Source organism: Bos indicus, chromosome 2 (genome assembly GCF_029378745.1).
Source record: "Bos indicus isolate NIAB-ARS_2022 breed Sahiwal x Tharparkar chromosome 2, NIAB-ARS_B.indTharparkar_mat_pri_1.0, whole genome shotgun sequence".
In the NCBI taxonomy this organism is placed as follows: Eukaryota; Metazoa; Chordata; class Mammalia; order Artiodactyla; family Bovidae; genus Bos; species Bos indicus.
The window spans coordinates 85,273,085-85,345,173 of NC_091761.1; the positions used below are offsets into that span (position 1 = coordinate 85,273,085).

A 72,089-nucleotide genomic window follows, 5' to 3' on the forward strand; every position below is an offset into this window, starting at 1 on the left:
ATAAACAAACTTTTGCAATTATCAGCTTTTTTCCCCCTTATATAACTACTAGAGAGATCTACTGTGTCTTCCAAGGCTATTTAGCAGATCCTGGAGTTACAGCACAGTGAGTTTAATTCAAGAGAGAAACTCTGAATGCAGAGTACTCAACTCCACAAGGATTCCAAGTCATTAATCTATCTAAGCAGTCTATCACAGTCAGCTTTATCATTACCTGCAAATGGCATGAAATACAACAAATATATATAAACATATGAAACAACTTTAATTACAAAAATAAAGTTTATTTAAATTCTATATATACACATACACACACACAGAGTACCATACATTTACTTATTACATACCAATTCTGCTTCTCAACTACAAAATTATATATACAGTGTAAATAGTGGTAAGAATTCTTAAAGTCCCCTGTACTTCTTTCATCCTAAGTCTCATACTTGTTTTCCACATACAAGTGGACTGGGACTTAAAATCCACATGGACATTTACTACAGCATTTGTTTCCTCCTAAAAAGAAACTCTAAAAAGCTATTATTAAACCAACAGTATGTCTAACAAATACTATTATCTTAGACCCAATAATATACAATATTTGAGATAAGTAAAAGGTTTTTAATCTGCTTCTACTTCATCAGTTCAGTTCAGTCACTCAGTCGTGTCCAACTCTTTGCGACCCCATGAACTGCAGCACGCCAGGCCTCCCTGTCCATCACCAACTCCCAGAGTCCACCCAAACCCATGTCCATTGAGTCAGTGATGTCATCCAACCATCTCGTCCTCTGTCGTCCCCTTCTCCTCCTGCCCTGACTCTTTCCCAGCATCAGGGTCTTTTCATCAGCAATACTTTATTTCATACATAAAATTCCCTAGTCTTCCTACATTCCTAGTGATCTTAAAATGGAAACCAGATCATGTTACTGAATCTAGTTCTCTTTTTTTCTTTTGGCCAGAAAGCCAAACACTGAAAATGCTTTTTTAAAAAAAATTTGCATCACAATAGGTTGCTATGAATTAAGCCCAGCCTCCCAGGCCTGCCTTTATAGCTAAGATACATGCAGGTGAAAAACAAAAGATTAGCTCAATTACTTGTCTTCCCACCACATAACCATTTAAAACAATTTTCCAAGGAGCAAAGTGAATTACATAATTGTGCTGACATCAGAGTCCCAATTTGTCTTTCTTTTACTAAGCAACCTCCTTTTCTGTATATCTCAAAGACTACGGTGATAACAACAGGGCACTAAGAAAATGGATGACTGACAACAATGATGTATGTAGAAATACATATGTAGCAAATATTTCTTTCAACTAAACATATGCTCAAGGTCTGTATTCAAAGAACTGTATTGAGAGGTAACATCTCTCTTACTACTGTATTCCAAACACAACTATTACAGTGCCTGGTATACAGCAGGTGTTTAATATGTGGTATTACATACACAAATGAATAAATGGTGTGGAAAAAAAGTAGTGTACTCAACTCAATGCTGGTTCAATGGCTACTAATGTCCACTTCAGTTTGGGGGACAACTTACAAAAAACTGGTAAAGGAAAATGACAGAACAATATAAAATTCTTGTAGGAGTGATAATTTTGCCAATCTATCAAAAGATAATTATCACATATTAAAAATGAAACACAGATAATCATGAATTTATGTCCATCTTGGGGTTAATAATAAGCCCTGAGACAGAAAATACTGGTCCATGCACAGCAGCTGCCCAAGCTCCTTCCCCAGCTGAGGGGCTTTATATAGAACAGTAAGTAAATAAAAGTTTCTGAGCCATTCCAGTATTCCCGCTGTTCTGATATATGAGAGACAAGTTGTAGGCAATATCTCTTCGTAAGTCTATCTGGTCAATTTCTATACCCTAGGGGGGAAAATACAAAAATGAGTATATTTCAAACTGACAGCCAGGACAATTTTATGGCAAATAAACAGCTTTTGTAAGTGTTCAAAAAACTATTAAAATTCATATTACTGAAAAAATTTATAAAACTAAGCATATATCTTGAATATACATTTTTATCAGGTAATGCTGACTTCAGTTAATTGTTATAGTAACTGTTTCATCAAATATTTTTAAATGTCTAACCAATAAGTTAAAGAAAAAAAGTTTCATTCACAAGACATAGCAGAATAAACACCAGATGAATTAGGATTTAAGAGTAAAAAAAAAATGAAACCATAGAAGAAAAAATACAGTTGAATAATAATATAACCTTGGTAGGAAAAGCCCTTTTAAGTATAATAAATGCCAAAAGTAGGAACTAGAAAGACTGATATGACTTCATAAAAAATGTAAAACTTCTGCATGTAGAAAAAAAATCATAACACAAATGACCAGATGAGAAAAAAAATATCTGTACTATATAACAGAAAGGCATATAAAACATAGGTCTAGAAGGGCATACACCAAATTGATTATAATGACTACCCTATGGGTGTTATTACTTTTTTTTCCTACTTAAATAACCCAACCAATTACCTCAATGGAGTAGATTACGTCTATATTCCTATTCTTCTCCCACAAAATTTTGGAGTCAACTAAGAACATCTGCATCAATGAAAAATGTTGCCCTATAAAGCTTAAGGAGCAATACATAAATTATTTATGAAGTTAAGAACACAAAAGTGTATGTATTTCATCAGCAGAACTATAAGAGCAGGTACTCATTTGCCTAACGACTAAAGCTGTACAAGGGTAACAGAAAAGAGTTGTGAGGGAATGAGGGATTATGAGTGCAATTTTTAAAACTGAGTAATGATAACATACTTTCCTTCAGAAATTAGGCTTTAAACACAGATTATCATAGTATTGGCAACACTTCACCCTATATTACATTAACTTAAACAAAACTATGTTTATACTGATCTTTAATCTCTAGAAAGAAGTATGTTAGCTACATTTTTGAACTTGAAAATGAATAATGGCTACAGAACTCAATACTCAGGGTTCCTGTGTACCAGCTCAACCTGTAAACCACTGGGGCTATCTTAGGATAACCGCAAGGGTCATAACCATAAGTCATATGTGTCCACATGGTTGCTGATTAGGTCAGTAGGTGAGGATGTCAAACAATTACTTGTTGCTGAACATAATTAAATAAGTGCATTCAGTAAGGGGAGAATACATTTTAATATATAAGCTATGATTAATTTCACCACAATACTGAGCTAACTGCAACTTATCGATAGATGAAGTGTCTCCTCAGTTTTTCAAAGTAAATCATACAGTACCTCTACCACAAGTGGAGGGAGCTCCAGGGCCTTCTGATAATAGTGGATTGCAAGATGTTGCAGCCCCAGTTGGTGAAGGGCACGGCCCAAGTTGTAGAATGTCTCCTGGCAAGGCCCACGTAAACTGAGGTATCGATTAAGAAAGGAAAAGCCCTACCAAAGAGAAAAGATAATAATAATAATTCAATAGTTCAGTCATTTGACAAGCAAGTGCAGGGGCAGGAATACAATTTTCTATTTTTGGCTACGCTGTGCAGCATGTGGGATCTTAGTTTCCCAATCAGGGATTGAACCCGCATCCGCTACATTAGAAGTGTGGAGTCTTAACCAATGGACCACCAAGAAGTCCCCCCAATTTTTTTTTTAAAGACAGTCTCACCCTAAAAGAATATATGTCTGTGGTACAGTGTCATATCATAATATAGTTCAGATTTCTTCCAAAAGTGTAAAGGAGATATTTTTTTTTAACTAAAGACAAAAAATTCACAGAAAACAAAGCCAAATGTAACAACTAGCTAGCAAAGACCCATAATGTAAAACAGAGAATATATATTTCTATGGTTTCAAGTTGGTTTTTGTGGCATTAGAGGCTAGTAAAATTTTAGGTTTGAGATACATGTCTAAAAGCTTGACCACAATATAAACTCCAAGCTCTTATGATGATAATTTAGAAAGTTGCATCCTCAGGAACAAACTCACTTGAGTATATCTGACCTTTCTGGTTAAATGGTACCTTTTATATACCTCTCAGAGCCTTAATAACTTTTTAATGTTAAAAAACTTGATTTTCTCTTTTCCCCTCTGAAAGCTTCTGACTCAATAGCTTTATGGAGAAACTGATTATTTCAGAGCATAGCTATAATGAAGCAGGCTCTCTGTGTGTCACAGCATCCAAAAAAGCAACTTGCTTCTTCACGTCTTCCTGTATTCACTTTCCTCTTCAATGCAACTTCAACTTCTACCATGCACAGAAAGCTACAAACTGCCAAGATGCAAGTAACTGATATAAGCAATTAAGCAAATATATTACCTGAGCATTAAATCAACAGATTTGTATGTATAAAAAATAAAATGCAATTATTTCCTGGGTGATCTGGTATGTAATAAATGGTCACAAATTTTTCTTCATAAGTTAATAAATAATAAAAATTAAGGAATTTGTTAGAATTAATGCATTCTAGGAATAAAAAGTATGCTCAATAAACAAGTCATATTTTCTGCATGATAAATGAATCCATTTGAGTACATGAATATGACTTCTACTGAAAAACATGGCTCTCTGTTAAGTAATAGCAGACAAGCTATTAATCTCAGAAGAATCAAATCTATGTGTTTAAAAATGAGAAATTCAAAGACAAATATCTAAGAAAGAACACTTACTTTCCTTCCCTAATTACTTAAAAAACAGGTATATACATGCATCAAACATGAAAACTGAAACAAAAGCAGAAGTTCTGAGGATACAGGGGTGAATGAGACAGACCAGGTCTCTGACCTCTTGGAGTTTGTATTTTCACTAGAGGATCTTGGAGTTTGTATTTTCACTAGGGAGACACGCTATGTTAAGGAGGTAAACAAGAAAACAAAAAGGTGATGCAAATGGCTTTATGAACTACGACTTTAAAAGAGCAATTCGTGGTGATGACGTAAGGAAACAGTCACACAAGCACGTATCCATACATTATTGTATGTCTGTATTATTTTTAAAAACTAATTTAAAAACTCTTTAGGACCTGTAAGGCTGGAAGCCTCTGAGGCTCCAGAATACAAGAAAGCCTGCACAGGATTCCCTAAGATTCTGCCTGACCCTTCTCTTCTGATCTGGCTGTGCATCCCTTCCACATGGCTGTGTAAGTCTTGGCCAGGAGTACTCCTATATGTTGATCCATGAGTGCTGAACACAGGAATGGATACTCCCAACAGGTGCACTAAGCAGATACTACTTTTGAAGCAGGGAAATAAAAGCATTAAGTATATTCATTTTTAAAGAACATAAAATCAAGTAGTGAGGAATCCAAATGAATTACCTGCACAATAAGAGCATGTCTCTTTAATACATACTTCTGGGATGCCATGTGAATAAAGGTCAGGCCTATACAGAGGTTATAGAGAGGTTCCTGGGGATGAGTGCGAAAGGCCTGCACATACTGTCCTGAAAAATGAGCAGTGATGTTAGATGACAGGACAAAAACACCATTCCTTATTTCTTCAACACTTACTCAAATATAGTTTAAGGTAAACAAACATTACTATCACTTTAACAGATACAAAGGTTATATTCCAAAATATCAACCAGATGCATATTAATACGAATTTTAAAATATATAACATACAACAAAAAGAGAAGGATTTACCCATCAACGTATTTTGACCATGATGATTAAAACTGAGTACAAAAGTAACTTTTTTAAAGGTATAGTTTGACATTTCCAAGTAGAGTAGTACTTCAAAAATAAACAATTGAATAACTGTGATCATATATCTATTTTATGATCTCAAATCTTTTAAAAAACTAATGAGGGAATGTGTCTGTTGGTGAATTCTTTCATAAAATTAACTGAGACCTGTCTTATAGATGCTAATGTGATAGATCATGGAGGTGAGAAAAATAGTTTTGTTTTTTAAGTTTATGGGTATTATTGCCTCAAACATAGCAACTGTTTTTCCTGAGAAGAGCTAAATTGTATCTAATAACAAGATAAAAATTCAGGGTTTTATGAATTCCATATAGTTTATATAAAAAATTATCTCATGTCAAAAGTCTAACTGTATGAGAGAGGAATTTTAGCAAATTTTTCTTGTAAAGGAATGATCTATAATTTATCATATAGATAAGAAAACTTCTATTCCAGAAGAAACAGCACTGTAAAGTCTCCTTAGCAGCACAAATGGTAGACTGCCATTTGGACTTTCTATTTTAATCTCTTTTACATATAGTTTTCTTAATAGTAAACTAATAATTCCAAAAAAGTATACACAGTGAAGAAAAGCTTCAACATCTGATGTTCAAGATTACTGGCTGAACAACTATAAAAACAGCAACCATACACAAGAAACATTAAAGCATTAAACAGCCAAAATCACAGTATACACAGAAGTGAATCTGGCAATATATTTTATTGCCAGCAGCAGGAGATACATGCCTCATTTTAAGTTTAAACTTTTGGTTAACTATTTTTCTACTTGCTTGCTCCTGGTTCCTTATTACAGAAATTTCCTGTAAATGGTTAATGAATTTTCCCTCTGTTTAATTATTAATAAGAATTATAAAGACTCGTCTCACACTAGTCAGAATGGCCATCATCAAAAAGTCTACAAACAATAAATGCTGAAGATGCTGTGGAGAAGAGGGAACTCCCCTTCATTGTTGGTAGGAATTAAATTTGTTCAGCCACTATGGAGAACAGTATGGAGGTTCCTTAAAAAACTAAAAATAGAACTACCATATGATCCAGCAATCCCACTCCTGGGCACATATCCAGAGAAAAACACAGTTTGAAAAGGTACATACACACTCACATAGCCAAGACATGGTAGCAACCTAAATGTCCACTGACAGATGAATGGATAAAAAGATCTGGTACATACATACAATGGAATATTACTCGCCATTAAAAAGAATGAAATAATGCCATTTGCCGCAACATGGGTGGACCTAGAGGTTATCAAACTAAGCTAAGTAAGTCAAAGACAAATATCATATGATATCACTTATATTCAGAATCTCAAAAAGGGATACAAATGAATGTACTTACAAAACAGAAACAGACTCACAGACTCTAAAAGCAAATATGAGAGGGTGGAATGATTTGGGAGAATGGCACTGAAACATGTATAATATCATATATGAAATGAGTCACCAGTCCAGGTTTGATGCACGGTACTGGATGCTTGGGGCTGGTGCACTGGGACGACCCAGAGGGAGGGTATGGGGAGGGACGAGAGAGGAGGGTTCAGGATGGGGAACATGTGTATACCTGTGTGGATTCATGTTGATATATGGCAAAACCAATACAATATTGTAAAGTTAAAAAATAAAATAAAATAAATTAAATAAAAATAAATAAATAAAAGCAAACATGGTTACCAAGGCAGAAAGGTGGTGGTGGTGGGGATAAATCTTGAGTTTGGGATTGACATACACACTACTGCACTTGAAACAGATAACCAACAGGGATCTACTCTCTCTATAGGACAGGGAACTCTACTCAATATTCTATAATAACCTAAATGGGAAAAGAATTTGAAAAAGAACAGATATATGTATACGTAAAAAAATAAATCAAGACAAGAAAAAAAAAGACATCTCCTAAAGGAATAAACTATCAAAGAATCTTAAGTCCCTATGTATACGTAAAAAAATAAATCAAGGCAAGAAAAAAAAAGACATCTCCTAAAGGAATAAACTATCAAAGAATCTTAAGTCCCTTTTTATACTATAGCAAATTAAAATCATTTAGCAAAGCATCTATAACTAATGAAAATTATTATTTTTTTTTGAGTTTTTTCATTTTTATTTTATAATGGAGTACAGTTGATTTACAAAGTTGTATTAGTATACAAAGTTACAGGTATACAGCAAAGTGATTCAGGTATACGTACACATATATCTCTTCTTTTTCAAATTCTTTGTATTAGTATACAAAGTTTCAGGTATACAGCAAAGTGATTCAGGTATACATACACATATATCTCTTCTTTTTCAAATTCTTTTCCCATTTAGGTTATTACAGAATATTGAGCAGAGTTTCCTGTATTATACAGTAGTCCTTGTTAGTTATCTATTTTATTTATTTTTTTAAATTTTATTTTATTTTTAAACTTTACATAATTGTATTAGTTTTGCCAAATATCAAAATGAATCCACCACAGGTATACATGTGCTCCCCATCCTGAACCCTCGTCCCTCCTCCCTCCCCATACCATCCCTCTGGGTCGTCCCAGTGCACTAGCCCCAAGCATCCAGTATCGTGCATCGAACCTGGACTGGCAACTCGTTTCTTACATGATATTTTAACAAACAAGCCTAAGTCACGCTTTAAAGTCGTACTTCAAAGACCTACTTTAAAGACTTACTTTAGCCTTTTGAAACCAAAGCATCACAAGAAAAATAAATATTTATTATAATTACTGTGAATACTTAAAACCACTTACTATATGTACCAGACATTATTTTAAGTACTTTATATTAACTCATTTAATTTCTACAATAATCTACAAGGTTATCTCCATTTCAGAGATACAGAAACCAAAGCAGAGAGAGGGAGACAAAGTCATGTGCCAGGACACTCACCAAGTGCATGCTTAAAACTACCAGACACGAATGCATTGTGTCCATTTAAGACACAGAGGGCATGATTATCTGGGTTTTTCAGCATTAAACGGAGACAAAAGCGATGATGTCTTACTTCTTGGGAATGCATGGTAACTTGATTGAAAATGTTCCAGAGCTGGGGTTTATTGACATTTTCCATTACCATTATTCTAAAATTGCAAAAAGAGAATGAGAGTAAAAAGTAGTGTACAGGAAAAAAACTTCTTGATTTTTAAGATTGAAACCCTTCATGTGTACCTGTGGAACACATGTATACCTGTGGCGGATTCATTTTGATATTTGGCAAAACTAATACAATTATATAAAGTTTAAAAATAAAATAAAATTAAAAGAAAAAAAAATAAGAGTAATAACATATCTATGTAACAAAGTAATGGTACTAAATTTCATAGTTATTAATAAAATGTTTTATTTATCAATAAATAAATAAAAAAAAAAAAAAAAGAAAGAAACCCTTCAGTGCTGTCCTATCAACACTGAAATTCACCACCCTCAATAAGGGGTATGTAGTGTTTCTCCATCTTATTTCTGCTTTTCAACAAACGTTTAAACCAAAAAGACAGAATCAAGAGGTTTAAGTTTTATCTCCTCTCCCAACCCATTCACAGATGCAGTACAATGAACACTGAATAATAATGCATACTGACTTAACTCTCACAATAACCTATGAGGTGGTAATATTATGATGCCTGTTTTACCATAAAAAATGGGGAGACTGAGGCACAAAGGTTTAAGTAAATCTCTTATGGGAGTGTATGCTCTCTTATACTGCTTCCAAGAACCACCAATGAACCGAATTAATCTGTAAGCAAGAGTTACACAGCTTACTAAATCTTGAGCATGTAAAATTAAGTCAAAGTAAATATACATGCTCCATCAAAGAATCTAATTAAAATAAGTTATTGGAAAATCACCTGATATAGTTGTATGCCTTTCTGAAATTTTTGTCCAGAATTGCAGCAGACAGACCAAAGTATTCTAACTCTTTGCGTTTTGGCTTGTCTTCATAAAATGAGCAGTATTCCAATGAAGAATCAACAAGTAACTCAGCCTCCTGGAACCGGGATAGGTCACATAAGGAGTATATGGCCTTCAAAAGGAGGTTCCACCAGTCATCTTTTGTCAAGACACTCGTGAGTACAGCAAATATTGCTAAAATGAGACCAATGAAGATCAGTTAGGATACTATATTTACAGAAGTAGCAGTATCACAAAGAAAATTAACATGATCTAGTCCAAAGTGAAATTAAGTTGAATAACCAAGGCCCTAGAGGACTGAATTCTTGCCACCATCTTCTGACAATGACGAGAAGGAGGGGCTTCTTTTCACTCCCTCAACCTGACTCCCTCTGCTCTACCTAACAAACAATCTGCAGTCCCAGGTAATCCTCACTTCTGATTCATCCTCGGTAAAGTCCAGCTACATCATTTGTGTTTTTCAGTGCTAGCTTGGATATATGCACCTTCAGGGCAGAGCAAGGGTGCTTTCCATGACTGAGGTCAGATATGGGAATGTGCACATACAAGGCATTCAAATGTTTACTCAACAAAGGATTTCAAATTCATACTTAATCTTCTCTCCCTTATTTGTCTATAAAAAGCCTTCCTTTTACAGCCTATGAGAAATACCAAAAGCCATAAAATTTTTTTTACCACCTTCAATTCAATATTTATCTGAGAATCTATCCTAAATGACTACTCAGAAATACAGATAAATCTATAGGCACAAAGATGATCACTATGGTATTACTTAGTTGGATGGCATCATTGACTCAATGGACAAGAGTTTGAGGAAACTCCATGAGACAGTGAATGACAGAGAGGCCTGACGTGCTGCAGTCCATGGGGTCACAGAGTCAGACACGACCGAGTGACTAAACAACAATGGTATTACTTAGAAAAGAAAATTATCAAAAGAAACCATATAATAACTTTAAAAAAGGGAATGATTAAACAAATTATAAAACCACTATCCAATGGAATATGACACATTCCTTAACAGCTACAAAGAGACCAGAACATGAGAAAATATTGAGTGAAAAATTAGTACAAAGATGTATGTGTGTGCTCAATCATGTCTGATTCTTTTGCAAACCCCATGGACTGTAGCCCACCAGGCTCCTCTGTTCATGAAATTTTCCAGACAAGAATACTGGAATGGGTTGCCATTTCTTTCTCCAGGGGATCTTCCTGACCCAGGGATTGAACTCACATCTCCTGCATCTCCTGCACTGGCAGGCAGGTTCTTTACCACTGATCCACCTTGGAAGCCCCAGTACAAAGATACATGTAATATCAAGTGCCTGAGATAATCCTACCATGATGCACTGGTATAATGTGATCCTCATCATGATGAAACTATTAATAACAAAACAAAGACCTTATGAGCTTAAGAAAAACCAATAATGACCCTGAAATGAGGAAACAGTGGAAGAGGAAACAGGTAGGATCAGACAGAGAAAAATGTAACTTGAGGAAACATAGTCCAAAATGATGTGGGCAGACACTGGGTTAAGCCCAGAATCAATGAACTCAAGAGACAGCAGGGCTCTAAGGCTAGATTACGAGCATCTGAGCCCACATTCCTATCCTCTGACTCTCTTCCCCAACAACATCTTGCTTATGTCCTTACTGTGCTTAACAGAGATTCAGCTCATCTGGATTGTAAAACTTTGTCCGTTGCACTCTGCCATATTGGTAACAACAGTTTAATTAATATCTGTGGACATGATTAACAATGAAATAACTTTCTGCTAGACTTATAGCCTAGGTCTTTTCCAAAGTTCTCTTGAGTAATAATGTCACCCAACATCCTTGATCCTTTTCCAGTTAAAAATAGATGGTTTTAAAGTCGCATAGTTGAGATTGGGCCAAAGCAACTTATTTGCAGAATTTCTATGACTGTTGCTACATTTGTCAGAAACGAATTTAACAGAGACAAATTCATTTATCAAAGAAGAGCTTAACATATGCAGTCGAAGTAACCAGACAAATAAAGCAATCTGTATTATCAGCTAATTATCACAAAAGATTGTTTTAGTTTTTTCACAGAAGGATCTAAGTAGACACCTGCTTTTTAATTTTCTTACACTGAAGTATTTATATACAACCTTTCTTTCTTTTTTGAAAACACCAAATGAGTTTATTTTTCCTAAGGGATCTAGACTAGAAAATATAATTTTCAATAAGATTACTGTCACATGCTACTTCATGAGTTTTTTTTTTCCAACTCAGCCAAGTTTTACACAATAAAGCAAATGAAAGTAATTACCTTTTGCATCACAATTTGCTGACTCTTGGTCATTGTTGTCTGATATTTTGTCTCTTGACACTTTAATAAGGTAGAGATGCCTCTCTCCAGATTTGGAACTGGATATCAAACAGACTTGGGCTCTATTCATTGCTACCTGAATTAAAGATAATTGAAATTTTCAGTCATGTGCGTGTATGCTAAGTCGCTTCAGTTGTGTCCAACTCTTTGCGACCCAATGGACTGTGGCCCGCCAGGCTCCTCTGTCCATAGGGATTCTCCAGGCAAGAATACTGGAGTGGGTTGCCATGCCCTCTTCCAAGGGATCTTCAATCCAGGGATTGAACCCATGTCTCCTGTGGTTCCTGCATTGCAGGTGGGTTATCTACCGCTGAGCCACCAGGGAAGCATTTTTAGTCCATAATTTTTTAAAGAAAATCTATGGGAAACAAGTATCACAGATGTGTCTGAAAGCTTCTTTAGTAAGGGGAATAAAACACCAATTATCGTGTATATGAACACCTAAAAGAGAATGAATAGACTTATTTTTTCCTTAATAAAGGAGTCCAAGTCACACTACCCACCTTAGTAAGGAAAAAGACAGCCATTCACATTATGTTTATCTCACACACACACACAGACAGTTAACTATCTCCCTGTAAGAAGCCAGACTCAGAAAGGATGTCATACCCAGAAAACATCTTTGCAAAGTAAACAATATGGGCACACAGTAGTGTCCACAGGGCCAATAACGGACACTACGATGGTTCTCACTTTTCGAAATATGTACTAGCAAAGATTTTATTTTACAGTCTGTAGTCGTTTATACTTTCATGTAGAATTTCAATTACATACCATTAATCTCTAGGTTGTCTGCCTTTTATCTGACTTTTAACTTTAAAAAGTTTAAAAGGGAGTTACAAAATAGTTACGACCTATGTTTAAACCAAATTCTAAACATTTAAAAAGTCAACAAGGCTAATATAAAGACAGATTACTACCTACCTTTAAAAGCATGGCCAACATGGTAAGCAAGGTATCCACATAACCATACATTTTGCCTTGTGAAAATAATAGAGTAGAACGTTGAAGCAGTAACTTTAGTTCCTAAGGAAATAAGCATAGGATAGTGACAAGATTCCTTTGTTTCAAGTTGTTTTGCTTGCATAGAAAAGCTATGTCTTAGAAACTAAACCTTAAGAACATCTGCTTTGTGATCTCCCACAATAATTAAAACCCAACATTTTAAAAACTATAAATTACATTAATAATTACAATGTTAAGTTACTGTAACTTAAGATTCAAAATCATTTTTCAAAAACACTGAATATACTAAAATTAAACTTGGATATAAGCTGGAGAAACATCCTTCAAGTCTCTAAAATGTAAGAAAATTCTAAAATATAGCCCACCAAGAAAAACTTCCACATTGCATGGTCTACCTGCTGCGCTGCGTTGGCATCTTGTGCTAATGTATCTGGATCATACATTGGTTCCAGGGCTTCCAGAGCTTTCTCGGGACGACCCAGCTGCTGCTGAAGGGTGGAAAGCGAAATTCTTGCATCCAAATGAAGAGGGGCCAGATCAACCACTTTGCTATAGCTTTCGGCAGCACGCTCCATGTAGCCTAAGGCCTTTAAGCATTCTAAAACAATGTTAAAATAATTTAGACTTGTAAGAGGGCCAAAATTATTTCTCCATTTTAAAAGAAATGTTACACCAATATAAAAATTATAACAAGAAAGAGATTAATGCATATTTCTGTATTTTAAAACAACTATCCCTTCCAATCTCTATGCTATAAGTATGTGATCAGTATATAAATATACAATTTGGTGTTCTGCTTTATTTACTTATATTAGGCTTTCAACATTTCCCCATGCCTTCAGTGGCATTCTGACTGGTTAAAATATTCAATTAAATTTATTATTTACTTAACCATCAGTTCAGTTCAGTCCCTCAGTCGTGTCTGACTCTTTGCAAACCCATGAATTGCAGCACACCAGGCCTCCCTGTCCATCACCAACTCCCGGGGTTCACTCAAACTCACATCCATCGAGTCAGTGATGCCATCCAGCCATCTCATCCTCTGTCGTCCCCTTTTCCTCCTGCCCCCAATCCCTCCCAGCATCAGAGTCTTTTCCAATGAGTCAACTCTTTGCTGGAGTTTCAGCTTTAGCATCACTCCTTCCAAAGAACACCGAGGACTGATCTCCTTTAGAATGGACTGGTTGGATCTCCTTGCAGTCCAAGGGACTCTCAAGAGTCTTCTCCAACACCATATTTCAAAAGCATCAACTCTTTGGCACTCAGCTTTCTTCACAGTCCAACTCTCACATCCATACATGACCACTGGAAAAACCATAGCCTTGACTAGACGGACCTTTGTTGGCAAAGTAATGTCTCTGCTTTTCAATATGCTATCTAGGTTGGTCATAACTTTCCTTCCAAGGAGTAAGTATCTTTTAATTTCATGGCTGCAATCACCATCTGCAGTGATTTTGAAGTCCAAAAAAATAAAGTCTGACACTGTTTCCCCATCTATTTCCCATGAAGTGATGGGACCGGATGCCATGATCTTCGTTTTCTGAATGTTGAGCTTTAAGCCAGCTTTTTCACTCTCCTCTTTCACTTTCATCAAGAGGCTTTTTAGTTCCTCTTCACTTTCTGCCATAAGGGTGGTGTCATCTACATATCTGAGGTTATTGATATTTCTCCCGGCAATCTTGATTCCAGCTTGTGCTTCTTCCAGCCCAGCGTTTCTCATGATGTGCTCTGCATATAAGTTAAATAAGCAGGGTGACAATATACAGCCTTGACGTACTCTTTTTCCTATTTGGAACCAGTCTGTTGTTCCATGTCCAGTTCTAACTGTTGCTTCCTGACCTGCATATAGGTTTCTCAGGAGGCCGGTCAGGTGGTCTGGTATTCCCATCTCTTTCAGAATTTTCCACAGTTTATACTTAACCATACTGCTTGACATTTAGGTTATTCCTCAATTTTTACTCTAATAAGTAACCCTCAGTAAACATCTTCATATATATAAGTCAGAGTTCACAAACTGGGAAACCAATTTAACCCACAGATACGCTTTGTTGGGCCACAGTACTGTTAAAAAACAGTAAACTGTCTACATCTTTAAAAGTTAGGATTTTTTTAAGAAATCCAAGTTACTGCATTCTTTCAGAAAATCTGGGTTTGGCAACAGTTGAGTCCCTTCATTCCCACATGCTCCATCAGCCATGCCAAGAAGCAGCGGCACCCTTTAGACAGGGCTCTTCAGTTCCCAGCCTGCCCTGGGCCTCTCACTTACCTACTTCACTCACTTCTGTTACTTGTCAGGCTCCTGAGTTTTGTGATCTCCAATATAAAATACCTCTCCTCACCTCATTCAATTACTTCCTCAGAATAAGTCCTTAGAGGTGAAGTTACTCGGCTCTACTCCTCATACTTTATGCCAATCAATCATTAAGTCCTACAATTTGATGATCAATCCCCAGTAAGCATTTCTTCTTCCCACACAAACAGCCACAGCACTTACAAACACAGGCCCTTTCGCCTCTTTCCTTCTCACTGCACTCATCGCCTAAGATAGTATTTGCGTCCTACTGTTTTCTCAAATCTCAAATTTCTCAAATAGCTCCTCACCACTATCTTCAGGTTAAACTTTGGTAACGAAGGAAGACTACTAAATATGGGTGAATCACCATGATGGAATTTCTCATAATTTTTCACTTATCACTTTAAAAGATACTTCATTATTATGCTACAAGCATTAAATTCCTCTAATGATGTTTCTTCTCTACAGTTCCAAATTTCCTTATGATTTTCAGACAATACTGAGGTTTTACTCATCTAAAGCCACATATGTTCAACACAGAAAAAGCATTTATCAGTATCATGATTATAATTAAAGAGGATTTAAAAACATCTACTGCTCGTAACAAGAGCAGTTTCAAAACCACAACCATACAGAAGGCAAAAAAATTTTAATTCCCTGTTTATGTCTTTTAAAATTAAAAACCCACAAATAATGTAACTTTTTATGTAAACTTATGTATGTAAACTTTTACATCTGTATTCCTTTTCAGTCATCCAAAAAAAGTGTTATCTTAACCATTAAGTCTGCTATTTCATATCTGTGATATGGTCCACTGGAGAAGGGAATGGCAAACCACTTCAGTATTCTAGCCTTGAGAACCCCATGAACAGTATGAAAAGGCAAAAAGATAGGGCACTGAAAGATGAACTCCCCAGGTCGATAGATGGCCAATATGCTACTGGAGATCAGTGGAGAAATAACTCTAGAATGAATGAAGAGACAGAGCCAAAGCAAAAACAACACCCAGTTGTGGATGTAACTGGTGACAGAAGCAAGGTCTGATGCTGTAAAGAGCAATATTGCACAGGAACCTGGAATGTTAGGTCCATGAATCAAGGCAAATTGGAAGTGGTCAAACAGGAGATGCCAAGAGTGAACGTTGACATTTTAGGAATCAGCGAACTAAACTGGATTGGAATGGGTGAATTTAACTCAGATGACCAGTGTATCTATTACTGTGGGCAAGAATCTCTTAGAAGAAATGGAGTAGCCAACACAGTCAACAAAAGAGTCTGAAATGCAGTACTTGGATGCAATCTCAAAAACGACAGAATGATCTCTGTTCGTTTCCAAGGCAAACCATTCAATATCACAATAATCCAAGTCTATGCCCCAACCAGTAATGCTGAAGAAGCTGAAGTTGAATGGTTCTATGAAGATCTACAAGACCTTCTAGAACTAACACCCCAAAAAGATATCCTTTTCATTATAGGGGACTGGAATGCAAAAGTAGGAAGTCAAGAAACACCTGGAATAACAGGCAAATTTGGCCTTGGAGTACAGGATGAAGCAGGGCAAAGGCTAATAGAGTTTTGCCAAGAGAATGCACTGGTCATAAAAAACACCCTCTTCCAAAAACACAAGAGAAGACTCTACACATGGACATCACCAGATGGTTAACATTGAAATCAGACTGATTATATTCTTTGCAGCGAAAGATGGAAAAGCTCTATACAGACAGCAAAAACAAGACCGGGAGCTGACTGTGGCTCAGATCATGAACTCCTTATTGCCAAAGTCTTAATTCAATTTTTTAAATTGAAGAGAGTAGGGAAAATGACTAGACCATTCAGGTATGACCTAAATCAAATCCTTTATGATTATACAGTGGAAGTGAGAAATAGATTTAAGGGACTAGATCTGATAGACAGAGTGCCTGAAGAACTATGGACAGGGGTTTGAGACACTGTACAGGAGACAGGGATCAAGACCATCCCCATGGAAAAGAAATACAAAAAAGCAAAATGGCTGTCTGAGGAGGCCTTACAAAGGCTGTGAAAAGAAGAGAAGCAAAAAGCAAAGGAGGAAAGGAAAGATATACCCATTTGAATGCAGAGTTCCAACGAATAGCAAGGAGAGATAAGAAAGCCTCCCTCAGTGATCAGTGCAAAGAAATGGAGGGAAACAACAGAATGGGAAAGACTAGAGATCTCTTCAAGAAAATTAAGAGATACTAAGGGAACATTCCATGCAAAGATGGGCTCAAAGAAGGACAGTAATGGCATGGAACCAACAGAAGCAAAAGATATTAAGAAGAGGTGGCAAGAATACACAGAAGAACTATACAAAAAAGATCTTCACAACCAAGATAATCACGATGGTGTGATCACTCACCTAGAGCCAGACATCCTGGAATGTGAGGTCAAGTGGGCCTTAAGCATCACTACGAACAAAACTAGTGGAGGCAATGGAATTCCAGTTGAGCTATTTCAAATCCTAAAAGATGCTGCTGTGAAAGTGTTACTCAATATGCCAGCAAATTTGGAAACTCAGCAGTGGCCACAGGACTGGAAAACGGCAGCTTTCATTCCAATCCCAAAGAAACACAATGCCAAAGAATGCTCAAACTACCACACAATTGCACTCATCTCACATGCTAGTAAAGAAATGTTCAAGACTCTCCAAGCCAGGCTTCAACAGTATGTGAACTGTGAACTTCCAGATGTTCAAGCTGATTTTAGAAAAGACAGAGGAACCAGAGATCAAACTGCCAACATCTGCTGGATCACTGAAAAAGCAAGAGTTCCAGAAAAACATCTATTTCTGCTTCACTGACTATGCCGAAGCCTTTGACTGTGTGGACCACAACAAACTGTGGAGAATTTTTCAAGAGATTGGGAATACCAGACCACATGACCTGCCTCTTGAGAAACCTGTATGCAGCTCAGGAAGTGACAGTTAGAACTGGACATAGAATAACAGACTGGTTCCAAATAGGAAAAGGAATACATCAAGGCTGTATATTGTACAATAAGGCTGCTTATTTAACTTCTATGCAGACTACGTCATGAGAAACTCTGGGCTGGAAGAAGCACAAGCTGGAATCAAGATTGCCAGGAGAAATATCAATAACCTCAGATATGCAGATGACACCACCCTTATGGCAGAAAGTGAAGAAGAACTAAAGAGCCTCTTGATGAAAGTGAAAGAGGAGAGTGAAAAAGCTGGCTTAAAGCTCAACATTCAGAAAACGAAGATCATGGTATCCAGTCCCATCACTTCATGGCAAATAGATGGGGAAACAGTGGAAACAGCGGCTGACTTTTTTTTTTTTTTGGCTCCAAAATCACTGCAGATGGTGATTGCAGCCATGCAATTAAAAGACGCTTACTCCTTGGAAGGAACGTTATGACCAACCTAGACAGCATATTAAAAAGCAGAAACATTACTTTGCCAACGAAGGTCTGTCTAGTCAAGGCTTACGGTTTTCCCAGTAGTCATGTATGGATGTGAGAGTTGGACTATAAAGAAAGCTGAGCGCCAAAGAGTTGATGCCCTTGCAATATGGTGTTTGAGAAGACTCTTGAGAGTCCCTTGGACTGCAAGGAGATACAACCAGTCCATCCTAAAGGAGATGAGTTCTGGCTGTTCATTGGAAGGACTGATGTTGAAGCTGAAACTCCAATACTTCAGCCACCTGATGTGAAGAGCTGACTCATTTGAAAAGACCATGATGCTGGGAAAGATTGAGGACAGGAGGAGAAGGGGATGACAGAGGATGAGATGGTTGGATGGCGTCAGCGACTCAATGGATGGGTGTGGGTAAACTCTGGGAGCTGGTGATGGACAAGGAGGCCTGGCGTGCTGCAGTTCATGGGTTCGCAAAGAGTCAGACACAACTGAGCAACTGAATTGAACTTCTTGGAAGAAAAGTTATGACCAACCTTAGACAGCATATTATAAACCAGAGACATTACTTTGCCAACAAAGATCCATGTAGTCAAGGCTTTGGTTTTTCCAGTAGTCACATATGGATGTGAGAGTTGGACTATAAAGAAAGCTGAGTGCTGAGGAATTGATGCTTTTGAATTGTGGTGTTGAAGAAGACTCTTGTGTGTCCCTTGGACTGCAAGGAGATACAAACAGTCCATCCTAAAAGAAATTTGTCCTGAATATTCATTGGAAGGACTGATGTTCAAGCTGAAACTCCAATACTTTGGCCACCTGATGTGAAGAACTCACTGAAAAGACCCTGATGCCGAGAAACATTGAAGGCAGGGGGAGAAGGGGACAACGGAGGATGAGATGGTTAGGATGGCATCATTGACACAGTGGACATGAGTCTGAGTAAACCCTGGGAGCTGGTCATGGACTGGGAGGCCTGGCATGCTACAGTCCATGGGGTCGCAAAGAGTCAGATATTACTGAGCAACTGAACTGATACTGATCTGTGATACATCTCAAGATATCAATCAATGTTCCTCTATTTATATAGAACTTTCTGCTACTATATAGTACTTCAAAATATTTTAAATATTAAAACTGGTCATTATACAATATTTGTAACAGAGACTATTCAAATTTTAAGGCATCTCTTATGTTGATTCAATAGGAAATCCTATTAGAATATTTTTGTTTTTCACACATTCCTGTAAGAGATTTAGTAGTTTTTCTCAAGCTGTTTTTCCCACTCTATAAACAATTTATTTCAGATTACTCTGGATTTAGACGCAGTGAAATAAATTGACAGATAAAATCCAATCTTCATTGGATTTGCTCAAAAAACACTGAAAATATATTAACTTTTCCCTCAAAATAACATTAAATATAAATCCTTAAAAGCTCTTCAAAGATTAGATTACACTCTAAGTCTGAAAATCTATTACTAAAAACCAGAGCCTAAGGTTAAAACAGGTAAAAGATAGGTATTTACAGTATGTTTTAATAGGGACATGTTAGTCCTTTTATTTCACTCAGGTAACATTAAGTGAATCATTCCCCAGTGCATTTGTGAGGGAAAATCAGTTAGTGGTGAATCAAGACAATTTAAAATACTGACTTTCAAAAAACTGCCCTGAAACCAGAAGTATTTTCACTAAGACATTGACATTTTATAATAACTATTACCATCTTGGGAAAGTTCTTGCCTGCTTATGTGATTAAAACTTTCCCTTCCTACAAAAAAGAATTACCTGCATGCCGAAGCCAAACCACTGCGAGGTTGTACCTTTCAGAGCAGACCAGTGCACTAAGGAGGGGAAGTGCAGAATTGTATTCACCAACATCCAAGAAAGCTTCAGCAACATCAAGATAGAGGTCTCCCATGTCTTCAGGGTTCTGTTCCACTAGTGTTGTCAACAGAGGCTAGACCCCAAAGTAACAGTCTGAAGTCAAGCATTCATTACAAATAAACACGTCTACTTGTATTTCTCTTTTTAACATATACACCAGTTATCTGAGGTGAATCTAAAAGGAGCAAGGCTTAATAAAAACAGCTTTACATGATCTCTTAAATCATTCCTGTGTCTCTATTATAAAGAATTCATACTGCCATCATTCACTCACTCAACACATTACTTCTGAAGATGTATTATAAGGCAGGCATTGCAGGAGCTAAGACAACACTGATCTGCTGTGCTCTCCCTCAAGCAAGTCAAGCAAGCCCGTGTCACAGGGCCTCTGTGTTTGCTGTTTCCCCAGAAAGCCATTCCCTCTGTTACCTGCTTGGCCTACTTTTTCACTTCCTTCATGTCATTACTCAAATGTTACTTTCAGGGGAGGCCTTTCTTCACCAATTTAATAAAAGTGCAACTCCTCCCACCCCCAGTATTTCCTATTCTTCTCTGATTTTTCTCCAGAGCACTTATCACCAACTAGCATACTATGTTTTATGTATTTATTATCTAATCCCATTAAATCAAAAGATCCATGAGAACAGGGATTTGAGTATTTTATTCAACACTTTATCCTAAAGTAGATATCGAGTATTTTTTTATTTAATAAAATAGTCTGAAGTCAGCAAAAGAGAACAACTGTCAGAAACTGCCAACTGTCTAAAAGGTCCAATCTCACATTCTGATCTCTGGATTATTCTCAAGAAAAACAAATCATTATAAGCCCAGTTCCAAACACTTAGCTTTTAAAAGACATTCACACAAAAATAATATGATGCTTACTGTGACTTCTGGTTATTAAAAAATGTGAAATCTAGGGTCAACTTATAATTTCCTGTATCTAAAGAAAAACATTATAGATTTGATCTAAAGTATCTCAAGTGCAAGTCTTAATGCTACTTACATTAAGTGGTTCAAGAATGTTGAGATGTACAAGGCAGACCATCAGCTTCACTGTGATGTCTATTGGCACACCATCAGGTATAGCACAGATAACGTTGTCACCGCCTGTGCATTAAACAAACAAAAAGTTCCTAATAATCTTGGAAAGTGGAGCAAATGAAGCAAACTGTACCTTCTATGTAAGACCTCATTTACTTTACTCAAAGCAAATGATTCTACAGCCAGTTCTAAGTTTGGCAAACTCTGGTTCTAGGCTCTTAAAATTTCCTTCGGTCTGTCTTTTGATTAGCAATTATCCTTCCTATTTTCCTAATACTTTATCCACTTGCCAAAAATCTACATAAACTCCCACACCTTCTATCAAAACCACAAAAAACTAGACAACAAAAGTGACAAATAAGGATATACGAACTTTCTTTTTTTTTTTCACTTTATTTTTATTTATTTATTTTTTAAAATTTTATTTTTAAACTTTACAACATTGTAATAGTTTTGCCAAACATCGAAACATCTTTTTCTTCTTGAATCCAAGAGCCTCTTTTTAGTCTTCACTACAAAAGAGACTGAGAAAGGGATGATCTAATACTGTGCTTACGTTTAAAGCAGAATTTTAAGTGAATGCTTAAGTTTGAAACAGAATTTTTTCAATCTGTAATAAGTTTGAAAAAAATTAGTAAAGAGCATTTTAAGCCCTTTTTAAAAAGTAAATTGCTTTAGTTTGAAAGGTTTCTGATAAGCTGCTCCATAATTCATTCTTTTTTCATGTAACACTATCAAGGCCCTGTGTCAATGACAAATGCCAAGTTCAAACAGATGTACTGAGGGGGGGAAAAAAGGACTAAAATCAAGTTAAAAAAAAAAATTACCTGTGAGTGAATACTCACAAGAAAAAGATATGCAATCTCTGTTAGGAAAAAACGCTTCTTGGGAAAACTTGCTATGAAAACACTACTAATTTCAAAATACCACGTTATGAACAAAAGGATTATGCACTTTCTCCTATGCAGAGGAAACTACAACCTTTATTCTCTTCCGAAGTGCCTTCTTCTGTAGTTCTTTTTTCCAGCACAATTCCAGAAAAATCTGTAATTACCTAAAAGTATTGGGGGGGGCGGGGGGGCGGAGCAGGAAATAATACATAGGTATATATGAAAAACTTTTTCACAATGCAAAGATTTGTACAGTTAATTCAAATAATCCTTAAAAGATATAATGAACTATAAAAAGCAATAGTATGTCTCTTTAAGAAGCCAATGTGATACATTAACATTTTTATATCATATTAACTAATGCTTCACTAAAAATACATAATTTCTCTATAGCAAACCAATCTAATTTTCCCAAAAGATTAAGAACTGAATCCTAACCATTAGTCTGCTGCTGAGTCTTGCTATGCTGAAGTACAGGCATACCTAGCATCTCTGATAACAGCAACAGCTTTTATCATATGGTAACTACATTTTATATTTCATACAGGATTATTACAGAACTTAAGTGTGTCCATACAAACTTTAAATGTATAGTTTAAAATAAATAATATAACTTAAATGAGGAATTGTCAATTTGTAAGAATTTCTAAAACAAAAAAAAAGTGCATGTTCAAAACCTAACAGAGAAACACATAAATATTCCTACCTCCAAAGCTCTGTCATATTGTTTATTAGAAATGTACAGTTCAGCTGCAATGTTAACATCTTCCATGGAGACTAGGCCCTGGTGTTTTGAGAGAGCTTCTTCGATTATGCTAATAGCTGAAGTAACATCATTGGCTTCATAGTAACTCCTAAAATATTAATGGCAAAAATTGATCAGTGTTTATTAATTCAGATCATAAAACTCATTTTCCTACACAGGCCCTCTATTAACTATGAATCTCATTTTCTTAAAATTTGGGAGGAGAAAACTCTTCTTTAAAATCATAATCAGAGATGATCCAGAGAAAAATGTGTACTGTCAGTATAACCGTGTCATAACATCAAGCATCTCACTCTCCCAAAGCTACCTCGTATCATTCTAGCTCACTCCCTTTGTAACTCAATGCCAATAACTTTTCTACCTCAATGGGATCTATAAAACATTGATCCTGCCACTTTTTACTGTGGCTGCACCATTCTGGTCCTCACTTTTCTCCTTCTCTGTCATCCAATATTACAATTACTCCCTTGTGCATCCCAATTCTCCTGCACTTCTCTCCCTTTATCAAGGTCATCTGATAAAACTCCAACTCTGATTAATCCAAATATGCCTGCCCCACCAGCTGCCCATGCTACTAAACTCTAAATTAATGACTAATGTTGGTAGCATGTGCCAACCTAAAGAAAAGTTTTCATCTTAAAAAGTCATTCTAGTACAGGCTCAAGATAAAATGACCGTAGATCTCAGAGCATAAATATTTCACTAGCACATTTGCAATAACTTAGTATTACTGTATACGTACATAATTTATAAAAACCTGGGAATCTAGTCATCCTTCAGAACATGTTCCATTTTTAAATTTCTGGGCACATGAAAGATAATCAAACATATAATACAATTTTTTCTAAACAATCACACAATCGACTTGGAAATAAAGTACTGGGGGAAAAAAAACCTCTGTATTTAAGCACAATATTAAAATACAGGAAGCAAAACACTTTCCTGAACCTCAATAAAAAGTATATTCATTTCAAATATATCTTTTGATTTCAAAAACAAGATGATTAATAAGAACATTTATGTATATTTCAACTTGAAACTTACTTTGCCATATCTCTAGTCAACTGCATAAATCGTTCTCCATCAGATGGAGACAAAAGGTTTAAAATACGCCTATAACCATCCATTGCCATTTTGTGATCTCCCATCTGTTCATAAAGGCTTGATCGCTCCCAAAGGTAACGGACATTAGTAGGTTCATATTTAAGTGCTAAAAAGAAAATAAGGAATATAAATTATAGATTTACTATAAAAGGGGGCTCATGGTAGGGTGTGACCCATCTTTTCAGAAAATCTATTAAAACACTCTAAGCTAATTTGCCAATGGAACCAATTGGTTTATTCCAGACTAAATCTACCTTCACAGGAATGCTAGACTAGGTTTGACCAAATAGAAGCCTAAAATCTCCCTATTAACCTCCATTTGGTCACTGAAGTCTAATATTAACTCTCAAGAAACAGCTTGGAACCAACACTGATCTTGGTGGGAAAATGAAGGTCTTGTCTTCAAACGACGGTTTTACTGTATTAGCTCAAAATATAAACAAATTTGCTGATAAATGTGAAAATATAGAGAGCCCAAATACTTACCTCTGGTATAACAGAATACAAGGAATAAATGTATTTCAATGAACAGCACCCCAGAATAGTAAGTACACTGATCATAAAATCTATTATATAACATTTTATCAAACAAAGCAAGAAAAACATTTTTATTACCTTTTGTGTAGCAAAAAATAGCCTGCTTAATATTGTCTTGTTCCAGGGACATTTCTGCCAATCTAACCCATTCTTCAGTGTCACTGGGATTTAAATGTGCAGCGATCAATTCAAACTGCAATGATTTCTCCATGTCACCTTGGTCCTCATATATCATAGCAAGAGTGGAAAATGGCTCATAAGCTAAAGGAGCTATAATGCATAGAACAAAAAAACAAATTTCATTGGCTGAGGGAAGACACTTATGCTAATATTAATTTCATGTTTCAAACTATGGTTCCTTTAATATTTATGCTTTTTAAAATAATTTGAACAGAATTATACAAACAGTATATTTGCTTTAGTGTATTTTCATATACTCTTTAGGATTTAAAAACTATTCTTTTCTCTAAGCAAAGTGTAATTTCATGAAAAACCCTACTCTCTACCACGTCCCCCTCATGAAAAGTCCCCTTTGATAAGGCTAAACATGGCTCATTAATTCAGCAAGTTCATCCCAGTGAGCATCAGCCACATCAGTGGGGTTAAATCATCATGATCCAGCTTCCACACTGAGGAGTATGGGATTAATGGAGAGAAGATATCTAACTAGCACCTAAACCCAGATCATCAAAGTGAAAAGTTAATCCACATTTCTGAAATAATGTTTATGAATTAAGTTTCTAAGAACATGAGGGATTAAAATCAAAGGTAACTGTCAAAATAAACAATTATAAACTAATAAAGGAACAGATAATACTGAAAAGGACCCTAGACTAAATGAAAGGAAATGCCAAAATATGTAAAAGATAAATTGAAAGTTCACTGTAGTAGACTGCTCAAGCCACTATGCAGGGCATCACTTGGCAACACACCAGGAAAACAAAATAATAAATGCAAGTGATTAGTCAAAAAGTGACTTCTAAAGATATCTTTCAATATGCCTGAGCTTTGCAGTTTAATGAAAAGATGATAAGTATATATTGTCTTTTATCAAAAAGTAGATTAAAATAATCTAACAGTGTCTGATTTGGAAAATGGTAGAAAAAGAATACTCCTCAAAAGTGGCTTTAAAGTAATGTGTTTGTCATATTTTAAAAAGATATATTATAAACATATAAAACTCCTAAAATGAAATGCTAAAAAACAAATTTTTTTAAAAGCCTGTTAAGAGTTCAATATATATTAATGATATTTCATTGAATCATACTCCGTGATTATCATTTTCTTGGCAATGATTCCTATTTAATGGGTAGTTATATCACTGTTATTACAATCACCTCCAAGCTCCTGAATATATTTTCCAAATAGCAGAGTGAAGTACTCCTCCCTTTGTTTTAAAAGTCAGACTATTAACATGCTATTGTCAATAATCCCCACATTAAAACCTTGTCTTATGATTTCCATGCACATCAATATTGCCTCTTCACGTTCTCCTCGAGCAAAGCGAATGTTGGCTTCACCCATGAGACCTCTCAGAGCTCTGGGAAGTTTACTCCGAGGTCTTTTCTCCTACAAAACAAAAATGACATTTAGACTCAAACAGAAAACAAACCCAACCCAACAAAACTTTCCTATAGTAGCAAGTTCAAAGTACAATAAAGTATTTAAACAAAGCAAAAATCAAACTGGTCAGGCATTACTAAATTACTAATTAGACCAAATGTAGAACTGGATGTTGCAAAATGGATTTATATGCCAGGAGATTTATGATGCAATCTACTGAAGATTCTCCTTTCAAATTTATCTATTCAGAATAAATTTGGTTAAAGAAAAATCAAGATACAATATAAACCTTTTAACAGCAAAATTATAGTAAAATTTGACATTTGTAATAATTAAGGTTTAACATTTAAAAGTCTCTAAAAATGAAACATAAGAAATTAGTAACAGCAATCTCACAGTATTTCCTTTCTTACAGTTGAATTCTTTCAGTATAAATGTATAAAGACTTTTTTTTTCCATTTCTGTGTCACATTTTTACATTCTGTTTATAAATACCAAAACAAGAAACACTTTACTTTCATCATTTTCTTGGTTTCACGATTGAGAACCATCTCCAATACAAACACATCGCCAGCAGTTGGTTGCTCAGGCGTTTCTTCCTCCTCCTCTTCCTCCTCTTCTTCCTCTTCCTCCTCCTCATCTTCATTCTCTCCAAGCATGGAAGCAAAGACCTTGTGAACTGACTTACTGACTCCATCTGATGTTTCACCTAAAGAAAAAGACATTGAGGTAGGAAACAAAAGCTTTAGCATACTCAGCACTTGAAAGAAAAACAAACGGTATAAATTTCTACCCCAGCATTACCAAACTTGAAAGTAAAAGACAAATGAACATTCCCAAAAACAATCCAAAGAAAGCTGTCACAAGGCCATGTATTTTACTCTGTAGAAACTGCTGACTCATCCTTTAGGCCTTATCCAGACATACAGGCAAAATTAAGTGGGAAATCAGAAACACACAGAATAATAGTTAAAAGCAGAGAGGAAAAAAAAAATTAAGGAATTTCAGGACACAGACCTACGAACTAACTAACCTAAGACCTAAGAACAAGTCTGGTGGTACATAACCAGGGCATATAGCACAGGGGTTTAAGGTGAGGCCTCTAGAGTCAAGCTGTCTGGTTTCAAACTTTACCACTATCTATTGCCAGCTGTTTTACCTTGGGCAAATTACCGAAGCTCTCTGTACCTGAGTTTGCTCATTTGTAAAAGGGGTCAATGGCTGGATGGCATCACTGACTCGATGGACGTGAGTCTGAGTGAACTCCAGGAGTTGGTGATGGACAGGGAGGCCTGGCGTGCGGCGATTCATGGGGTCGCAAAGAGTCGGACACGACTGAGTGACTGATCTGATCTGATCTGATCTGAACGTCTGCCTTACAGGGTTACTCGGAGTCTTCAAATATATATACTGAGAAAAATGCCCAGCATACAGTAAGAGCTTAATAAACACTTATTATTAAAACAGCATTTTTATTTCAGGAACAAAATAACATATTTCCTCTGTATCTGAGGAGATCACTACAGTAAAATGATTTCTCTAAGTTTATAATGATTATCTTGAATAAAGAAAAGTTTAGAAGCCAGTTTGTTGTTAAAGCAGAGATGTGGCATATTTTAGAAAAGCTACAACAAAACAGTTAAAATAAATGTACATAAATATATTTATTAAAAAATCCTAAAGCTTATTCACTTATGTAAAATAACCTCAAATCCCAAAGATGCTAGACAAATAAGATAGTCAGTATATTTAAGGGAGAATGAAAAAAAACCCACATGTTTTGAGGAACAAATATTATAGTAATAATTACTATGACATCATAATGATCATCTTCAAGAATTCTAAACACCCAAAATAAAGTTGTAAAACAAATCAATAAAATTTATTACAGTAACACAAAAAAAGTGAAAAGTCATACAATCATCTTGATACAGAGAAGCTTTTTTGGCCATGCTGCATGGCTTGCAGGATCTTAGTTCCCCAACCAGGGATGAAACTCAGGCCTTGGCAGTGAAAGCACTGAATTCTAACCACTTAACTGCCAGCGAACTCCCCCAGAGAAGCATTTGATAAAATCCGACACCTATTCCTAATAAAAATTTTTAGTCAACAGAAATGTAAGAGAATACCTTTAACTTGATAAAAAAAATACCTACAAAAAAGGTTCCACATGACGGGAGCCGGCGAGAGACATTCCACTCGTGACAAAGGTCATGAGGAAGGAGGCTCAGCATACGCAAAGGCGGGATCGAGCCTCGGGAGTCCCCCCGGATATTCTCGAGCATCTACCCCCAAAAAACCAGAGTCTGCCTACTTTATTGCTTTGTGCTCTCACCTCTGACTTTACTGGGGGCTGTCCCCTACCACCATCTCGCTCTCTCTGACAAAGAGTTAACTTACAGCTCCAATTAATAAAGTTCCTGGGCAATTAGGAGTGTTTAAATCCAAACCCCTCAGATGGCTCTCTAACTCGCCTGACAAGTTTACCCGGACTCCTACAGCTATGCATACGATTGTTTACAGTCTCCCAGCCTCGAGAGGCACAGGAAGCTTAAGATATTCAAATAGCTTAGAGCCTCTCAGAGAGTTAGAAACGGTCAGAATAAAACCAGTAAAAGATTTCATTGATGAGCCAATGCTTGCTGCCAGGTTTTCACATCCCCTGAATTGTACCCTTAAATGTGTATTAATTAATATAGTTGGTATATAGAAAAAATAAGTAGTGGCCTTGGTGTTAGTAACTTTAGACCCTTAAGGTAATAAATGCTTTCCTTTGTTGTAAACCCATTACACATCCGCCCTATAGGAATGCAATTTTATCTTCGGAAGATGGCGCCAAACCTTAAAATAACTACTCTTAGAGAAAATAAGTCTTACGGTTGATAAGTCTTTGTCGGGAGCCATAAAATGTTAATAGGCCTTCTGGCCAGAAGATGATGTAAATCACCTAAACCATTTGTATACGATAAATTTGCAGGAAAGAAACCCTGGTTTTTGATAAGGATCAAAAACTGCTGACTTTGCATCCCCTATTATCCTCTATGTGTAACTTAGGGTATAAAAGCCCCTGTTGAAAATAAAGCTACGGGCCTTGCTCACCAACCCTTGGTCTCCCCATGTCATTCTTTTCACATTCTGGCTGAAGTCTCCATCTGGATCGTGGATATCCTCTGCGACCATTTATTTGCCTGGGCTTCTAAGACCCACTCGAGAAGGTGTCTAAGGTGGGGCACTTTCCGCTATTCGAGAGGGTGCCTGTGGCCTCCGTGGTCAGAGCTAACCTGGTGTCACGGGTTATATTGATTTTCCGCGTAAACCAAGCTACTCAGCCTCTTTTCTCCATTGAATTTTCCTACTGAGCTATCCTCATTCTATTACTCTTTATATCTCTAATTAATATTTGAATAGTCGCCTAGGCCATCTCTCCTTCGAATACCCTGGATCAGCCGGGGCTGGACCTTGGCACCACAAACACAGTTAATGGCTAATTATCCAAAGACACTGGCAATAAGACAAGTATGCCTACTATCACCATTCCTTTCAAGATTTTACTGGAGTCAATGTAATAAGGGAAGAAAAATAAAGGCATAAAGATTAACAGAGAAATAAAATTGTCATTCACAGATTACATGATGATACATAGAATATCCAAAAGAATCTATGCACAAAACCTGTCAGAATTTATGAATTTAGCAAGGTTCCTGAACACAAGGTCAGTATACGAAATACGTTCCTAGGAAACTGGGAGCTTAATATCTTAAAGTGACTGTATTATTTGAGCTGAGTCTAGTATGCCTGACTACTCATGGTAAGCAGAAAGCAGTGATTCAAGTAACCACCTTTTCCGGCCACCTCTTAGTATTTTGGCCTGGAGAATCCCATGGACAGAAGAGCCTGGTGGGCTACAGTCCCCGGGGTCACAAAGAGTCGGACATGTCTTAGCGACTGACTCTCACTTTCACTGGCGGAAAACTGGCAAGCACCCCATGGTGCCTGCTACTAACAGCTGCACCTCAAAGACAACGTTATGATGGAAGAGCAGCTCTTACTCTGAGCAGATAAGGAAGGACTCACAGATTTTAGAACACCTTCAGCCTGCTTTTTCACTCCACTTGCCTAGCAAAGAATCTATAATCCTAATTTTCTCTCCTCTTTGCCCTTTCTTCCCTACTTGGTCCAAGGAGACAGACAAAACTTGTTCATTTTCTGTTTACCCGACTAGTGTTTTCTCTGTGTAAAGTCTTACTTGTTTGGAAGAAAAACAATCAGCCTCCATTTCTACCCCCTAGGGCCAGAAAGTTTAGCTTAGGTCTCAATTAGACCTTATACGTGAAAATGATAGTTGCTCAGTCGTGTCCAACTCTTTGTGACTCCATGGACTATGGCCCGCCAGGCTCCTCTGTCCATGGAATTCTCCAGGCAAGAATACAGGAGTGGGTAGCCATTCCCTTCTCCAGGGGATCTTCCCGACCCAGGGATAGAACCTAGGTCTCCTGCACAGCCTCCATTTCTACCCAGTAAGGCAAGAAAGTTTAATTTAGTTCTCAATTAGACCCTATGCCCGAAGTTAAATTCTAATTGATAGTTCCACATCCCAGATTACTTGATATGAATGACTGGATATCACAAACTATCATTAGTATTCTGATCAATCACCAGAAATTAGTAATTTGCTTACTAATTCATCACTTAGGCTCTCATAAGTTTAACTGGTCTGGGTGCAGTAACCAAATTTAGTATCTGGTCATGCGGAGCTGAGGACTGAATCCTGGAATGAGGTAACACACCAAGATATCTATGCTGTGTGTAAGGTCCCATGTGGACAGCCAACTGGCTTCCACTCTGACATTTCTATCTTACCTCTCATAATTAAAGAAGCGATTTGGAAGCCCTTTGTATAGAATTATAATTCATTACAATTTGGGGGAGTATAGCCTAGAATAATTAGCAACCACATGAGAGGGTCAATTTAAAAAACCGTGACCCCAAAAGGCTCCCCAACACTGATGCAGATTTGAAACCCTTCTTCACAAACATAGCCCACTAACCAGCACCATAATCAACAATTCAACAAATACATATTGAGCACCTAATTATATACCAAGTACTATGTTCCTAAAAAGCCAGGTATCAACAACAGAATACCACAGTAATTAAAAAAAATAATAATAACACTTTCACTAAATTATTAGATACCCTTAACATTTAATGCAGGCAGTGATCTTAACATACCTTCATTGGCATCTTTGCCCTGAGATTTGGTAGAGTTTATTCCTGATGATGATGGAACTTCAGAGTCATTTGGATTTTCTTCAACTGATGACTTTCCTTTTTCCTGAAGACTCTGGGATTGAAAATTAATTAATGACTCCAAAATCAAATGCACGTTTAGCTCTTTCCAGCTGAGAAGAGAACATCTGCCTCATTTTCTATTTCTATAAAACTTGAGCTCTGAACACATAGACAGTATGTGAAATCTAAATTTGAATATTGTCAAAGCATCTCATTGTACTTGGGTCTCATTCTTCAGTCTGAATCAGTCATTCGTAAAAAATAATTTTAAAAACCTTGATAATTTCATTAATCTACACATTGCAGTCTTTCTTTTTTCAGCCTTGCTTTTTAAATGAAAAGAGATGGGGCACTATTGGTTGCACGATTTAGGAAAGAATCCAACAGCTAACCTCAAAAGGTGCAATTACTTTTATTTTCCCTCCAACATCAAGTGAAGAGACATGAAAAAGTCATGTATTTCCTCATTTACCAGAGAAGTTTTTGTTATCAGACAAAAAAAAAAAAAAGATAATCCTGTGGAGGGTTACATCACACCATTGGGAGACTCCTCAAAAATGGGAGCTGAAACCACTCCGTCGGGAAATGGACACTGAGGCCTCAAGAAGAGAGGTGAGTTGCGCATTCAAAGTCACAAAAATAACAGCGGCAAAGCTAGGACTTGAACCAGATACAAACTGACTCTACTGTTTTGAACTCTACTGCCCACACCCCACCTCCATCTCCACCCCATTTAATCTACCAGCGTTAAGCTACTCTCAAGCGAAAAAAAAAAAAAAAAAAAAGTACTATTTGACAACAGTAAAAAGAGAAAGAAGTGGTTCCCACCGAGACAAAAGCTTTCTGGTGAGTGAAATGTTTTAAAGAGGAGGTTAGCACAGGGGTAATGTGAGAACCGGAGTTTCGGTAAAAAAAAAAAAGGGGGGGGGGGGGGGAGAAACTGCTAGAGGTACGCGGCCCGCCCCATAAGGGTGAATTTAGTCGGGTCCTTCACATCTCTTAAGTGTATTAAGGCGACAAGACAGTGAGAGCATCCAGGCCTATCATCTCCTCACTTTCTTCTCGCGGGTTTTTCTCTCCTCTCTTCTCCTTTCGAACTCCTCAAAGGAAATCTTCCCTTCCAGATAGTCGATGAGCTCCGGGCTGAACCCCGACATGCTTGCGGGGTTCTGCTACGCAGTCTCAGGAACGACAGAGAAACGGAAGAGCAGAGGCTCTCAGACGCTAACCCTGCGCCGAGCCGCTAAAAGCAAGGACCCAAAGTCCTTCTGGGAAACTGGCTCGGCCTGCGCCGAAGCCGCCGCGCTCAGGTTCCGCAGGAGCCTCTAATCCAGGCTTCTTCCGGGAGGCGTGGGTATGAGCGCGGGAGTAGGCGGGACCTGATCTGGACCCTCCCAGCTTCCAGGACTCGAAGCTTGCAACTGGGCTCAAGCCTCTGGTTTAAGCTTGTTAAGGAGTTGGGGAATGTGCTTGAAGAAAATGTTCCTTTGTCTACAATATTTCCCTCAAAAATATTTGTTTTTTAATTTGATCTTTGGTTGTTCAGTGGTTCATTCGTGTCCAACTCTTTGTGACCCCATGGACTGCAGCACGCCAGAGTTCCCTGTCCTTCACTATCTCCTGAGTTTGCTCAAACTCATGTCCATAGAGTCGCTGATACCATCCAGCCATCTCATCCTCTGTCGCCCCCTTTCCCTCCTCCCCTCAATCTTTCCCAGCATCAGGGTCTTTTTTAATGAGTCGGTTCTTCGCATCAGGTGGCCAAAGTATCAGCTTCAGCATCAGTCCTTCCAATGAATACTCAGGACTGATTTCCTTTTATGATTCACTGGTTTGATCTCCTCGCAGTTCAAGAGATTCTCATTGTCTTCTCAAACACCACAGTTCAAAAGCATCAATTCTTCAGTGCTCAGCTTTCTTTTTAGTCCAACTCTCACATCCATACATGACTACTGGAAAAACCATAGCTTTGACTATATGGACCTTTGTCAGCAAAGTGATGTCTTTGCTTTTTAATACCCTGTCTAGATTTGTCATAGCTTTTCTACCAAGAAGCAAGCGTCTTTTAATTAGTAGCAGAGCCAGGATTTGAAGCCTGGTCTATCTGACTCCAAATCCCATACTTGGAATTAATACACTGTCTCTCCCTGAGGCTTCCCTGGTGGCTCAGCGTAAAGAATATGCCTGCCAATTTAAGCCCTGGGTCGGGAAGATCTGCTGGAGAAGGAAATGCCAGCCCACTCCAGTATTATTGGCTGGGAAATCCCATGGACAGAGGATCCTGGTGCACTGCAATCCATGGGGTCACAAAGAGTCGGACACGACTTAGGGACTAAACAACTGCCTCTCCTCAGTGGAACTCTACGTCAACCTACACACTCCTATGCTTTATATTTTACACTGAATTATAACTTTCTCTAGTGTCCTATTCTAGAGACACTTGCTGTCAACATCTTGAGAACAGCACTACCTGATACATCTTAATGAACTTTCCTCTCTAGGCTAGTAATCTGTGCTTAAATCACATTGATGAACTCAACTGGATGGAACTGAAAGTGCCTTTGGAATGGGCAAGGGAGTAGAAGTATGGAATGCAGCTCAATATGAAGCTGAGGGTAGGGACAAGTTACAGGGAGCCTAACACCTGACTTGGCCACTAGTGCCTCTTTATGACAATCCAGATGCAGAAAAGCCACAGTTTGATGGCAGAATGAGGACCAGGACCAGCAAGAGGGGAACTCCCAGATGAGAGAAAAATATCTCACAGCTAGAAGTCATTCCTTTCTCATGATAAAGGATCCCCAGGGCCCTATCTGAGTATAAAATATGGGAAGCTAGCAAGGTAACTCACAGAAATTCCTAACAGGTAAATTCCCCCCTGAGTTTCTCCAGGCATCCAGGAAACTGCACTTGAGAGGAAGTCAAGAGTCTCTAGTCCTAAGTCTCCTAGGGAAAAGAAGGAAATCAACGGGAGAAGAACTGGTCATCTGGTAACGAGAATGTTCTCCCGAGACCCAGATGGCCTGTGTGCTCAGTCACTCAGTTGTGTCTAGCACTTTGTGACCCCATGGATTGTAGCCTGCCAGGCTCCTCTGTCCATGGAATTTTATTTTGTTATTGGATGCCTGGAATATGGGAGTAACAATTGTGAAGATATAGATTCACGTTGTGGAGAACTGGACAGGGAGCAAGGGGGTGACAGTTTTTCTGCTATGGAACACCTTGATGACCCTTATTTTATAGGTCAGAATGTATTATAGCAACATGTCTTGAAATTGTAATCTTTCTGCTTTTCCTTTCTCTACTTCCTTGTAAGTAATGTGTCCACTGGTGAGTCAGAGGCATCCACTTTACCTTGAGATGAAGTGGAATTGTTACAGCAGTAATGAAAATAGCAAGAAGAAACTTTTCAGACTTTCTGACTCATTTCTGAGAATCAAAATGAAATATCTGAGGAAAGGATAACACTGGATTTATACCATGACCACAGCATGAAGAGTACACAGGGAGGTCGCGACTCCCCTTTCTCAAGTAGAGGAGTCAAGATGGGGTATAACGCTTTTAGGGAGGCAGTTTTTCCACGGTTGTCTTTTCTGCAAAAGCTTGTCCCTGCTTTCACTCTGGGCTATCTTTTCAAGGATGTCTGGAGAACAAATAGCCTTGAAAGACAGAAATACTGTCTCCCTCTGGGGCAGAGGACAGATTTGTTTCCTGACCAGTATAATAAAGATGTTTCCCTCTGGGACAAAGGTTGGGCATGTTTGGGCATGTAGCCCCCTTATAAGAGTGAGGATTTCCTAAGTTTGGGGTTCCTTGGCTGTGGCACAAATCAACTCATGCCCACTAAACACCTGGACCCACCCCGCCATGGCCTCCATGATACTTTAGGGACAAGGGGAACCAATGCGAATGTAAAACTCAAGCTGCCTCCTGAGCCATGAATAACAAAATCTGTTGCCTCAGATCCAGGGATCTCAGGGTCCACCAAGATTTGTGAAATTGTAGCAGCTACTGTGTAGCTTGCAAATTGGACAAAATCTTGCACCCTTAATAGTTCTTGACCACACTAGACCTGGGACAGGGGCCAACAGGCCATGTCCTGGGGACAGGGAATGGGATGCTCATCAAAAAGGAGCAGAGTCAGTGTTGAGAGGCTGTCAAGGACCTAAGAAAGAAGGACTACAGACCCCTTGGGAGCCTAGATCACCTGCAGAACACTTAGCATTTTCATTGCAGGAAACACTAGTCTTCTGCTGATGACAAAATCAGTGAACAAAATCACTTCCCCAGTGACCTTCTAGAAACACAACTAGGGAGGTTTTTGTTGTCAAAATAATGGGGGAGGGGAATCACTAGTATGCCACTATATATTGTCTGGGGACCAGGTGTGCTAAATGGTCACCATGAAGACTTGTCCTTCCCCAAATGACAATCCCATCACTGTTGAGAAACTCTAGTCTAGTGGAGTGTAGGCCTCCCATCGACAGCTACCTGCCAGTTGTGGGGAATTTTTCAGCAGAAGGATGCATGCTGCTTCTCTGAGACTTTGCAAGCTCACAGCTGAAAGTCCCCTGTGGATGCTCTTCCTTTTCAAAGACCTTGAAACTGATAAAGCATTCCTTTTTTGGAGGTCTTGACAACCAGAGCAGGAGTGGTGAAAGGAAAAGGGAAAGCCAGTCCCTTTGGTATTTGAGTGGAACTAGACAGTGGTGAAGGATCCCCACCACTCTATCATTTATCTGAATAGGCTCTATTTTTATGAGGAATAATATCAATAATTATTTACATCCTTTAAATGGTTAAACAAAAAATCTTGGCATTAACTAGAAGCAGCTTCCATTACTGTGTGACTAATAGCAAAATATCACACATTTAGTTGAATTCAACAAGTATTTTTTGAGTGCTTGCTACATGCAAGGCATTGTAGTAGGTGCTGGAGAAATAAAAAAAGGCTTAGATATGATCTTGGCTCACAAATATCTCACAACTCTCCAGGGAGAACAGACACGTATATGACTACTTACATAGAACATACTGAACCAGATATATAACCTGTTCTTGCATATTTTATTATTCATATTCAATCATCCACCAAAAAAGCCACATAAAACTACTTTGGAATGTACAGACTAGTGTCATTAGGATTACAATGTTTGCTTCTGGCACGATGTATGGTTTTGGTTTTTGTTTTTGCAGAAATCAGAGAAAATGATACAGCCCTTCATAAAGAAAAGTAGCTGTTACAAATAAGAATATGAGAATCAGACCAATTCAGCCTGAGTTGGGGAGGGCTGGTGGAGGAAGAGCACTGGTTATGAAAGAAGGGAAATCTGCCTGTATCTACCCTCTCTTCCTATGGTTGTGTAGGTTCCTAAGATATCTGCTGTGGGGTTTCCCTTGTAGCTCAGTTGGTAAAGAATCTACCTGCAATTTAGGAGATCTGGGTTTGATCCCTGGGTTGGGAAGATCCCCTGGAGAAGGAAATGGCAACCGACTCCAGTACTCTTGCTTGGAGAATCGCATGGACAAAGAAGCCTGGCAGGCTACAGTCCATGGGGTTGCAAGTCAGACACGACTTAAGAGACTAAACCAGGATATCTGCTATAGCACAATATAGCCACCTCTGAACATCATGGCAGAGAACATCTCCCAGAGGCCTGAGCAACTCCTAAAATCCCATGTTTCTTTGTCTTCCATTTCAACTTAATTGTGGATATTCATTACTTACTCTCTCTTGACATGAAACTAAGACTGTGGGGTCTTTTAATAGAAATGTATATTCTTTGTAGGAAAAAGATACATTTTAAACCCAAATTCCTGTTACAGATAATTAACTAAAGTAAAAATGATCAATGTCCCTTTCAAATAAAAACACTGATGATAAAAAAGAAACATAGAACACAGCTGAAAGGAATTTCCTTTGACTTTATGGTGTTTTTGTAACCCTTGCAAATATATGCAGTGCTATATTGATATCTATGATTATTGAGTGGGGAAAAAACCATGCACATAAGTCACATATGTCCCAAAGCTCAAACTATTTACATGTAAATCTGGAAATACAGAATAAAATCATAACAGACTGATAAAAGTGGAGAGGGAAACACACACAAAAACTTAGCCATGATCAAGACTGAATTTTTCTAGTGAGAAGCTTCATCTGTAGTTTTAAAACCACCAGACTTCTGAAAGAAAAAGAAAACATTATAATGAAATAGAAATGAAGATTATACAATTAACCCAAAGACCCAAATATCAACATATTTCAGTGAAAACTCTTTTTATCTTCATTTCTTAATCAGAGTTGTTAAGACCGGAAAGCTTGTAATTTTGCTTCTTTCACAAAGTTGAATAATTCTTATTATATTACAGTACCACTAACAGTGCTTTTTTTTCCCCCTGCCCTTAAACATTATCTCATTTTGTGCTTACATGAGAATATGTACTTGATGTTTTCTCTAAAACTTTCTTTGAGTTAGAGATCCATATATGCAATTTATAGATGAATAAAGTAAGGCTTAAAAAATAGTTTGTATGCAATACTGTCCCATACTGAAATAGATACTTGTATTAATAATTATTCTCTTTTTAGTGTATGTTACTCTTGGGGCTGAGTGTGAAAAGTAGTCAAGGGAAGCCTTCATTAATATACTTATTTTTCTTCTATCTTATTTTCTCATTGAAGGACAGTTTTCAAGTGCATATGCCACACAGTAAATTGCATCCTCTTGTTAGAATAACAAGCATTATTTTTCTAAAATCATTACATTTAAAGTAGCTAATCATCAAAATCCTTTCACAATCATAATGAAGTGCAACAATGGTTTGCTTCCTCATAATTCCATCCATTTGCCCATGAAAGAATGGGAGTAGATTTTAATTACAATTCGGTTCCCTTTACTATTCAGCAAAATAAAAAGTTAATAGACTAGAATCACAATGTATTTTCTTTGCACCATACCTGTTACTTTTTAAATGGTAGGTATTTATTTGATAGGGATGCTAAAACAATATGAATAAAAATTAAATCTTAGACATAAATTTCTAAATTTTTTCCTATGATAAAGTGCCATCTTTACTAATATTCTACCTTTTTCTCTCAACTAGGTGAGGAAGTTCAAGCTCAAATATATGCCTAATAATTTCTCCCCAAAGAAACTATTCTTTTAACTTTTTAATTTCCATTTAATCCAACTGGACAATTCAATATATTTCTTTACATATGATTTTCCACATAATTTAGCTATATGACCTAGTCTGAAAAAAGATATAAGAATAGGTGGTTTTTCATTGTATTTCATAATTCTATTCAGTGATAATTCTACCATTTTAATATATCTCTTCTCCCAGAAAGCTATCCTTTGAAAATTACTGTCATTTCTTTTTAAAACCAGACTGTAAAATATATGAACCAAATCTGAGTATTAACAGTGACAAGTATGATCAGAACTGAGCACTTATTTATGTAAGGAAATAAAATCATTTATTCAAATAAATATTTTCAAACCTCTTTATGACTCAGTTATATGTTTAGAGAGATCTAGGGATAAAGGGATAAATTTTACCTGCACTCAGAGGAAACAGTCAGCCTTTGACGTAATTGGAGAGGGAGTTTTTCTGTTGTTCATAATCTGCAAATGCAGAAGCAATAAGTTCTGACTGGAAAGAGAGAGGCCTGGGATTCTCGTTCATGGAGAAAGTATCTGAAAACCTCCCAAGGTCAAGACCTCTTCGTTTAAAATATGCCTGAAGAGTTCTAAAAAACTGAAGAGAGAAAGAAATGTTCAATGTTATTTATAACTTAAATACCCCAAGCACTCAAAGGTGAGTATTTTTTCCTTCATTTTTCCCCCTGAACCCCACAGTTCTCAGAGCTCAGATGCCTCCTCTCTGACTGATGGTGAAACAGAGCCAGTTGTTCTGAATGTGGGGTTTTCAGCTGTGTGTTCTGCAAATACACAGAAGCTATGCAAAGTGCTATTCTATTATTTTGATACTATATTGTTATATTTTACATAATTTTCTTTAGAAAATAGTATTTTGAAATCATAAACTCAGCATGTTTGCTATATTTGGCATATTTTTTAAATGAGAATTTTAACTGATATTTTGAATTCTATTTCCTAGATAACTTTATGCTGAAAATAACACCTAGCAAATTGACAAGAATACAGGGAAACTTTCAGATTTTGCAACTGGGCTTTGCAAGTATTGGTTATATGACAATCTGTTTTGTTATCAGTTCAACCTGAGCTGTACAAAATGCAATTCCCTGTTACACTCTTAATTTTGTATACTTATTAGAAATCAAGGCTATAAAGTCAATATGTATATAAGATCATTTACAAATGTAATGTGCCATGTGTCTATAAAATCATTTCTAAATATAAATTTGTTTCTCCATACAGAAACAAATGTAAATTGGCTAGAGAAACTATAATAGAGCACTGGCTACTAGGCTAGCAAAATTCACCTCTAGTCCTGCTGGGGAATCTTCTCAACCTTTGGCAGCCTCGTCTCCACTGTTTAGCAGAGTGCGGTGTGCATAACTCCAGGGAGGTGCTGATTTCACCCCACAGCCCAGAATGTCCCAGTGGCTGTTCTTACCAGATCTCGGTTTCTAGGAATGTTGAGGGGCTTCCATTTTTCTTCATTTCTCAGCATGACTCCTTGCACAAGCCCAGGGAGCACCAGGGCGCCAGCCAGCAGCAGGAATGCTTTGGGCATGGTGGAAGGAAGCTGAGTGAAAGGAAGGATCAAGGAAATGTCGATGACCAGAGAGGGAGTGACTGAAGAAAAGAAAAAGAGAAGGGAGGAGAAGGGAGGGCAGAAGTAGAAAAGAGAAAGAAGAAACATTTTTAAAGGGAAACAAGGAAGAAGTAGTAGTATATTGATTCACCTGAATTTTGTAGTCTTCTTTTTTTCCACATTCATTTGCTAATGAGGTCCCCCCAGAACCAGCTGATTAGCTTAAAGGAGTCTATGAGAATGAGAATGTTATACAGTGACAAACAAAGCAATTATTAATACAACCTAGAAAGTGAGTATGCCTTTTCAACTGAAAAAAAAAAAAAGCACTTGTCCCAAAGAAAGTGTAATTCTTAATAATAACAACAACAGAACCCAAACCAAACAACAACCAATCTTAATTTACTTTAAGTGGTAAGACAGCAGTCTTGAAGAGAAGAAAAAAATAATGTACACCTTCCACACAGATCTGAGACAGACACACCACACCAGTGTTAGTAGAGATTGTCTCCCACCCCAAGGTGTAAAATGGAAACGAAACTCAACAGAAAGAGCTAATAAAACTTACCAGGAGTTTGGTTTTGCCTGGCCCTGGTTGGCTACACTGCCTGCAATCTGCAAGGCGATTCATGGCTACTTATAACCAGCAGATCAGTTGCAGGTGGGAGTCACTGACGTGAGCAGGGAGAGTTCAAAAATAATGATTCCATTTTCTTCCACAGCACAAAGACCCTTGAAAATCACATCTTCAGGCTTCTTCGGGGCTAACAGAGAATCTATTTGTCCTAAATACAGCAGAATCTCCTCCAACCACTGAACATTTTATTTGGATGTTATAAAATACACAAAGCACTTCCACACAGCAAAATGACTTTCTCCTTTTTCACTTCTAAGAGAAGGTATATACACAGCAGCTGGGAATATGATGATGACTGTCCCACCTAAGAGAATGCTCTTTTGAAGTTATTAGCCTTTCAAATTAAACAGAAAATTCTATTGCAAGAGATAAAATTGCTCTTTGTAACCCATAACTTGTATTTCTTCTGGGAATCTCAAGAAACTTTACAAGTTTTAAATAGTAGCATGGGTTATCATAATACCCCTTCAAAATAGAACAAAAAGATAGCGTACATTTTGTGGAGAAAAAAAAATATTACCTTATCTACAGCATCCTCTTGCTAAATAAATGGCATCTGCAGAAAATGGTAGGGTTGAGTAATCGGACTTGACGAATTGAAGTTGCCTGGATTGAAGAACAATCCAGGACAAGTTCTTTATTGAGAAGGTTAGTAATCTGTATCCCCTGGAGAAGGGAATGGCAACCCACGCCAGTATTCTTGCCTGGAGAATTCCATGGACAGAGGAGCCTGGAGGGCTAAGGGTTGCCCACCATAGGGTTGCAAAGAGTCAGACATGACTGAGCAACTAAACTTTCACTTTCACAGTAACTGTACTGGAATTTAGAGTACCTGGCTACAATCTTAGTCTTGCCATCTTGACCTTAGGAGGGTCATTATGACCTTCATTTATTCATGCCTTTGTTCATTTATTCAACAAATTTATATTGAATGCATACTATGTGCCAGGGACTGCACAGGGTTTTTGAGGATAAAATGATAAGAATTATAAATCTATTTATTTAATCTGTTAATTCAACAAAGGCACTTGCCCTCAGTGAATTAACAGATTAGTGGGCGAGACAGACATTAATCAAACCTTTATACAACAAAATGTATAAATATCAAGGATGACAACTTCTACTGAGATTATGGTGCTATGAGTGTAGAACTGGTGGATTTGATGCAGTATGCGAGATCAGGTAAGGTTTCTGTGAAGAACTGACCTTATATCTGGTAGATGAGTGGGAGTTACATAGGCAACCTAGGGAGAACAGAGAGAGAAGAGTTGTTCAGAAGGTGAGCAACTCTGCTAGCCCTTGTGACCAGAAGAAACATGGCATTAAAGCAACTGAAATTAAGTTAATATCTGAGGAGTAGAGGGAGCAATGTGGGGAGCTGATGCAAGATGGGCCTGTAGAAGTGGTCAGATTATAATCTTTCTGCTGCAAGCAGCGCTAAGTGACAGAAAAGTTTTAAGTATCCAAGTGACTTGATCAGACTTGCAACTTAAAGAGGCTATTCTGGTTGCAGTGTGGAGGACAGATTGAGCTAGAAAAGAGAGAGACCAGTAAGCCAGGCAGGAGAAGATGTAAACTTGGATTAGGGTGGTAGCACAGATGCAGAATAATGGTGGATCTGACAGATGATTAGAAGGTACTGGTAATGTACTGGATACTATGGAAGGCAGAGCTAAGGGGAAGAGAGTTTCGAGACCAATCCCTAGGTTTCAGGATAATGCAGCTGAGAGAACCACAATGCCATTGGCTGACATTTCAAATACCAGAAAAAAGAGACGAGGATCATAAGTTCCAGGTGGGACATGTTGAGTTTAAAGAGCCTCAGAAATATCCAAGAGGGGATGGAGCGTATACAGTTGGATACACAAGTCTGAAGTTCAGAGGAGAGATCTAGGAAGGAGATGCAAATATGAGAATTGTTGGTATATAAAGGATGAGACTACCTCAGTGAAGATTATAAATGAGAAGAAAAGGTGACCTACAACTTCAGCTTTGAGAAATTTTAACATGAACCAGCCTTATATTGGAATCTATACCAAGGAGTTTGGTGGGTTGCAAAGAGTTGGACACGACTGAGTGACTAAGCATAAACACACATACAAACGAGGCCCTGGAGACTGGGGAAAGGGCCTCAGAAGAGGATGGGAGCAAGAGAAGAACATGTTACAAGAAGGGACAAATGGAGTAAAATGAGGACTGAACATGGAGCATTAGATATGTTTAGGTAGATGGAGATGAAAGTTAGATTAGAAGCAAGTGGATGGAGGGACTTCCCTGGCAGTCCATTGGTTAAGACTCTGAGCTTCCTCTGTAGGGGCCACAGGTTCGATCCCTGTTCAGGGAATTAAGATCCTACATCTTGCATGGTGCGTTCAAAAAAAAAAAGTGAGTGATGGATGGAGATGAAAGGAAAGATAAAATTAATATATCAAAGTCTTGAGAAGTTTACCCGTATGTGCTGTGGCAGTGGGGGTCGGGGTGAGGGGACAGAAGGGAAGAAAGAGTGGAAAGAGAGAGGCAGTAGCTACAAGAGGAAATAGAATCAAGAGAAGGTGTTATTATCATTGACCTTATTGTAAGACTTTAGTCTGTTTAAATGGCAGTGGTCAAGTGAGTAAATGAACACCCTGGGATTTTATTACACTAACTCTCCTTAAACTCTAGGACTTTAAAGGTAAAGCGCCTAATAAAATTGGAATATTAACGAGATTATTAATACTGCAAACTCCTTAAACAGTGCTCACCCTTACTTTCTCCCAGTACCAGCACTGAGCCCAATCCATAGACAATGAACTTTTTAAATGGAAAAGACTGAATAAATTAGTGTAGATTTGCAAATACATTTATCTCTGAATAATTTCTAATTTTAGTTCCATTTATATCAAAACACAGCTCATTTGTTCTCCCTTTTAAGAGCTCTGCATTTAAGAAATATAGTTTCTCAAAAGAGCAGTGGACTAAAAATAACATATAAATATTATCATCTTGTTCACTAAGACTGGAGTTTTCCTGATTGTTAAAAGAAATTATGTATTTAAAAATATATATATTTTCTTAATTTCAAATCTCTGCCTTGAAAAGAAGAAGGTATTATTGATAAAGCTGATGATTTTTTTTCAGTGCATCAACACAGCAGTACATAGATATTTTTCAATTATTCAGTTGAAAAATTCAATCAAAAGAGAGAGAAGAGAAAAAACCCAAGATAGTTCAGGTTCTCAAACCATTAATTTCTCATCTAAATTGCCCCATTTGGCCTCTTCATTAAATAGAGCATTTGTAAAAGTAGCGGTTGGGATATTCAGCCTTCCACACCTAGATCCATCTAAATGAAGGTCTTTGCTGGCATTTCTCAACCAGAAATTAGGAGGGAAATAGAGTACTCAGCATAGGGCTACTGCATAAAAGAAATCTAATAAATATATGTTGACTGAATCACAAACTTAATTAGATTAGAAATTCAAACATAATGGTAAAATGAAGTCTTGAGAGTCCCTTGGACAGCAAGGAGATCAAACCAGTTAATCCTAAAGGGAATCAACCCTGAATATTCATTGGAAAGACTGATGCTGAAGTTGAAGGTTCAATACTTTGGCCACCTGATACGAAGAGTCAACTCACTGGAAAAGACCCTGATGCTGGGAAAGACTGAAGGCAGAAGGAGAAGGGGGCGACAGAGGACCAGATGGTTGGATGGCATCACTGACTCAATGGACAGGAGTTTGAGCAAACTCTGGGAGTTGGTGATGGACAGGGAAGCCTGGCGTGCTGCAGTCCATGGGGTCGCAAAGAGTCAGACACAATTTAGAGACTGAACAACAACAACAAAAATGAGGAGAGGAATAAAGAGGACATTGTGGGAGAAATGGAGAAATTTTAAAACTATTGGATTGCTATTCTATATCACCTATTCAATCCCTTCCTGTCTTTATTAGGGGGGGGAAAAAAACAGAGGTAGTATAGTTATTCAGCTGTATAATGAACAGGACAAGCATTATATCTTTTCTTCCCCCCTGGTCTGAGTAAGGGAAAAGAAAAATGACTGTTTATAGACTGCTTCCTCAGTGATGATGAGAACTTCAGAGGTAATTGAAAGCTTGCTTACATGACTAAAAGAGTACACCAGGCAGCTTTCTGCTCATAGCAATTGTAAATGCTTTTTGTGGTAGTGAGCAGATTTCAGTTTGAAAATAGACTAAAGAGAAGAGGGGAGAAGAGGCATAAGCCTCTTGTCAAGCACAGAACAGAAGAAAAGAGAACCCACCATGACGTCAATGGATGGGAGAGGCTCATCCCTCATATCCTGGGGCTACATAAAGTTTCCAGATCCTGTGAGACCCTGGGGAAGGGAGGGAAGGTCCAGAAACCACTGAAATTTTATGTCTACTCCCCAATTTCAGTTAGAAAGAGGCTTAGACTCAGAAAAGTTGGTTTTATAAAACTTGTGACATTCTTGAACACCTCCACAATATGGCTGATTGCTGTTTTTTCTCTTTGGCAGTATCAGTACAGTGTAAGCATCTCTGAGTGTACAGAGTTGATTCTCAGATTCTCCAGCCATTCACTATGGAAAAATCTCTTTTATTCTTTGTTATACTCTGTTTTGTTTGAAAAATGTGAAAGGAGTATTTTGAAGAGAAAAAGAGATCTTCCTTCAAAACCAGGTTACAGCTGTTTAGGGCCAGGGTATGTGCCAATTCTAGAAGCCAAGGCCAAGTGAGGTGGCCATCCTTCCCTGAGATCATTTGCTTTCAAGCCCAGCTTGGTCTCATGGCCTCTGCTTTACTCAGATCTGTGTTATCACCTGCTGGGGCTTCAGCAGCAATCCCTTCCCCCCAAGGTCCCTCCCCAGTCGGTCTTCCTCCCTGCCACCAGCCTTCCTGAAACAAATGCCAAATGCCACAGACTGGACAAAGATGGACAGCCAGCACATATCTTTTGATGCTGCCATTGATCAAGCTATTTCCCCAGCAACTAAGATGAAGGAGTAGAGGCAACAAAAGGTAAAAATTATGACAATCATGCATGATCTGAAACCAGCTCAGAGAAATGGAGCAATAAAATGGACATCTAGATTCACAAGGTGACTGGGATATACATCAAACTCTTTCAGCTGGGTTGGAGAAGCAGGTCTCTATACCCCTGCCACCTCAGGCCACATTGGTACCTCCAAAGCCATAACAAGTGAGTGAAGGATTTTTCCTAAAATATAAAAGTTAAATGTTTTCTTATGACTTTACAAAAAGCTTTCCAGAAGTCAGTCTGCTTTTTCAGCAGAGAGCCTGAGGTAGCTGGTAACAAGCTTGGCTTTGCAACTGACCCCGAAGGAGACACAACAGAAAAACAAGGTCACATGGCCCAGAAAAAGCTTAGTAGCATCACATCCAGCTCTAGTGGCTTTGGGATGCCCATAAGATAAAGTCTAAGCTTTCAACCCTGATGTAAAGACCCTCAAAATGACCCTGTCCTACCAACCCAGCCATCTGACCTCTCTAATGAACAACACCCACACATACACCTCCGTGCCTTTGAACACACTGTTGCTTCTGCCTGCAATGCCTTCTCTAACTCTTGTGTGTTCTCAGAACTCCTCCCTGTCCTTCAAGGCTCACTTCAAATATCAAGTCTCCTGAGAAAAATGAACAACTTCATTACTTCAACAGCTTTTACCTTGAATTTGGATAATGATATTTGCTCCCACATGTCTCATTGTTCCAAGGTGAGCTCCTTAAAGTCAGCATCATGTCTTTTTTATCACTGATTCTTCAGAGCTTACATTAATGCCTGGCATAGACTAGGCCAGCATATCACAAATGCTTATAGAATTAATCATTGTTTAGGTAATACTTGAGTTTAGATTCTTATAATTTTCTTTAGAAATTTGAGCCTTGTTACATGTCTATCTTGTTATGTTCATCTAAAGATTTACATGATGCCATATTTGAATAAGGAGGGGAGATATAACTGTAGGTAGGCCAAAAATATTTTTTTATTTGACTTGACTATTCAGGGGACTAGTAAAGTGTAAATTAACATTTGATCCAGTTGTTGCACTAGTCAGAGGACTAGTAAAGTGTAAATAAACATTCAGTCTAGTTATTGCACACAAACCAGTGGAAATTGGAGTGTGGCACTTTTGTGACCACACATACATTTCCATTTAAGTCGTTCTGGGGCTGAGGTCACAAGCAGATTCTTCCCTAGAGTCTTCAGAGGGAAAGTGGTCCTGACCACACCTTGATTTTGGCTTAGTGATACTGATTCTGGCCTCCAGAACTGTCAGAGGATAACTTTCTGTTGTTTTAAACCACCCACCTTTTGTCAATTTGTTACAGTAGCCATAGGAAACTAGTATACAGCGTGTCAGGATGTCACGCCACTCACAAAGGAGAAAGGTCCATAACTCACAGCTGCTTTAGCCTCTACTGAATACGCTGCACCATGGAAAGCCCTAGAAACTGGATATAAATTCTTCATTCTCTTTTGAAAAAAGTGAAGCTTCTACTGTTATCCAATTCACAATATAACATGGATTTGATCTGAGTTCAAATGTCTATTATGAACCGTAGGTTCTACATTAGTGAAACTATAATATAAAATGTCTTTTTATACAAAAGGGATGAGGAAAGTTTCCACCTTAGACTATTAAATAAGACCTCACCCCTGAGTCATATAATTTGTAATGGACCCCATATTTTAACCCATTGATAAAATTATTTAAACACATGGAAAAAAACACCATTCTTAAAATACTACTAAATTTCCAGGAACATATTTTGTATGATAAAGGGAGTAGTTTCAGTTAAGGGGAAAATTTGTAGATAATTCAGATGGGCATTTCTTTGAATATTTTTGCACATAATGGGCAAATGATTCCCTTTCTGAGTGCTGTTCATCAAGTGTCAGTTCTGAAATAGAGTGAGTTTTTATTTTTAAAAAACCAACAACTCCTCTCCCTACAACTCTCCCCCAACAGATTGACTGTTAGTTCTTAGTATTCTGGGAGCTCTTTAGTTCTTTAGGTGCATAAAGTATTATACAATTATTTTAAACAAAATAAAATAAATAACATAACCTTTACTCTTCAAGAATACATTCTGTAGCCTAGCCCTGGGGAAGTTTCCAAGAAATCTCAGTAGTAGAGATGATCTCATCTTAATTCTCCAACAGTAATGTGCTTCCAAGTGGCAGTGAGTATGTTTTAGGTTTCTGCTAAAAATACTAGCTCCTGACTTTTGTCTTTAAAACGTCCACTTCTAAAAATTGGGTTATTTGTATTGAGGTTTTATGAGTTGTGTAAGTATTTTATATATCTTGAAATCAAATCTTTTATCAGAAATATGTTTCTCTATCAGTGGTTTACCTGCATATTTTCATAGTGATGACTTGATGAGCAGAAGTATTTTTAATAATGAACTATAACAACAACTTTAAATTGCTGTTGCTTTCTTTGTCTTAACTATGCATCTTTGCCTATCATCATATCTCAAAGCTTTCTCCTGTATTTTCTTCTAGAAGCTTTATCAGTTCAGCTCAGTTCAGTCACTCAGTCATGTCTGACTATTTGCGACCCAATGAACCGCAGCACGCCAGGCCTCCCTATCCAACACCAACTCCCGGAGTCCACCCACACCCATGTCTATTGTGTCAATGATGCCATACAACCATCTAATCCTCTGTGGTCTCCTTCTCCTCCTGCCCTCAATCTTTCCCAGCATCAGGGTATTTTAAAATGAGTTAGTTCTCCATGTCAGGTGGCCCAAGTATTGGAGTTTCAGCTTCAACATCAGTCTCTCCAATGAACACCCAGGACTGATCTCCTTTAGGATGGACTGGTTGGATCTCCTTGCAGTCCAAGGGACTCTCAAGAGTCTTCTCCAACACCACAGTTCAAAAGCATCAATTCTTCTGGGCCCAGCTTTCTTTATAGTCCAACTCTCACATCCATACATGACTACTGGAAAAACCACAGCTTTGACTAGACGGACCTTTGTTGGCAAACTAATGTCTGCTTTTTAATATGCTATCTAGGTTGGTCATAACTTTCCTTCCAAGGAGTAAGCATCTTTTAATTTCATGGCTTCAATCATCATCTGCAGTGATTTTGGAGCCCCCCAAAATAAAGTTTGACACTGTTTCCACTGTTTCCCCATCTGTTTACCATGAAGTGATGGGACCGGATGCCATGATCTTAGTTTTCTGAATGTTGAGCTTTAAGCCACGTTCTTCACTCTCATCTTTCACTTTCATCAAGAGGCTTTTTAGTTCCTCTTCACTTTCTGCCATAAGGGTGGTGTCATCTGCATGTCTGAGGTTATTGATATTTCTCCCAGCAGTCTTGATTCCAGCTTGTGCTTCCTCCAGCCCAGCGTTTCTCATAATGTACTCTGCATATAAGTTAAATAAGCAGGGTGACAATATACAGCCTTGATGTACTCCTTTTCCTATTTCGAACCAGTCTGTTGTTCTATGCCCAGTTCTGACTGTTGCTCCCTGACCTGTATACAGGTTTCTCAAGTGGCAAATCAAGTGGTCTGGTATTCCCATCTCTTTCAGAATTTTCCACAGTTTATTGTGATCCACACAGTCAAAGGCTTTGGCATAGTCAATAAAGCAGAAATAGATGTTTTTCTGGAACTCTCTTGCTTTTTCGATGATCCAGTGGATGTTGGCAATTTGATCTATGGTTCCTCTGCCTTTTCTAAAACCAGCTTGAACATCTGGAAGTACACAGTTCACTTATTGCTTGGAGAATTTTGAGTATTACTTTACTAGCGTGTGAGGTGAGTGCAACTGAGTGGTAGTTTGAGCATTCTTTGGCATTGCCTTTCTTTGGGATTGGAATGAAAACTGACCTTTTCCAGTCCTGTGGCCACTGCTGAGTTTTCCAAATGTGCTGGCATATTGAGTGCAGCACTTTCACAGCATCATCTTTCAGGATTTGAAATAGCTCCACTGGAAGCTTTATAGTTGAGCTTTTACATTTAGATTTATGAGTCACCTCAAGTTAGTTTTGTATATAATCTGAGGAAGGGTTCCAAGCTTGTTTTTTTTTTTTCCAGTATGAGTATCCAGATATCCCAAAACTAAACGTTGAGATTTTCCTTCTCCATTGGGATGTTTTGGAACCTCTGTCAATAATCAATTGACCATAAACATGTGGCTCTATTTTTGGAACTTTTTGTTCTCTTCTGTTGATGGACTTATCTATCCTTTTGCCAGTATCACACCACCTTGATTACTGTAGCTTTATAGTAAATCTTGAAATCAAGTGTTGCTGTGATTCTTTTCCAAAATTATTGTGACTATTTGAAATTGTTTGCTTTTCTATAATTTTAGAATCAGCTTGTAGAATTAAAATAGACTGCTGGAATTTTTACTGAGATTGCATTTAATATACATATTGTTTTGGAGAAAAATGACATTCTAAAAACAGTGAAACTTCCAGTCAATGAATATTTTGTCTCTCTTTATCTTAGGGCTTATTATTTTTTAATTTAATATTGTATTCTTATTCTTTTTTCCCCTTTCTTCCCCATCCTTTTTCCTTTTTCCTTTATACTGTCCTAATATGGTTCTTTATTACTCCTTTAACTTTTATTTTTTATAGCATACTATTAAGAATGGGAAAGACTAGAGATCTCTTCAAGAAAATTAGAGATCCCAAGGGAACATTTCATGCAAAGATGGGCTTGATAAAGGACAGAAATGGTATGGACCTAACAGAAGCAGAAGATATTAAGAAGAGGTGGCAAGAATACACAGAAGAACTGTACAAAAAAGATCTTCACGACCAAGATAATCATGATGGTGTGATCACTCACCTAGAGCCAGACATCCTGGAATGTGAAGTCAAGTGGGCCTTAGAAAGCATCACTACGAGCAAAGCTAGTGGAGGTGATGGAATTCCAGTTGAGCTATTTCAAATCCCGAAAGATGAGGCTGTTAAAGTGTTGCACTCAATATGCCAGTACATTTGGAAAATTCAGCAGTGGCCACAGGACTGGAAAAGGTCAGTTTTCATTCCAATCCCAAAGAAAGGCAACGCCAAAGAATGCTCAAACTACCACACAATTGCACTCACCTCACACGCTAGTAAAGTAATGCTCAAAATTCTCCAAGCCAGGCTTCAGCAATACGTGAACCATGAACTTCCAGACGTTCAAGCTGGTTTTAGAAAAGGCAGAGGAACCAGAGATCAAATTGCCAACATCCACTGGATCATCGAAAAAAGCAAGAGAGTTCCAGAAAAACATCTATTTCTGCTTTATTGGCTATGCCAAAGCCTTTGACTGTGTGGATCACAATAAACTGTGGAAAATTCTGAAAGAGATGGGAATACCAGACCACCTGACCTGCCTCTTGAGAAGCCTGTATACAGGTCAGGGAGCAACAGTTAGAACTGGGCATAGAACAATAGCCTGGTTTGAAATAGGAAAAGGAGTACATCAAGGCTGTATATTGTCACCCTGCTTATTTAACTTATATGCAGAGTACATCATGAGAAACGCTGGGCTGGAGGAAGCACAAGCTGGAATCAAGACTGCTGAGAGAAATATCAATAACCTCAGACATGCAGATGACACCACCCTTATGGCAGAAAGTGAAGAGGAACTAAAAAGCCTCTTGATGAAAGTGAAAGAGGAGAGTGAAAAACGTGGCTTAAAGCTCAACATTCAGAAAACTAAGATCATGGCATCTGGTCCCATCACTTCATGGTAAATAGATGGGGAAACAGTGGAAACAGTGTCAGACTTTATTTTGGGGGCTCAAAAATCACTGCACATGGTGATTGCAACCATTAAGTTAAAAGACGCTTACTCCTTGGAAGGAAATTTATGGCCAACCTAGATAGCATATTGAAAAGCAGACATTACTTTGCCAACAAAGGTCCATCTAGTCAAGGCTATGGTTTTTCTAGTAGTCATATATGGATGTGAGAGTTGGACTATAAAGAACGCTGAGTGCAGAAGAATTGATGCTTTTGAACTGTGGTGTTGGAGAAGACTCTTGAGAGTCCCTTGGACTGCAAGGAGATCCAACCAGTCCATCCTAAAGGAGATCAGTCCTGGGTGTTCATTGGAGAGACTGATGTTGAAGCTGAAACTCCAATACTTTGGCCACCTCATGCGAAGAGTTGACTCATTTTAAAAGACACTGATGCTGGGAGGGATTGGGGACAGGAGGAGAAGGGGACAACAGAGGATGAGATGGCATCACCGATTTGATGGACATGAGTTTGAGTGAACTCCGGCAGTTGATGATGGACAAGGAGGCCTGGGATGCTGTGATTCATGAGGTCGCAAAGAGTCAGACACAACTGAGCAACTGAAATGAACTGAGCTGATTACCTTTCTAAAAAGAAAACTTAATTTTTTTTTTTTTGTCTGTTTTGGTATTGTTTATTGATTTAAATATTTTATAAGCAACAGTTTTGACTTATAAGGTAAATAAATGTTTGGTTTAAACAGAGAGTTTTGTAATGAATTATGTAAATATAACACACAACTGTTATTTCTACTTTGTTTTATAAGAATCCCAAATTTTTAATCACTGATTTTTCATATACAAATTTATCTTATTTTTCGGTCTGTAAATACAAAGACATTTTATATAATGAAACATACTATTTACATCATGCACAATTTAGAATAACTATAAATAAGCACAATCAAATGAATAAAAAGTGGTGTTACATCAAAAGCAAAGACGTTTAGAATCCTATAAGTGCTTACATACTTTTACACACACTAGTATTCTTAAACTTCTAGTGAAATGAGACATATTTCATCTTTTCAATCAGAAAGCTTCTCTAAACTTGTACTATTGAGTAAAGAAAAAATACCTTAAAATATAATATGAAACACCAAACAAACTTTTAAAATTAATGCTACATGTTTAAAGGATGCAATCATCTTTAAAATTCAAAAATAGCTTGACATTTCAAAACATATGTAACTTAACCATGCCCTATGAATATACTAGTATATATCTTAGTATTATTTTATGACATTGCAATTTAAGTTTGTGATAACTAGATTTTTAAGAGTAATGATTTACAAATTATAATTTGATAATAAAATAGCAAATGGAAAATACTATTTACATTACAGGTCAAACAAAAAATTTAGACACATAAGATTATAGCAAATGAATTGGACAAAACATTAAAATAATTCTGTTATCTAATTAAGTAAAACCTACCCCAGGCAGAGGAACTGAATGAAGGCCTAGCACAATATACTCATGTGATTTTATTAAGTGGGTTGGGGAAACCTGTTTATATTTGTATAGCATTTGAATGTTTGATAGAAACGCATTGGCTACTTACACATCAAAATGACAGCTTATTACTACTACGAAAGTCAGGTTAAGTTCAAATAGAAAAACAGTTCATGGGCAAAACCACTTTTTGATTTTCTTAGAATTGAATTAACAGCTTTTTCTTTAAAAAAAAAAAAAAAAAAAAAACTTCCTGAAAAGTTTTCCTTGGACAAACTGTAATTTTATAACTGCCTTTAATCACATTATAATTTTGGTAATCAAGTGACAAAGCTGTCTCATTATGCTTTTAAAATTTATCAATTAAGTGCATTTTAGAAGAGATCGGGCATGTTCAGGGTGGTATGGCCATAGACAATTAAGTGTATTTCAGAAATAATACATATCATTCTTCATTTCAAAATCAATCTACCTGAATTCTGACACTTCAACTGTGAATAGCCATTTTACCAAGCCAAAGGTTTTCATTTCCCTAACAGTATTTAGATAAAAACAAAACAAACAAAAATCTGCCTGCTCATTTTAATGTGAAAACTTAATTTTTAAAATAAATTCCCCATTAAAATTTTTTGTGTGTGTTCGATGTTTTTGTTATATTGTACTTTTAAGAGTCTAATCTCTAAGCTAGGTTTTTAATTTTTGCTTTTTGATATTTGTAATCAATTTTATACTGTTAAGTGTCTAATTTTTAGTATCCATTTTCTCTTAAGAATTTGATAAATGGCTTGATTGCTGTTTTCCCTTTTGACTCTCCCTTTTCTCCTCCTGATCACTTCTCCCTCCCTCCTCTCTCTTCTCTTCTCTTTGTAAAACTCTGTGAATCTCTTTAGGTGTTCCTGGCTGTAGAGAGTTGTTTTACCATTAACCTAGGGCTTTTGTCTTCTGTGCTGTGCGGACAGAAAAGTCTTGAAGCTACTGTAAAAGGGGGGCCAAAACCCAGAGGCAGGAGGCTCAACTCCAGAACTTTGAACCATCACAGAACTCCTGACCCCAGGGAATATTAATAGATGAGAGCCCACTCAAAAGTCTCCATACTTATTGGGAGACCAAGCTCCATCCAAGAGCCAACGAGCTCCAGTGCAAGTCACCCCATGCTAATCCTCCAGCAAAACATGAACACAAGAACATTAACAGACAGGCTTCCCAAAGTCATGCCAAACCACTAGACACCCCAAAACTCACTACTGGACACTGCACTGCACTCCAGAGTGAAGAGACCCAGCTCGATCCACCAGGACACAGACAAGTTCCCAGAACCAGGAAACTTTCACAAACCACTGGTCCAACCCCATCCACAGGAGCAGCCTCCACAATTAAGAGGAACTATGACCCTCCAGCCTGCAGAAAGGAGACCCCAAACGCTGCAAACTAAAAAAAAAAAAAAAAAAAAAAAGGCAGAGAAATATCCAGGTGAAGGAACATGATAAAAACCCACCAAACCAAACAAGAGGACATAGGTAGTCTACCTGAAAAAGAATTCAGAGTGATAGTTAAAGATGATTCAAAATCTTGAAAACAGATTTCCACTGTGTAAAATATGCATTGCTAAGTGTGGGACTACAAAGAGATATACGGAGAGGGACAGGAACAGACACTATTTGGAGAAACAGCATGGTGTGGTAGAGTTTCAGAACTAAATTTAACTATGTTCAACATTGGACTCTGCCATTCCCCTCAGCAAATATTATTTCATCTCTCTGCACCTCAATTTCCTTATCTGTGAAGTAATCCTACTTTTTAGTGTTGCAAGATTTAGAAATGATGCATATAAAGGCTCCCAAACATGGAGATGCTAAATAAACGTTATTAAGAACTGCACATAATGTAACCTAACATGATGGCTCCCATAGGGTATGAAACTATGACAGTTTCATAGTTTCACAGTTTCATAGTTTCACAGTTTCATAGTTTTAGTTCAAGAGCTAGAATTAGGGATAAGAAGATCAGTCCTGACTGGCCATAGGTAGATTTTTATGGAGAAAATTTTGATAGCCAAGATGTGGGAGAAAGTTGTTTTTGAGCAATGGCGGAGAAGTAGCAAAAGGGAGAACACAAGTCAAAGGGGATGCAGGCTTGCTTCTGTGGAAGACTTGACTCACTGCTTCCTTACATCCTTTTGTTAGGGGCTGATAGTGTTCCCCTTCTCCCCACATTTCATAGGTTGAAGTCTTAACTCCCAATCAGGCACACTGATCTTGAACTTCCCAGCCTCCAGAACTGTTGTTTAAGCCATGGAGTCTTTGGAATTCTATTATGGCAGCCCAAGAAATACATTGTTCTTCTTAGACACTGTTTGGGATTGCACATAAAGTGAGTGTTAGTCATTCAGTTGTGTCCAACTCTTTGCGACTCCATGGACTGTAGCTTGCCAGGAATTCCCCTGTACAGGGAATTCTCCATGCAAGAATACTGGAGTGGGTTGCCTTTCTCTTCTCCAAGTGGTCTTCCCAACTCAGGAATTGAACCCAGGTCTCTGGCATTGCAGGAAGATTCTTTGCCATCTGAGCCACCAGGGAAGCCCACATACCCAGCTTAAAATCTTGCTCTGCCATCTTCCTTGCAGATGTGATATTATTCTGGCCTGTGTACTGTAAATGGAAGTCTCTGAGAGTGGGAAAGGGAAAGGAAAGAAGGCATCTTTCCAAATAAAAGGTAGAATTCCTTTTGCTCCTTTCCCCTCCTTCTTCCTGGAATGGAAGTACCATGTAGCCATGGTCTTGTTATGAAAGCCACACATGAAGGATGGACAACAAATGAGATAGAGGGAACTCTCGTTCTTGATGACTTAACGGAGCCTTATCCTGGACTTTCTAACCTGAAAATTTGATTGTTTAAGCAACTATTTCTCAGGCTTTCTGTTTCTCGCAAACGAATCCTAAATGAAACAGCCTGTGTGGGGAGATGGGTGTCTTTGATAAATACCAGGAAAGAAGACTGGCAATGGATCAAACTGTCAAGGAGCTTGGACTGTTTCCTATAGAACCTGTACTTAGTCACTCAGTTGTGTCCGACTCTTTGTGATGCAACAGACTGCAGCCCACCAGGCTCCTCTATCCATGAGGAGTCTCCAGGCAACCATACTGGAGTGGCTTGCCATGCCCTCCTCCAAGGGATCTTCAATCCAGGGATTGAACCCATGTCTCCTGTGGATCTTCCAAACCCAGGGATCAAATCCAGGTCTCCCACATTGCAGGCAGATTCTTTACCATTTGAGCCACCAAAGGAACCCAAGAATACTGGCGTGGGTAGCCTATCCCTTCTCCAGGGTATCTTCCTGACCCAAAAATTGAACCGGGGTCTCCTGCATTGCAGGTGGATTCTTTACCAGCTGAGCTACCAGGGAAGCCCATAGAACATGAGGGAAGATTAAAAGGTTTTGAAAAAGAGAATAATACTGCTAAATTGCTGTTTTAAAAATGATAATGGGAATATGCAAGATAAATGGGAAGTGGGTGAGACAGGGAGGGAGATCATTTGTGAAACTGCTGCAAAATGAGGAATACTATTACTGATGGACTGAACCAGAGTGGGAGGCAGAAAGAGTGAACCAGTGTAAGGGTGGCCCTAAAATACTGGACTCTTTAGGACTCACGGTATGCAAAAGAGGATCTGGGTGGTAGGCAAAGGAGACATGATCAAAATGAACGGAGGTTCAACTTTTATAGTTGGAGGATTTCATAGAAATTTGAAACTAAAGAAAGCTGCTAATTAGGGAGGGAAAGAAATTGTAAATTTCAACAGTGAGTTGCAACTGAATTTGCTTAATCTGGAGAAAACTAGAGATTGGAGAACTAGAAAGAAAGCAGCTATCATTTCTTGAACATAAAGGTGTCAGCTGCATTTGGTCCATTATCTCACTTAATAGTAATACTTAAGATAATATTATTGCCATTATTTATGGATGAGGATACAGTCTCAGGGAGGCTAAATATATTGCCACTGATTCAGAGACACTTAGATATGGAACTGAGGGAGAAAGACTGTCAGACTCGATGAATCATCCACCAAGAATATAACATTGAAGTCATAGATGAAGTCTCTAAGGGAGGTATAGAAAGTAATAAGGAAGGCTGTGGGTGTATCATTGGAAACATTTTCTCCAAAGCAAAAAGAATAGCTAGTATGGTCAGAAAGGATTTTCAGAGAGTAGGAAGAGAATCAGTATTGATTATTATACATTGAAGGTTTTCTGTGGAAGAACTCTATTAGACAGTTTGGTTTGAATTCTATTATAGGAAAATAGAATATTGATAGAATTAATATTGCTTAATTTCTCTGAGACTCTTTCCTGTAATGTGGGGATAATAAACTTCCCTCTAAAGGTTTTTATGGAGAATGAAATGAGAAGTGAACATTAATGTGTCTGGCATAGACTCTGGTACAAGAGGTGAATGTCTGCTAGAAGAAATTATAGATGACAAGGCAGTCTGTACAAACCCCATAATATGGTCTGGAATGTTTTTATTAATAGAAACTGCTTATACTGTTTAGGTTTTCTATGTTTTGTTTCCTTTCCTTCAAAGTTGAATTACAGCATATATTTCTGATTGAAGATTCCTGTCAGTCACATTGTGGCACCTAAAGATCTTATTGCATTTTAGTCTCATTGGAACAGTAAAGAAAAAAAAGGTTAATTTAAAACTAGGGTGAATCACCCTTGTGGCTTAGCTGGTAAAGAATCTGCCTGCAAAGTGGGAGACCTGGGTTCGATCCCTGGGTTGGGAAAATCTCCTGGAGAAGTAAGTGGCTACCCACTCCAGTATTCTGGCCTGAAGAATTTCATGGACTGTATAGTCCATGGAGTTGCAAAGAGTCGGAGACAACTGAGTAACTTTCACATAAGGTATTGCAATAAGATGAAGAAAGAACAAAATGCAGACTTAGAAAATCCATTCTCCACTCCCTCCACCTGTAGTTAAGGTAACTAGGATCTTAGGGATAATGAAAATTAGATGGGCTATTGGCTAGCAGCAACCTAAGACATTTTAACTGTGTTCATGATATATTACGCATCAAGGAATCAGGCAAGGTCCCAGTTAAATCTAACATAGAAAGAGGACTGTCTACCACATCCCATTAGTTGATAAAACCTAGAGTCCACACTTTAGGGTCACCTTTAAATTGGTTCACTCTTGTCTGGCTTCCAACCTAGTTTAAATCATCATTACTAGTATTTCAAATTTTGCAGCAGCTTTATGTACAACCTCCTTCTCCTTGTCTCACCTACTCCCCTTCTACCCTTCATATTATAATCCCATCTTTTTTTTTTACACACACATATTTGACAAACTTCAATATTAGAAAAGAACTCCCTAATGCTGGTTCTACCAGTTTCATTCTTGCCTACCCTACCCAACAGATCACAGCTGAAGGATTTTAAGTCATGACATTTAAGGTGCCTGCCTCTATTCATTTGGTCATTAAAATGTTTCTAACAGTAATGTCAGCATAGAGTAAGGCATTATTCATTTCTGTACTCCAAGAAGTCTATCAGGGAAACAATGCCTCATGTATATTTCCATGTTTCTGTGTGGTTTGGTTTCCTGAGCAAAGGAAATTGACATGCTATAATGATGTCTCCTTTTCCCAGAAACATTTAACTCTCCAATGCTCTTCTTCCCCTTATCTCCTGTTTAGTAGAGTCACACAAGCTTATATTTTATAGGGATTTGAAACCTGGAACCATTGGTTTATATTGTAAAAGACTGTACAATATTTGCAAACAAAGGCTTTACTTCCTCTCTCAGGAGGGGAAGAGTGCAGCACGTAGTTTATATAAACTTCCAGATTTATAACTTCAGGGTTCCTCTCCTATAAACCCCATCTGAACATTCAGGGTGAACATACACCTGGCTCTTCTCACATTACTCTCAAGGAGGAAGAACGGGACAGGGGGAACCGCAGTGGTTACTGCTTTAAATGATAGTTAGTTTCTGATCTAGAAACCTAATTTTTTGGCTTTCAGGATAACATAAATTAAAACCTATCAAAGACAACTTCAAAAACTTACAAAATATATTCTAAACTAAGTTTCTCCAAAAAGGGGTTATGGACATTCTAAGTGGTGTACAAGGCAACATACTGGGGTGTGGGAGGAAAACATAATTCATTTTCATGTTTTTATAGAAATACCAGACCACCTGACCTGTCTCTTGAGAAACCTGTAAACAGGTCAGCAAGCAACAGTAACTACTGGACATAGAACAACTGACTGGTTCCAAATAGGAATAGGAGTACGTCAAGGCTGTATATAGTCATGCTGCTTATTTAACTTATCTGCAGAGTACATCATGAAAAACACTGGGCTGGATGAAGCACAAGCTGGAATCAAGATTGCCGGGAGAAATATCAATAACCTCAGATATGCAGATGACACCACCCTTATGGCAGAAAGTGAAGAAGAACTAAAGAGCTTCTTGATGAAAGTGAAAGAGGAGAGTGAAAAAGTTGGCTTAACGCTCAACATTCAGAAAACTAAGATCATGGCATCCGGTCCCATCAGTTCAGTTCAGTTCAAACATTCAGTCATGTCCGACTCTTTGCGACCCATGAATCGCAGCATGCCAGGCCTCCCTGTCCATCACCAACTCTGGGAGTTCACCCAAACTCATGTGCATCGAGCTGGTGATACCATCCAGCCATCTCATCCTCTGTCGTCCCCTTCTCCTCCTGCCCCCAATCCCTCCCAGCATCAGAGACTTATCCAATGAGTCACCTCTTTGCATGAGGTGGCCAAAGTACTGCAGTTTCAGCTTCAGCATCATTCCTTCCAAAGAAATCCCAGGGATGATTTCCTTCAGAATGGACTGGTTGGATCTCCTTGCAGTCCAAGGGACTCTCAAGAGTCTTCTCCAACACCACAGTTCAAAAGCATCAATTCATGTTGATGTATGACAAAACCAATAAAATATTGTAAAGTAATTAACCTTCAATTAAAATAAATAAATTTATATTAAAAAAAAACATCAATTCTTCAGCGCTCAGCTTTATTCATAGCCCAACTCTCACATCTATACATGACCACTGGAAAAACCATGACTTTTGACTAGTCAAAAGCCTTGACGAGACGGACCTTTGTTGGCAAAGTAATGTCTCTGTTTTTGAATATGCTATCTAGGTTGGTCATAACTTTCCTTCCAAGGAGTAAGCGTCTTTAATTTCATGGCTGCAGTCACCATCTGCAGTGATTTTGGAGCCCCCCCAAATAAAGTCTGACACTGTTTCCACTGTTTCCCCATCTATTTCCCATGAAGTGATGGGACCAGATGCCATGATTTTTGTTTTCTGAATGTTGAGCTTTAAGCCAACTTTTTCACTCTCCACTTTCACTTTCATCAAGAGGCTTTTTAGTTCCTCTTCATTTTCTGCCATAAGGGTGGTGTCATCTGCATATCTGAGGTTATTTATATTTCTCCCGGCAATCTTGACTCCAGCTTATGCTTCTTCCAGTCCAGCGTTTCTCATGATGTACTCCGCATATGAGCTAAATAAGCAGGGTGACAATATACAGCCTTGACGTACTCCTTTTCCTATTTGGAACCAGTCTGTTGTTCAATGTCCAGTTCTAACTGTTGCTTCCTGACCTGCATTGATTATATTCTTTGCAGCCAAAGATGGAGAAGCTCTATACAGTGAACAAAAACAAGACCAGGAGCTGACTGTGGCTCAGATCATGAACTCCTTATTGCCAAATTCAGACTTAAATTGAAGAAAGTAGGGCAAACCACTAGACCATTCAGGTATGACCTAAATCAAATCTCTTATGATTATACAGTGGAAGTGAGAAATAGTTAAGGGACTAGATCTGATGGATAGAGTGCCTGATGAACTATGGACAGAGGGTCGTGACATTGTACAGGAGACAGGGATCAAGACCATCCCCATGGAAAAGAAATGCAAAAAAGCAAAATGGCTGTCTGAGGAGGCCTTACAAATAGCTGTGAAAAGAAAAGCAAAGGAGAAAAGGAAAGATATAAGCATCTGAATGCAGAGTTCCAAAGAGTAGCAAGAAAAGATAAGAAAGCCTTCCTCAGCGATCAATGCAAAGAAACAGAGGAAAACAACAGAATGGGAAAGACTATAGATCTTTTCAAGAAAATTAGAGATACCAAGGGAACATTTCATGCAAAGATGGGCTCGATAAAAGACAGAAATGGGATGGACCTAACAGAAGCAGAAGATATTAAGAAGAGACGGCAAGAACACACAGACTGTACAAAAAAGATCTTCACGACCAAGATAATCATGATGGTGTGATCACTAACCTAGAGCCAGACATCCTGGAATGTGAAGTCAAGTGGGCCTTAGAAAGCATCACTATGAACAAAGCTAGTGGAGGTGATGGAATTCCAGTTGAGCTATTTCAAATCCTGAAAGGTGAGGCTGTGAAAGTGCTGCAATCAATATGCCAGCACATTTGGAAAACTCAGCAGTGGCCTCAGAACTGGAAAAGGTCAGTTTTCGTTCCAATCCCAAAGAAAGGCAATGACAAAGAACGCTCAAACTACCACACAATTGCACTCATCTCACACGCTAGTAAAGTAATGCTCAAAATTCTCCAAGCCAGGCTTCAGCAATACGTGAACCGTGAACTTCCAGATGTTCAAGCTGGTTTTAGAAAAGGCAGAGGAACCAGAGATCAAATTGCCAACATCCACTGGGTCATCGAAAAAGCAAGAGAGTTCCAGAAAACCATCTATTTCTGCTTTATTGGCTATGCCAAAGCCTTTGACTGTGTGGATCACAATAAACTGTGGAAAAGTCTGAAAGAGATGGGCATACCAGACCACCTGACCTGCCTCTTGAGAAACCTATATGCAGGTCAGGAAGCAACAGTTAGAACTGGACATTAAACAACAGACTGGTTCCAAATTTTACCATATCTGATGTTATTTCTATATTAAAATTACATATATATTATACAATAAAATTACACATCACAATTATATATCATTAAACTTTATGCATTACAGTAAATTCTGAAAGAGATGGGAATACCAGACCACCTGATCTGCCTCTTGAGAAATCTGTATGCAGGTCAGGAAGCAATAGTTAGAACTGGGCATTGAACAACAGACTGGTTCCAAATAGGAAAAGGAGTTCATCAAGGCTGTATATTGTCACCCTGCTTATTTAGCTCATATGCAGAGTACATCATGAGAAACACTGGACTGGAAGAAACACAAGCTGGAATCAAGATTGCCGGGAGAAATATAAATAACCTCAGATATGCAGATGACACCACCCTTATGGCAGAAAATGAAGAGGAACTAAAAAGCCTCTTGATGAAAGTGAAAGTGGAGAGTGGAAAAAGTTGGCTTAAAGCTCAACATACAGAAAACGAAGATCATGGCATCTGGTCCCACCACTTCATGGGAAATAGATGAGGAAACAGTGGAAACAGTGTCAGACTTTATTTGGGGGGGCTCCAAAATCACTGCAGATGGTGACTGCAGCCATGAAATTAAAAGACTCTTACTCCTTCGAAGGAAAGTTATGACCAACCTAGATAGCATATTCAAAAGCAGAGACATTGCCAACAAAGGTTGCCAAAAAACCATAGTCAAGGCTATGGTTTTTCCAGTGGTCATGTATGGATGTGAGAGTTGGACTGTGAAGAAGGCTGAGTGCCAAAGAATTGATGCTTTTGAACTGTGGTGTTGGAGAAGACTCTTGAGAGTCCCTTGGACTGCAAGGAGACCCAACCAGTCCATTCTGAAGGAGATCAGCCCTGGGATTTCTTTGGAAGGAATGATGCTGAAGCTGAAACTGCAGTACTTTGGCCACCTCATGCGAAGAGTTGACTCATTGGAAAAGACTCTGATGCTGGGAGGGATTGGGGGCAGGAAGAGAAGGGGATGACAGAGGATGAGATGGCTGGATGGCATCACTGACTCGATGGATGTGAGTCTGAGTGAACTCCGGGAGTTGGTGATGGACAGGGAGGCCTGGCGTGCTGTGATTCATGGGGTCGCAGAGTCGGACACGACTGAGTGACTGATCTGATCTGATAGTAGTATTATGTTTATGGGGGCAGAGTTCAAACTTTTTAAAAGGGTATACAGCCAAAAAAGTTTGGTTATCATTGTCCAAGACAACCATATTTCATTTTACAGTACTCTGTGGATCTGTAATTTATAATTGCAACTAAACTTTTTTTATTCTACTTAGAAATCAGCTAGAACAAAGATTTTTTAATGCAGTGAATATTACATATTCCTAGTTTAAAATGCATTTTAAAATTCCTAGTTTAAACTAAATTTATGCATAAATGCATTTAAATTCCTAATTTAAAATTATATTGCATGCTTTGGTTTTCTACAAAAAGTAAAACCAAGATCCTTTCTTATACTACTTTTTTGTCCAGTAGGTCAAACCTTTTATGGAAAGGTTTTCTTCCTCTCTCCTCCATCCCAATCCTGTGTCACTTTCTTAAGAGCAACCATCTCTGTAATGTCTACCAGGTAAAATGCTGTCATTTCCTGTTAAGCCAGGGAACAAAGAGTATGAATCATGAAGTTTCCTCCTCAAATGGCTTCAAACTAAATATGAGCAACTCCAGAGTAAAAAGGCCTTTATTGTTTCAGTCAAATCTTGCACTTAAACCTCTAAATCATTCTAGCTGTTTTTCTCTTAGCTTGCTACTTTTTTTCCGTAATCAGAATGGCATAAATGTTGTTTAGTTGCTAAATTGTGACTGACTCTTTTGTGACCCCATGGAATGTAGCCTGCCAGGCTCCTTTATCCATGGGATTTCCTAGGCAAGAATACTGGAGTGGGTTGCCATTTCCTTCTCCAGTGGATCTTCCTGATCCAGGGATAGAACACATGTCTCCTGCATTGGCAGGCGGATTCTTTACCACTTTCCCACTGTGCCACCAGGGAAGCACTAATGGCACAAATATTAAAGGTAAAAAGCATAATGATTGAATCTTTTTTAGCATGTGAATATACCTCATAGAACGATTTGATACTGAATAGAAGGCAATGGCACCCCACTCCAGTACTCTTGCCTGGAAAATCCCATGGGTGGAGGAGCCTGGTGGGCTGCAGTCCATGGGGTCGCTAGGAGTCGAACATGACTGCGCGACTTCCCTTCCACTTTTCACCTTCATGCATTGGAGGAGGAAATGGCAACCCACTCCAGTGTTCTTGCCTGGAGAATCCCAGGGCCGGGGAACCTGGTGGGCTGCCGTCTCTGGGGTCGCACAGAGTTGGACACGACTGAAGCAACTTAGCAGCAGCAGCAGCACCAGCAGGTTGAATTATATACATGGATATTCAAATAAGCACTTAACTGCAAAACCTTAAGATTTTATACTTAAAATACTATACACAAATACTATAACTTAAGTACATTTAGGAAGTCTCATGAAACTTAATTCTCTAAACATATTCAAGAGAAAAGCAAATCACTATAAGTATTTTTAAAAGCTCAATTTTATGCAATTTTGAGTTATTAATCCTGACCTATGCTGCTAAGTCACTTCAGTCATGTCTGACTCTGTGCAACCCCATAGACAGCAGCCCACCAGGCTCCGCTGTCCCTGGGAATCTCCAGGCAAGAACACTGGAGTGGGTTGCCATTTCCTTCTCCAGTGCAGGAAAGTGAAAAAGTGAAAGTGAAGTCGCTCAGTTGTGTCCGACTCTTCGCGACCCCATGGACTCCAGTCTACCAGGCTCCTCTGTCTATGGGATTTTCCAGGCAAGAGTACTGGAGTGGGGTGCCATTGCCTTCTCCGATCCTGACCTATACACAATATGAAATCATATCTATTGAACGTATAGTAAAATGTTTTCATTCACTTGACAAGGCAAACTAGTCTACTGATCCTTAATTTCAGGCCATATCCGAATTCTAACTGTTCAAAAAAAACAGAAAAGAACAAAACCATCTCTAAACTAATTATAATCTCTCTCACACACACATACACTAACCCAGAAATGGGAGACTGTTTTCATCTTTTCTAAGGGTTGTTTAAAATTCAATCCAAGAATGGAGGGGCTTTTCTTTCACTGAAATATTTTATTAGCTTTCAGTTAAAACTATGGCATAAATATCACTTAAGTATTTTTTGTTGTTGTATGGTAGGTATACTTCTAAAATGGATTCTCACTCTCTAGTGTACACACCATGCCTCTTGAGTGTGTATGCAATTTGTATTTGGGAATATGATGTTACCTTACATGGCACAAAGGATTTTCCAGGTATAATTAAGGTTGGCTTTGAGTTAATCAAAAGAGAAATCATCTCAGTGGATCTGAGCTGCTAACAAGAGACCTCTAAATCTGGGTCTGAAAGTCAGAGATAAAGGAAGTTGAAGAGATTCAAAACATGAGAGGAATTCTTCTGCTGGTCTTGCAGGAATAAACTGCCATTGTGTCAAAGGCTCCACGGCAGGGAGCTCAGAAGTTGATTGAGCTGACTGTAGAGCTTCTTCATCTTTGGCTGCAAATATAACCAATCTGATTTTGGTATTGACTATCTGGTGATGTCCATGTGTTGATTCGTCTCTTGTGTTGCTGGGAGAGAATGTTTGCTATGACCAGTGTGTTCTCCTGGGAAAACTGTTAGCCTTTGCTCTGTTTCATTTTGTACTCCATGGCCAAATTTGCTGGTTACTCCAGGTATCTCTTGACTTCCTACTTTTTCATTCCAGTCCCCAATGATAAAAAGGACATCTTTTTTGGGGTGTTAGTTCTAGGAGGTCTTGGAGATCTTCATAGAATTGCTCAATTTCAGCTTCTTTGGCATTAGTGGTTGGGGCACAGACTTGAATTATTATAATGTTGAATAGTTTGCCTTGGAAATGAACTGAGATCATTCTGTTGTTTTTGAGATTGCACCCAAGTACTGCATTTTGGACTCTTGTTGACTGTGAAGGCTACTCCATGCCATCTAAGGAAGTTGACAGCCAGCAAGAAAACAGGAACCTCCACCTGTAACAATCTGAATGAGTCTCAGATGGGACCACAGACCTCACTGATACCTTGATTTTAGAAATGTGATTCTGAGCAGACAACCCAGCTGGTCTTGTGCCCAGACTTCTGACCTAGAGAACTGTGAGTAAATAAATAGGTGTTGTTTTAAGCTTTAAATTTTGTAATTTGCTATGAAGCAATAAAAACGATATAAAATATATCTCTTATGGAAACAAAGTGAAGATGAAGTGAGAATTAAAAAAAAAAAACTGATGGGAAAGGCCTTTGAGGCTTTCATGTTGTACACTCCAGTGGCTTCCACATTGGGTATTTCAAGATAATTCTCAACGTATTCAAGGAAAATATTAAAGCTTCTAGATGTGTATTTCTCATCTTTAAAAATTACCCTTTGGGGGTATATTTAATAATATACACAATGTTAACACAAACAGATAATTTGTAAATGTTCATATATTTAGAGATGCTGGTTAAAATAATTTAGAAAACACCATTCTAATCACTATGTAAGAAGACATGTATCCCTCAAAAGATGTCCTACCCCATCTGACTCCTGCCATCCATTCTATAATAAAGTTTCTTATTTAGTCACTAAGTCATGTCCAACGCTTCTGTGATCCCATTGCCAGGCTCTTCTGTCCATGGGATTTCCTAGTCAAGGATACTGGAGTGGGTTGCCATTTCCTTCTCTAGGGGATCTTCCCAACCAAGGGATCAAACCCATATCTCCTGCACTGGCAGGTAGATTCTTTACCACTAAGCCACCAAGGAGCCTATATGGGAAGCTACAAAATACCAAATTGGGAAATACTAGAAATTTTCGTATATCCTATATTTACTGTCATGTATCATGTTTATTATGTTACATGCTTAGGCATTTAAACTTCTGAAATGTTAGACATGCAATAAAAAAATCATTTTTAAGGGTTCTTCCTGAGATGGTGTTGTGGAGTATGTGAACTGGTAAGCAATTCTGCACCATGTGTTTTTGTTCTCCAAATTTATTGTTGAACATTCAGAACATCAAATTATGACAGATTAAAAAGAAAGCACCAAATAATGCTACACATTAATACCTGAGTGGAGACTGAAGGCAAATATTCGTCTATTAAACCCTATACCATAACATTGAAACACAGATAAAAACATTCACAACACTCTACGGAGTACAATAAATAGCACTTTTTGTGAATTACAACTAGTTAAATATAATAATGTTAATTATAATTATACAAAAAGTACACACAAAATTACACATAAATATATTTAGTATACCATACATTGTACAAAGTACTAGAGAAGGTCATGCATGTTTCAAAGGAAAAATCTGCAAGATGACAATCATTTTTCAGTATATATTATAGGATGAATTGTTTTGCACTGCTAAGTATTATGTGCTACATTTTCTGAATAAAATTACTGATTTGCAAATTAATGATTACTGAGTCTATCTCAATCTAACACATAGTTTGTCCTCTATAAACTTCTAACTATAATATAGAAACTGATGCAGGTTGACATGACAGCCATGTTTCTTACTGTATTACATACCCTTGCCCAAACTATTTCCATCTCAATTTGACCATGCTTTAAGGAAAGACATTTTCTTTCTACACACTTTCAGAGAAACCTATATTTCTGTCTTTGATGGGAGATAGTGGAGGTTAAATGAGAAGAAAGAAAAATGCTGAGTTTATATTCAAAATTATAAATAAAAAATATACAAAAAATTCTGAGTACACGGAGATATGGGCATCTTTTAGCAGAGACCATGAACATCCTATGAATGGAACGATTTGTTTTGACTGAAATTATATCCATTATTCTAAATAAGCATAATAAAAATGTAAGTCTTTATATTAAAAGAAAATCCATTAAAAAGTGGGGCCAGTTTTCTCTTGGTATCTTAAAAATAACTAGGAAGAAAAGAGTAAAAGGGAAAATAATGTTTAAATATATACATGAATCTGAGTTTATATTTAATGAAAAATCATTATTGGCTAAACTAACTGATATACAAGGCTCAATAATCTGAGGAAAAAAATAAGTACATGTCTTAAAGAAGAATTCATGTCTTTGATAATTATTCATTAAAAAGACAAAAAAATACACTTGTAGGTTACGTTTTCATGTGTATTAATCTCAGAAATGCTACCTTTTCCTAAAATAAATTTATTTTCAAAAACTGTAGCCAAACTTAGTTTCTACATCTATGAAGTTAATTTTAATTTGAAATGGGAACTATGGAAATTAAGAGAGGCCTGTGGAGCAATAGTTCAGCTTATACTAAGGGTAATACTGATTAACTGTTATTTAAAATTTTTTACTTCACCAGCCTTAACAAAAGGATTTGGGGCCAATTTGAGAAGACCACCAATACTAAAATATATAATTATAAAACTTCATGGCATTCTTTCAGCATTTTAAGGCACGGTCTATTTTATCCCAAACAACTATAAGTTCAAGGTCACAGTGTTAATATGCATTCAATTTTGGTCTGGTTTTTCACGGGTATGTTGCTACATTTATAGTTAGCCATAAGCTTAAGAAATGGTAATACAATCACTTCAAAACAATATATCTAAATCATTTTTCTATTTTTTAAAATGTAAACACACAATTTCTTAATTTATATACACTAAAAACTGGATTTTTCTCCTTCTACAGTAGAGGCAGAGAAGATTATTTGTACCAATATTCCAACAAATACATATCTGATTATAAAGAAAACATGGTTATGTTAAATACAGGCATCTCCTATTTAGGACTATTCAACACAAAGGACACACTCATTCCAAAAATAATGTTCACTGAATTTTTAGATCTTATACATCATCTTTTTATTATCATCTACCCTCACCAGATAATTGTATAATCAAGGCCAAACACTTTAATATTTGGCTTTATCTGTTGCTTCTTTACTTCCAAGGCTACTTATGCAAACTGCATCAACATGACTGGGCAGAGAAACAGTTAACTGACATTAAATTAGGGGGAAAACCGTAAAATGAGGGACTGAAATTCCCTGTGAAAATTTCTATAGGAGAGAAATTGAAGAATTTCAACCATATAAACACAACAGTTTCTGAATCTATCATATTCCAGCTTTTCTCTCATGAGTACACTACCACATCAATGTTAACACTTCAGCGTTAACATCTTGATTGTCTTTACATTTTCCATTTTACAGTGCTTACTTCATTGTACTATGTTGCGTTCCAGTGGATAAATTTCCCCCGTGTGACTGTAGAAAGGGAATGAATGGAAAAACATAGAAAATGAACGAAATTCCACAAAAAACTTTCTATTACATAAATGAGAGATACCTGTACTAAAAATGATCAGGGCAATAGAATTTAAAGTTTTACAGAATGAATCTGAAACAAGATTACCTAAATGATTTCTTCAACCAATTACTGAAAGATCATTATCAGGTAAACTAATTTTCATCCAATAAAACCAGAAAACACTATTTCAGAAATCAGACAAAATAGAATACACTATTCTGTAAGCTTTATATATTTTCAAAGAAAAATCAGGATACAGAATATAAATTTTGATGATTTGCATATTTAATATAAGTCCTAGAAGAAAAATACTGAAAAGATTATTTTTGCTTTAATCCCAATATGGTAAGAAAAGTTCATTGGCACGGATATCTGGAGGTATTTTAAAATTTCATTTAGCTTTGGTGGCAAAGTGTGTTTTGCTAACCATATGAATACAGTTCTATTTTCAATGCAGAGCTTTATGCTAAAAAAAATTCAAATGTGGTTTTTTTCCCTAAAAGAAGGGATGTAAAAAGTCCAATATGAAACAAAACAAGTACAACATTAAATACAAAACATGCCTATCATTTAGGCTTTTGAATAATAGTTCTATGCTTTGTCTATAAATCTTTTAGTAGTAACATTTCTACTATATAAATACTAAAAACCAAAATACCACCAAAAAAATTAGCATATGAACTTTACAAAAATGGCTACTTCTAGAGTTCTTAAACTAGGATTAGGGTTCACATATGCAAACAAATCTTCACTAACTAATCAAACTACATCAACAGATACAGTTTTTCAGAAGTGTTTCAGGTTATAATGTACAGAATGAGCACAGAATAAATCTGACTCATATATATCAAGTCCATACAAAGTCCATTAGAAATTAACTGGTTACTTGGTATTTCAAAACATAGTCATTTTTGGCAGCATAACATGCAAAACACTTTTAGAAAGTACTGCACTTGATTTAAAAAATTTCAGCTAGAGACAATGTAATCAAGATGTAGCAATAGCTTAGAATATCATCTAACTTTTTAAAGTGATGTTACCAATTCAGGTATATTGCTACATTTCTACTATAAATGAAGTAACAGTTTATTTCCAAATTTTGTTCCATTCTTCAGACTAAGTTACTAATATATAAAATTCAGTCATCTGTAATCATAATATAATTTATAAAAAATGTGAATTCTTGAGCATTTAGAGTACACATATTCAGATTTGGATTACTGATTTGACTTTTCTTTCCTATTATTCTTATTAAAAGTAAAGAACATAAGTAGCCTTACAAGCTTTCTATTTCCTCAGGCTGTTAAAACATACTGTGAAAGAATGCATGAGTAATAATGTATAAGCAAAAGTTCATTACAGAACTTGAAATGTCCTCTGTTCCAAAATACTGGGATAAAATTTCAGTTCCTAATCATCTTAGCATTTTGTAAAAATATCTTCTACATTTACCTTACATGGCAAGAAGCTTTCTGTCTGGGTCTAATTTCATAACACAAAGACTTTTATTGCTTCTTTTATTCCTGGGGAGTACTATACTCTTCAAATTGACCATCCCCCCCCCCCAAAAAAAAAAACTTCACAAGGTTATCTTGTTTCCTATAATTTCATAAATCTAAAACACAGAGAAAACACAAAGTGATGATAAAAAATAATCAACAAATACCTTAGTCACAGAAGTCCCTATACATTAAAAAAGTTCTTCCCAACTAATTTTAATAACAAGTCACTAAAACATTGCAAATGTGGCACTGTAAGGTTTTGCCCTAAACCTCACAATAAAGCAAGACATAAAATACAGGCCAACTGAATGGTCTGGGATTCAGGAATCAACAGTTCTAGCTTACCTCATCGTCTCTGTTTTCCTATTTCTCCAGAGCTTTCAAGAATAAACTGAAAACTGAGTTTTACCTTTAATTGTTTTACTTCCCTTGACCACCTTCTGTAAGAGATGCTAATCAACAGTGAGGTAAAAAGAATACACTATGCTGTAAGTGAAAAACCTGAAGAGTTAAGAATGGGAACTAGATAGATAATGACCAAATCAGATAATCTGTCTCATGAAAGTATGTATGTGTGGTGGCAATGTGTAGCATCTGCGAGAGTGGCAGGATAATCAACAAAAAACATTTACTAGGCCTATTATAGTTCTTTCTTTCTTTTCCCTACTGTATAATCATGCAGATATTATAGTGTAGTTCAAACGAGAAGTACTCCATTATATACATAGGAACTTATCTGACTGAAATATAAAAAAAATTAAAGATTAATCAATACATGATCAATATATACTGAAGAGACACAAAGTCAGTGTTAATCAGGCACAAATGGTTTTTTTTTAGGACTAGTGTTTTAAATACTTTCATTCTGGTGAGAATCAAGAAAAAAGCTAGCAGAAATTGTGTACTTTCTAACATGAAAAAGATAAAGAAAAAAGTGTTAATAATTTCTATCATATTATCTGCTCCAAATTTTAACAGTAGTAACTCCAGAGGAGTCTTTAGAAACACTGAAAGTATTCAGTGTTTGTCCAGTCCAGGCTATATTTGATCTAG

General features: G+C 37.5%; 3 protein-coding genes across 5 annotated transcripts in view; all 3 read right to left on the reverse strand.

Annotated features, from left to right (window-relative positions):
• Positions 1-263: 263 nt before the first annotated feature.
• Positions 264-32,906, reverse strand: GTF3C3 (general transcription factor IIIC subunit 3). Of its 2 annotated transcripts, none has more exons than XM_019974313.2 (18): positions 32,697-32,906; positions 31,582-31,693; positions 26,865-27,058; positions 26,232-26,355; positions 24,865-25,056; positions 24,190-24,355; positions 23,086-23,233; positions 22,471-22,543; positions 21,452-21,555; positions 20,347-20,518; positions 13,275-13,477; positions 12,838-12,939; positions 11,854-11,989; positions 9,497-9,734; positions 8,541-8,731; positions 5,275-5,399; positions 3,248-3,400; positions 264-1,877 (listed from the first exon to the last, which is right to left on the reverse strand). In XM_019974313.2, exons 1-18 carry the CDS (start codon positions 32,796-32,798, stop codon positions 1,755-1,757), a joined length of 2,658 nt encoding a protein of 885 aa, XP_019829872.2. In that variant the 5' UTR covers positions 32,799-32,906; the 3' UTR covers positions 264-1,754. The 2 variants fall into 2 exon arrangements, with proteins under 2 accessions (XP_019829872.2, XP_070625812.1); XM_070769711.1 differs by having other exon boundaries at positions 11,854-11,985; positions 12,834-12,939.
• A 6,319-nt stretch (positions 32,907-39,225) lies between these two features.
• C2H2orf66 (chromosome 2 C2orf66 homolog) lies at positions 39,226-40,404 on the reverse strand. Its single transcript, XM_019983735.2, has 2 exons — positions 40,249-40,404; positions 39,226-39,405 (listed from the first exon to the last, which is right to left on the reverse strand). Exons 1-2 carry the CDS (start codon positions 40,366-40,368, stop codon positions 39,226-39,228), a joined length of 300 nt encoding a protein of 99 aa, XP_019839294.2. The 5' UTR covers positions 40,369-40,404.
• A 26,826-nt stretch (positions 40,405-67,230) lies between these two features.
• Positions 67,231-72,089, reverse strand: part of PGAP1 (post-GPI attachment to proteins inositol deacylase 1) — an 81,136-nt gene continuing 76,277 nt past the window's right edge. For both annotated transcript variants that reach the window (XM_019974323.2, XM_070769724.1), the window contains one exon: positions 67,231-72,089. This exon is cut by the window's right edge and continues 2,893 nt beyond it. The gene's annotated coding sequence lies outside the window, so the exon portion shown is untranslated.

Coding starts and splice junctions, on each gene's coding strand:
- GTF3C3 (XM_019974313.2), bottom strand. CDS start 32,798: ATGTCGGGGTTCAGCCCGGAGCTCATCGACTATCTGGAAGGGAAGATT. Junction 22,544..23,085: donor AATATGACAGAGCTTTGGAG/GTAGGAATATTT, acceptor CAATACTTTTAG/GTAATTACAGATTTTTCTGG. Junction 11,990..12,837: donor TGTTGGCCATGCTTTTAAAG/GTAGGTAGTAAT, acceptor TCTTTAATTCAG/GTAGCAATGAATAGAGCCCA.
- C2H2orf66 (XM_019983735.2), bottom strand. CDS start 40,368: ATGCCCAAAGCATTCCTGCTGCTGGCTGGCGCCCTGGTGCTCCCTGGG. Junction 39,406..40,248: donor TTCCTAGAAACCGAGATCTG/GTAAGAACAGCC, acceptor TTCTCTCTTCAG/TTTTTTAGAACTCTTCAGGC.